The sequence below is a fragment of the Dermochelys coriacea genome, chromosome 1, assembly GCF_009764565.3.
Source record: "Dermochelys coriacea isolate rDerCor1 chromosome 1, rDerCor1.pri.v4, whole genome shotgun sequence".
In the NCBI taxonomy this organism is placed as follows: Eukaryota; Metazoa; Chordata; order Testudines; family Dermochelyidae; genus Dermochelys; species Dermochelys coriacea.
Genome location: NC_050068.2, coordinates 5,562,164 through 5,623,111, shown reverse-complemented (window position 1 = coordinate 5,623,111; position 60,948 = coordinate 5,562,164). Strand labels below are relative to the sequence as shown.

At 47.6% G+C, this 60,948-nt stretch overlaps 1 protein-coding gene and 2 pseudogenes across 1 annotated transcript; 2 read left to right on the top strand and 1 right to left on the bottom strand.

Annotated features, from left to right (window-relative positions):
• Positions 1-224: 224 nt before the first annotated feature.
• On the top strand, positions 225-23,102 carry RRM1 (ribonucleotide reductase catalytic subunit M1). Its single transcript, XM_038375778.2, has 19 exons — positions 225-373; positions 1,152-1,240; positions 3,362-3,539; positions 4,243-4,343; positions 5,104-5,163; positions 7,371-7,410; positions 9,465-9,627; positions 10,315-10,456; positions 11,103-11,186; positions 12,674-12,835; positions 13,538-13,617; positions 14,189-14,390; positions 15,777-15,926; positions 17,032-17,253; positions 17,551-17,627; positions 18,701-18,836; positions 19,578-19,673; positions 21,433-21,621; positions 22,265-23,102. Exons 1-19 carry the CDS (start codon positions 355-357, stop codon positions 22,451-22,453), a joined length of 2,379 nt encoding a protein of 792 aa, XP_038231706.1. The 5' UTR covers positions 225-354; the 3' UTR covers positions 22,454-23,102.
• Positions 23,103-26,761: 3,659 nt separating this feature from the next.
• LOC119850267 lies at positions 26,762-26,933 on the top strand (annotated as a pseudogene).
• A 1,811-nt stretch (positions 26,934-28,744) lies between these two features.
• Positions 28,745-29,798, bottom strand: LOC119848053 (annotated as a pseudogene).
• Positions 29,799-60,948: the final 31,150 nt, after the last annotated feature.

The following is a 60,948-nucleotide window of genomic DNA, read 5'->3' as shown; positions in this document are numbered from 1 at the left end:
CATCTGAAGTGAAGGGACGGGAAGGCGGGCTCTCGGCCGCCCTCTTGGAACCGGGCAAGGCTGCCGCCCTTGCCCCGCGTTGTTCCCTTCCCCCTGTGCCGCGTTCCCGGGGGTAGAGGGCGAGCAGGGAGGGGCCGAGGAAGCGCTGGGCCCCGCGCCGGAGCCGGAGCCGGAGCCGGAGCCCTGGGTCAGGCCGCTGCCCGTATCCAAGATGGCGTCCGCGGCCTCCAGCGGGCGGGGAGGAGGCGGGGCGGTACGGCGGCGCGGCGGGGTCAACGGCGCCGTTGGCGGGAGCGGGAAGCCGTCGGTCGCGCGCGGAGCTCACACGCACACCGGAGAGCGCGAGCCGCCGCCATGCACGTGATCAAGCGAGGTGAGAGGGTCCCCCCCCGGCTCGGGCGCCCCACCCCCGGGAGGGGGGGCTCAACGAGCCCAGGTCCCCCCCTAGTGTGGGACCCTGGACACCCCCAGCCCCCCTCCCCCGCCGCTGGCACCAAGCCCCAGGGGCTCCCTACCCCGTGTGACGGGGGCGCCCCTGCTGCTTCTCCTCTCTGCCCCCCACCCCCGTGACACCCCTAACGCCAGCCCTCCCCAGCCACTTCCGCTTTCCCCAGGGGGAGACCCCCCCACCGAGGGGGCTGGGCACCCCGCCCCGGGAGCGTGGGCCCCTTCGCCTAGTGCCGCTCCCTGCCCCCCACCCCCTTGGCCACCTCCTCTCTCCTGCAGCGGGGGGGCCCTACAGACCGCACTGAGCCCCCCCCCCCCGGAGCGTGTGCCCCCCAATCGTAACGCCAGCCCCCGGCCAAGTCCTGTCCCTTGGCGCATGAGGGGACGTCTGCCCCCTGTGACGCCTGGGGCAGGCCCCCTGGAGACTGGGACCCCTGCCTCCTGGGAGTCTGGCCCCCTAACGTCTGGGTCCCCACCAGTCCCCCTTCCCTTGAATGGGGACCCCACCCACCACCTCAATGATCCCCCTGGGGCTGGGTGCGTCAGGTGCTGCTCGCAGAGCCCCTGGGGAGAGCGCAGAGAGAACTCGGGGGCCATAGGCGGTGGTGGCCCCCCCCCCGACCCCTGTGGCCGGCCGTCTCGTTCCAGTTGCTGTATAAAGGCCTGTCTCTCTTTCTCTCCTCCCCTCCGTTCCCACCTGGTAGATGGGCGCCACGAGCGCGTCATGTTCGACAAGATCACTTCTCGGATCCAGAAGCTCTGCTATGGACTCAATGCTGACTTCGTCGATCCTGTGAGTTGATTTGTATCCTCTCATAGATTCATAGATACTAAGGTCAGAAGGGACCACTCTGATCATCTAGTCCGACCTCCTGCACAGCGCAGGCCACAGAATCTCACCCACCCACTCCTATGAAAAACCTCACCCATGTCTGAGCTATTGAAGTCCTCAAATCGTGGTTTAAAGACTTCAAGGAGCAGAGAAGCCTCCCTCCAGTCAACCATGCCCCATGCTACAGAGGAAGGCAAAAAAACCTCCAGGGCCTCTCCAATCTGCCCTGGAGGAAAACTCCCTCCCGACCCCAAACATGGCAATCAGCTAAACCCTGAGCATATGGGCAAGATTCACCAGCCAGATACCCAGGAAAGAATTTTCTATAGTAACTCAGATCCCATCCATCTAATATCCACCTCTCCACCTTCCACCGCACGACAGTGGTGGCGGCCATTGAAAAGCCACCATTTGTCACCCAGGTCCACCCGGATATTTCCCCTTCTTAGTGTACGGGGAGATGTTGGCACAAATGCTGCTTTTTTAATGGCAACCACTGTGTCCTTTACTTTTCTTTATGCAGTAGAACCTCAAGATTTATGAACATTAGTAACTCTCAAATGTTTGTAAGTCCGAACTTAGGGTTGTTCTTTCAAAAGTTGACAACTGAACGTTGACTTAATACAGCTTTGAAACTTTACTATGAAGAAGAAAAATGCTGCTTTCCCTTTATTTTTTTAGTAGTTTACGTTTAACACAGTACTGTATTGTATTTGCTTTTTTTTTTTTTTTTTTTTTCTGCTGCTACCTGATTGCGTATTTCAGGTTCCAAATTAGGTATGCGGTTGACTGGTCAGTTCCTAACTTTGGTGTTCGTAACTCTGAGATGCTATTTTAACTTGAATTTTTCAGAGATTTGTGTTTGGCTTTCTCTCCCTCACAGGTGCAAAGTCTGAGACAGAGATCTGTGTTTACCTGTTATAAATTCCTTCTGGTGGATCCCTCAAACATGGTTTGAAGTGATCATGTTCCTGGTTTTAGGAAGCTCCCTGCCATTTCATCTTGAATATCTTGCTTCTCTACATTAAAATAGTGTAGCAATCACATGGCTTTTAAAAAAATCTCTTTCAGACTGGCATGGACAAAGAGTGGTAAAAATGAGAAGTACTAGTTCTCTTTGTTCGAAGAACACTTTTGAGTTTTATCAGAAGTAAATTTCCCTCTCTTAACGGTACCACTGCCCTATTCTTTTGAGCAGCCTAGGAGAGGATATTGACCCTGATCCTGCAAGCAGCTCCCCATAGTACCTATGCATGGCCAGATTAACCTCCAGGGGGCTTTTCATGGACATCTGAGTTCATCCATGTGGCGTAAATTGTAGGATTAGGGCCCTGGGTCATAAAGGCCCTGTCTTTCTTTGTCTGTAAAACACTTAGGATGCTGTCAGTGCATTAGAAATAAGAAGTAGTACTTCTCAGCCATGGATCTCAAAGAGCTTTACAAAGAGGCAGGAGAATCATTGTCCCTGTTTTACAGTTGGGGAAGCTGACACATGGAGAGGTGTGTTGTCTCGCGCCCAGCCAATGGCAGAAAAAGGAATCAAATCTAGGTCTCTGGTTTCCTAGTATAGCAACCTGGGGACTGGGCTAATAATAATGAAGTTAGTTACTTTTTCTTCTACTCAAGATAGTTAAGTGCCAAGAAGATTGCGAAAAGATACAAAAGGATCTCACAAAACTGGGTGACTTGGCAACAAAATGGCAGATGAAATTCAATATTGACAAATGCCAAGTAATGCACATTGGAAAACAATCCCAACTATACATATAAAATGATGGGGTCTAAATGAGCTGTTCCCACTCACGAAAGAGATCTTGGAGTCATTGTGGATAGTTCTCTGAAAACATCCACTCCTTGTGCAGCGGCATTTAAAAAAAAAATCCCAGTGGGTAGATGTGAGAGAGTATAAATCATTTTATCATCTGCTGTTTAAAGTGAAGCACATATTGCAATAACTTTGTTTGCAAACAGAAAATACGATGCTAGGCATTGGGAAAATGGGGTTCTTCTAGACTGTTGCTGTAAGGATGGTATTGTCCCTGAAACATAGATAGCTAACCTGCAGAATTCTGATTTCCCTAGGCACAGATCACCATGAAAGTGATCCAGGGTCTATATAGTGGTGTCACAACAGTGGAACTGGATACACTGGCTGCTGAGACAGCTGCAACCCTCACTACCAAGCACCCCGACTATGCTATCCTAGCAGCAAGGATAGCTGTCTCCAACTTGCACAAAGAAACCAAGAAAGTGTTCAGTGGTGAGTGTGTCTGTGGGCACTTGAGTAACAGCCTGTGCTCCCTTGTTGAGGGAGCCAGTGAAGGGGTTGTGGCATTAGAGGATATGACTATGGTAAACTTGTTCTTAAACAGGAGTGATTAAGTGTTGAGTCTATGTATCTGAGACGTTTAGTTCTACCAGCTCTACACCTGGCTGATGATGATGATGATGCTATTGAATGGCTGGGCACACTGCACACATACGCTGAGAGAGTTTGATGATGTGGTTTTGCGCACACATGGAGAAAGCTTAGTTACCTGTCTTGTTATAAATGTTTCAATGAATAGTTTCTACAGGAGCATTTACTGTTAAAATCTGGATGTCCTAAACAGCTGTGTAACAATAAGAGAATACATTTAAAAAAAATTAGGTCTTGGCTAAAAGTAACTTATCTGGTAAACTTTATATGGACTAGGCTTATTTAGCATGTATCTGACTACCACTGGACACTTCGTGTTCCTAGAATTTCTTTCATAAAAGCAAATTATTTTGGGGCTTCTGAGAAGTAGATATTCCCTGCCATTGGACAGATAGAAGAACAAACATGTGTATTTTTTGAAGACACTTTGGGAGAAGTGGGGTGGTCCAGGCATGTTCAATTTCTGTAATTATAGTTTTCAGACTATGTAAATAAAAGTCTGAGAATGGCTTTTCTATGACTCTTCTTTCCATTTCCTTTGTAGATGTCATGGAAGATTTGTACAATTATGTAAACCCTCATAATGGCAGACACTCTCCAATGATCTCCAAGGAAACACTAGACATTGTCTTGGCTAACAAAGATGTATGTAGCACTTCATGGGATCTGATGTTCCTAGTTCCTGTAAACTATGTTCAGAGATACTTTAAACTTCTAAATATGAAAGTAAACCATGTTGGCTGTAGGACCAAAAAAAAAAATCACACACTGATGTAAACTAACACAGATGGTGACTGCTCTATTTTGGGGAGCTTGTGGAGGGACAACAGCACTTGGAATTCTGACCACTGAAGGATACTTCTGATGCTGTTATATCAAGGACATATATCTCTGTTCTTATATGGCCCCCATCACTCTGAAATTGGAGTGTCTGAAGCCCATTTGGTAGTTGGACAAAGAGCAGCTCTTAACTTAATAAAATCACAATCTCCTCATTTATTTAATAGAGAACAGTCTTTCAAGGAGAGAGATGAGGTTTATCTGTCTCCTTTAGGTTGTAACCTGAGTGATTTTTGTTCTGAGTTTTCCTGTGTGAGGTCTAACTAGAATGCAGGTGTATGGGTGAGCAAGGCCAGAAGCCAGGATGTTGCCCTTAGAGGAATTTCATTAATACTTCGCGTAAGATGCCAACTGCATTAGCCAAGAAAGCCTTGCATATGCTGGTTTTCTGCCTGGTGCCTGTAGCTATGGAGTCATGTTGAGGCCAGAAGCATGAAAACCAGAGGTACTGAACAATAAGAGCACTGTTGTTTTGGTAATGTGAAGCTGAGTGAGTCTGATGTTAGGGGTAGATGGTTTCCTCAGTTTAAGTGCTTAACCAGTCTCTGAATTGTCTCATTCCCAGCGCCTGAACTCCGCCATCATCTATGATAGAGACTTCTCCTACAACTACTTTGGCTTTAAGGTAAAGACCAGATCTCTTGTGAAAGCGAAGATTGTTATTTTTCAAAGCCTTAACAACCTAAGGAAAAAAAAAAACAAAAACAAAAACAAATCATTTTCATTGCTGCAGAAAGAGACTGTAGTAGTGAAGAAGGCCTCCAAAAACAGTGGCCAAATTGAATGAGTCATGTGCTCCTTCCTCTATGATTTCTCAGCCTGGCTTTGTCTGTGGTGCCTGAGGGCTATGCCATTATTTTCTGAAAGCTTCACTGTGCCATTTTTATCTAGCACAAGTGCTATTTTTGACAGCCTCAAGACATCCATAATGCACGTTTAAATCCTTGGAGTTTATGGCCTTGGGGGCAGGAGGGAATGGTGATGGAAAATTTTGCAGAGGAGTATACTCTTGTGTTGTGAATAATAAACCCAGCTGTTTTGGTTGGGATCATGTGAAGTGATCCACAGTTACTCAGCATTGCAGACATGCTCCTGTGTTTAGCCTCTGCACAGCTTCTAAATCATGGTGGTGGACTTGCATGCTTGACTGCTTTAGTTTGTGTTAATTGGGGATTAGGAACAGGAGACAGTCCCAGCGTAAACTGAAACTACTGGAGGGGAAGGCAGGAAGAAAGGATGAATGCGTATTAGAGCCCTGGGCCAGTTGAAGTCCAGCACCTCTGTTTGTAATGACTCTGAAGTCTACACGCCAAATAGCTTCTCTCCGTAGAAGAAAAGTGGGTGCTGTAGATGATGTGAAAGCTAAATACTCTGGCCTGATTGTCTGCAGAATTTCCCAGTGTGAGGTTGCAGCCACTTTGACCTGGGTTGACGTGTTACAAGGCCAGGGCAAAGGTGCGTTCCACTGTAGCATTTGGGCTGTAAGCTCCTTGCAGCAGAGGCACTGGACGCTCTGCCAGATTGTGCTTTGCACATGCTGTTCCTCAAGGAGTAATCAAATCCAAACACATCAGGTCTTCATATTCCTGATAAAAGCTTTCCCGCACTGTTCAGACAAGCTGCACAACTGTCCCCTGCGTGTCGTCCCATTCATCTCTCTGCATTCTTCCATGCTGCTGCACAGACCCTCCTCCCACAGCCAGTTTGCGTTACCCCTATTTTCTCCTCCATATCCACCCTTAAAACACACTTCTTCAGGGAGCAGTTTAGAGTCCAACCCTGCGAGATGCCCACTGAAGTACGTAGGAGCTGAGGGTGCTCAACGCTTCATGGGATTGGGCACTTAAACCCTAGCTCTGCCCGCCTTGAAGCTCTAACTAAATCAGCCCCCCAATTCAGAACTGGGCAGGGAGATACCCCCCTCCTCCTAGCACTGGGATCCCTGTGGCATCCCCCTCCTGCCAGCTATGTGGACTTAAGGGAAAGTTCAGGGAGGAGCCAGCCAGAAACTCGAGCTGGTAGAGCAGCAGCATAAGCAGAGACACGGATGATGCCATCAGTATTTTCTACACTTCTGATTAGACGTTCTGTCCCCTGTGCTGATTGCTCCAGCTCCCTTTCCTACCCTCCCCAGTGTCTTCACCTCAGCCGGTCTCCCCACCTGCCCCTCTTAACCTTCCTCCTCTTCCTTTACTTGTTTTCCCATTTACTTTATCCCTGCCTCGCTAACCCATTTCAGCTCTCCTCCTCCCCCACCCAATCTTGTGGAACTAACATGATTGCCACCATTGCGTTGTCTACTCTTTGTGTTATATCCACTTCCCCTACCCTTGTCTATTAGATTGTAAACTCTGGCGCACCAATTGTCTACTACGTGTTTCTTCGGTGCCCAGCACAATGAGGCCCTGATCTTGGTTAGTCCTTAGGCACTACTGTACAAAACATAATTAATGATGACAGGATTAGGAAATGTATTGAGGGAAACAGTACTCTCTTCCCCAGCCTCTACCAAACCCATGGATCGAAGGCAAGTACTAAACCTCACCATGCATTCACTCCTTTATCTGTACTCTGTCTGTGAAGATTGCGGACTCCTCAAGGCAGGGACCTTGCTGATGTATGACTGGATAGAATCTAGCCCACCTCAGGTGCTGTATCTGTAACAAGGTTGAAGAAGAGCAGAGAACTGAGCTTGTATAGGAAACCTGGCATTGGGAGAGCCAAGCTGCTTGAGAGTTGGGTTTTTGATCCCAGAGCTTTGTGCATTAATTGGTACAGCTTTTAAACTGGAATCTGAACGACTGTAACTGAGATGCTTTTCTTTCTTTAAAGACTCTAGAGCGCTCCTATCTGCTGAAAATCAATTCAAAAGGTAAGAACAGATTGTTCCTGTTTGATGTATTCTCTGCTGCGGGCTGAATGGGGCTAGGTAGCTTCCTTCACAATTTTCAGTGTCCATTATTTTCCAAGAGGGTACAGCATATTTGTAATCTGCTTGTCCACATCAGAAAGACCTTCTTGTGCAGTCCCCCTCCACCCACACGCGCTCCCTCCCCAAACATCTTTTAGTAAGACACAAGCATCTCTTTGCCATAGCTGTGAGAAGGCTTGCAGTTGTACTAAAATCAGTTATTAGTTACAGTGCCACATTGAGTTTAGTTGGGTGTTTTGTTTTAAATAATCGCTGCGTGGAGCACTTCATGCATCCAGCACATGGATCCTATTGGCACAAAGACCACTTATACACCAGGACACTCAGAATGTGTTCATCTCCAGCAGGCTGATACCATAACTTACGAATTGCCGTACAAGAAGTCCATTTGCAATCTCACTGTTTGGTGTTTGGACGCTCAATAGAGCTGAAGTTGGCATGGCTAGAATACCATTGAAAGCTGGCTAGATCATCGGGCTCAACGGGTAGTGATCAATGGCTCCATGTCTAGTTGGCAGCCGATATCAAGCAGAGTGCCCCAAGGGTTGCTCCTGGGGCCGGTTTTGTTCAATATCTTCATTAATGATCTGGAGGATGGCATGGATTGCACCCTCAGCAAGTTTGCAGATGACACTAAACTGGGAGGAGTGGTAGATACGCTGGAGAGTAGGGATAGGACACAGAGGGACCTAGACAAATTAGCAGATTGGGCCAAAAGAAATCTGATTAGGTTCAGCAAGGACAAGTGCAGAGTCCTGCACTTAAGACGGAAGAATCCCATGCACTGCTACAGACTAGGGACCAAGTGGCTAGGCAGCAGTTCTGCAGAAAAGGACCTAGGGGTTACAGTGGACAAGAAGCTGGATGTGAGTCAACAGTGCGCCCTTGTTGCCAAGAAGGCTAACAGCATTTTGGGCTGTATAGGTAGGAGCATTGCCAGCAGATGGACGGACGTGATTGTTCCCCTCTGTTCGGCATTGGTGAGGCCTCATCTGTGTCCAGTTTTGGACCCCACACCACAAGAACTATGTGGAAAAATTGGAAAGAGTCCAGTGGAGGGCAACAAAAATGATTTGGGGGCTGGAGAACATGATTTAGGAGAGGCTGAGGGAACTGGGATAGTTTAGTCTGCAGAAAAGAAGAATGAGGGGGGATTTGATAGCTGCTTTCAACTACCTGAAAGGGGGTTCCAGAGAGGATGGCTCTAGACTGTTCTCAGTGGTAGCAGATGACAGAACAAGGAGTAATGGTCTCAAGTTGCAGTGGGGGAGGTTTAGGTTGGATATTAGGAAAAACTTTTTCATTAGGAGGGTGGTGAAGCACTGGAATGGGTTACCTAGGAAGGTGGTAGAATCTCCTTCCTTAGAGGTTTTTAAGGTCAGGCTTGACAAAGCCCTGACTGGGATGATTTAGTTGGGGATTGATCCTGCTTTGAGCAGGGGGTTGGACTAGATACCTCCTGAGGTCCCTTCCAACCCTGATATCCTATGATCGGTTTCAATTGTTTCAACACCTTGTGTCTGAAATTTCATGGGCATCCATAATAGTAAGAGAGTGGTGGTTATTATAAAAAGAAAAGGAGTACTTGTGGCACCTTAGAGACTAACAAATATATTAGAGCATAAGCTTTCGTGAGCTACAGCTCACTTCATAAATGCATCCGATGAAGTGAGCTGTAGCGCACGAAAGCTTATGCTCTAATATATTTGTTAGTCTCTAAGGTGCCACAAGTACTCCTTTTCTTTTTGCGAATACAGACTAACACGGCTGCTACTCTGAAACCTGTTGTTATAATATACCTAGAATCCTGAAAATGGTTAGCCTCTGTTTTGAACCACTTCAGTATAGGTAAAAAATTTGGGGCCTAGAATTCTGACTGTTCAGGCTTCTTCAGTGGCATATTTTAGTCCTTCTTTTTTTGCATGATCTGTGTCTGTCAAAACTAGCTTTAAATGGAATGCTTATGTTCCTGTTCTCTCCCTTCTGGTATCTAGTTGCTGAACGCCCCCAACACATGCTGATGAGGGTATCTGTGGGAATCCACAAAAATGACATTGATGCTGCGATTGAAACCTACAACCTCCTATCTGAGAAGTGGTTTACCCATGCATCTCCCACACTCTTCAATGCTGGCACCAACCGACCTCAGCTGTCCAGGTACCTCAGAATGCCAGACTTGGCTCATGCTATATGCAGAGGAGGGTGCTAGGCAGGAGGTGGTTTCTTTTCAAATGAAATGTCCCGTGACAACTTTTAAAATGGGCAGCTGCACTTTGGAGACCCCTAATTAAAATCTTTAATTTGTCAAATATGGCCCCAAATGTATATTTTTTTTTATATATAAAGAAAAAAATCTTTTACAGAAGCCTAAGGCCAATAGAAGTGGTTCCACAACTCTTTTTAATTCCTAAAAATTGTTTAAACACTCCCTTCTCCTGAAGTGCATGAGAACCTAAAAATGAAATTAACTAGAAACAAAATTAATTATGGCTATTACCTATTCATTGTCCAAGCTGAGATGCTAAAAACACAAAAATAAATGGAAGAAATAGATTTGATTTTTAAAATATGTTCTCGTGTCTGTATTATTTATACCTTAGGTTAAAGAAATCGGCTTTTAAAAAAAACACGATAAATAGCCTCCCAGGAGCATATGCGTTTCTTTAAAAAGTGAGAGCTTTACAATGCTCTGCAAATTTGCATCATATTCTTTGCTTCACTTACCTGACCCCTAAAGCGTTAATGATTCCAGAGAACCCTCGGCAGGTTTCTGAATGCCTTCTGTGGTATTGTTCACTTTGATTTTGAATTATCTGATGTCAACTTCCATTTGTTTCCATTCAGTTGTTTCCTGCTGTGTATGAAGGATGACAGCATTGAGGGAATCTATGACACTCTAAAGCACTGTGCGCTGATTTCCAAATCTGCTGGTGGAATTGGTGTTGCTGTGAGCTGTATCCGAGCCACTGGCAGCTACATTGCTGGGGTAAGTGAGTAAATGGCACACCATGCTGATGTATACCTTCAAGTATCAGGAAACTTCTATGTTTAAACAACATTGTCAAATCAAGACTGCTGCTACCAGGCCGGTATACCACAGCGGCAGGTACATCTAACCTAGTAGCTTGCACCTTCTTTTTATGGTATGAAGCCAGATAACATAGCATTCCTATTACAGTACTTTGGTTTCAGATTGAGGTATGTTCAGAAAGAAAAGTCAGTGTTTCATCAGACAATTATATCTTTACAAATTAATAACTGAGAGGAGATACCTCAGGACTCAAAAACTGCTGGATTTCTCCATTTTATGCATGAGCAATAACATCTCTCTTTCAAGTTTCCAAATAATTCTTTTGAGTATTTTAACACACATTTAAAGCAAAGCACATTCAAAATGTGGCTTGTATAAACAAATGCTTATTAGAGCCCTTGTTAGCTTACAGTGAGTATTACTTCCATGTTGTATTAAAAAAATTAGTTCTCTTGTAGCCAGCTTTTATCTGCATTGGGCAAGAAATGGCTTTCATTGTTAGGGCCTTGATATTTGCTGTGTCTCATTGGCAATCTGTCTAAGAGCAGCCTCACAAACCAACCAGCTTCCGGAGATTGATGGTTTTCATGTGTCTTTGCAGACAAATGGAAATTCCAATGGGCTTGTTCCAATGCTGAGAGTCTACAATAACACTGCCCGCTATGTGGATCAAGGGGGTAACAAGGTATGTCATCTTCCAACCAGGAAGGAAGGTGGAGATGGAAACCTTAATTGAATGTCTTAATAAGCCAGTAGTGGGCTGTGGAAAGATTGATGATTAGCACTGATGAACTGGAGCAATGGCTCTACATGGCATGTACTAAAAAGCAGTGTCCTGCTCGCATCTCATGAGTATTTGGTTCTCCCTTCATTACGAACTCCACAGTGCAAATGTACCTTTCACTACCTATCCTCTGAAAGGAGTGTCATAGCGTTTAAGGCAGGAAGGGCCCACCACTGTATATCACAGGCCACCACCCTCACCCAGTGGCCTCACGCTAAATCCAACAACCAAAATGAGACCGAAGTATTACAACCCACAGGAGATCCAGCTAGTATGTACCAAAGGCAGAGAACAGCAGGGACTGAGGTGCACCAGTGCATGAGGCCCGTGCAGTGGTAGGGAAATGATTAAGTGAGGTATACCCAGATAATCCTGGCAAGTGACCCATATCAACCCACTGCAGAGGGAGGCAAATCCCACCCTACACTCGCAAGGTCGGTGACAATCTGACCTGGGGAGAAATTCCTCACTCACCCACATATGGTGATCTCTTGGACTCTGAGCATGCAAGCAAGAACCAGCCAGCTAAGCACCTGAGAGAGAGCATGCTTGGTGCTACCTCTGCCCTGGCCCAAACCATCCAATGTCCCATCTCCAGCTGTGGCCATCCCTCATGCTTCAGAGGAAGATGATAAACCCGCCCAGAATACACTAGGAGGGAGAGGGAATCCCTTCCTGATCCTGCAGGTGGCTAGCTGAAACCCTAGAGTGTGAGCTTTTAGGACATAATACATAAACTAGAAGCAAGCCCCAGAACTGTTGAGATCTGCCCCACACCATCACAAGCAATCACATCATACAATTACACTTGTAAATTTGTCCAGCTCTCTCTAAACTAATTGTTGTTGGCCCCGACAACTCCTACTGGGAGGCTACAAGTTCTGTTTCTGTAAAATACCCACACCTGTAAGGTCAGCCTCTTCCACTCGTTTATAAGTAGCTCCTGGAGTGCCTCATGTTGAATTCTAAAATTGTCCAGAAAGAGTCCTGCAAAAAATGAAGCACTGCACAAATAATCCAGAAGTCAGTAGAAAGCATGACCAGGCAAGGAAGTCTTTCACATGCCCAGCACTTGTTGAACACCAGAGATGAGGGAATTTCAGATGCATGTTCCTTTTGACAGAAACACAATGTGGCCAGCCCCAGAGAACTCAGTCCCAGGAAGTGAGAGCGACTCTTAGCACCTGGTGTATCTGCCTTGATGGGACTTCAGAAAGACAAGGTCCTTCTAACAATGTGGGGAAATTATCTGGGCCCCAAACCGTGTAGGATCTAATTGTGCAAAGCTGGTGTCCATGTTTCCACAACAGCAATGTGGTCATCACTCGTACTCCCATGTGTTTCCCTTGTGTGTCTGGTTCCGATCTTGGCTGTGTTTTGTCTGACAGAGACCCGGGGCCTTTGCCATCTATCTGGAGCCATGGCACTTGGACATTTTTGAGTTTCTTGACCTGAAGAAGAACACCGGGAAGGAGGAGCAGCGAGCCAGAGACCTCTTCTTTGCCCTCTGGATTCCTGATCTCTTCATGAAACGGGTAGAGACTAACCAGGTGAGGCGATGTGTTGGTGCAAGACAGGGTTGGTTAATGGAGCAATAGCATTATTCCAGAGTCTGCAGAACGACCCTGGGATGGAATTTGAGATTGCTGTTGAGCTGTCGTCTTACCAGCAAAAGAACTTCCAAAAACAACTGCTGCAGAGCAGTTTAGCTAGGCAGATAATCTACCGAGTGCTTTGGGTGAGCTGCAGGGCAGCGATTATACCACATCATGTCTTCGCTCAGCCTCAGAACACTGTTCACTCACCCTCTTGTTCTCAGATTAATTTTTAACCTCCGGAAATTTGTTTTAAATGCTGAAAAGCTGCAGTAAGCGACACATTGAACTTTCCTGTATAAACAGCCCCTCTTGTGGCTGTGCGCATGTGCTCCAAAGTGGGTTCTGATTTGAGGAGTAAGCAGTCATTCAGGACTGAATATTATCCTTCAAGCGGGGGCTTAGGTTTATCTAAAATCAGTTACCTTAATAGTTTTAACTCTGGCTAGTTTGATAATCCTTCCCCTCCCCTGAAATTGCAGGGTTAGCCCCATGTTTCAAGAGGAGGGAAAATTAATTTATTCATAGTTTTCGCATTGGTACTGTGTGTAGGTTAGGAAGTGTTCACTGGTTATCCCATATTAGCTGACTTCCATTCTGTTGTTGGAGATGGGTTATCTAAGGATCTTCTATGTATCTTTTTCCTCTCCTTCATAGGACTGGTCATTGATGTGTCCAAATGAGTGTCCTGGCCTAGACGAGGTTTGGGGAGAGGAGTTTGAGAAACTGTATGAGAGGTATGAAGAATGGACAGAATTATGAGCAGAGTTGGCTATCTACATCTCCCACTCATTGAGTTGCCATCCCTCTTTATATGGGTGGCTCTTTCTGTATTTGGTAACTTTGAGCCAAACTTCAAAAGCCCAGTTCTGTCCTAACATGACCCTGTGAGTTCTGTTTATGGGGTTATTAAGGTTGGAGCGAGGGTATGTCTCCTTATCCCAAATTGAAATTCTGCCCAAGATGGGGAGAAGCCTGAACGATGATCTCCGTTTAATAAAGGCAAACGGGTAGAAATCTCAGTAAGGGGATTGGTGGCTTCATGTTGGACTAGCCTCATTAGTTGCCTGCCATGCAGGAGTGAATGCACTGGTCATCTTCGTGCCCCCAGTGAGTGGGAGCAGACCCAGCATCCTGCCCTTAAATCATTTGACTGGCCCGTTCAGATCTGGACCACAAATGAAAGGATCTGGCCGCCCAGTGAAGGCATCATTGTACTAGGGATTTCCCTTCCCCCCCCCCCCCCCATTAGCTCTTTGTTGAGCCCAGGGAAATAAGCAATAAAGGAGCGCTTGCTTTGTCTTGCAGTTACGAGAAGCAGGGCCGTGTCCGCAAGGTGGTGAAGGCCCAGCAGCTCTGGTATGCCATCATAGAGTCTCAGACTGAAACCGGGACCCCTTACATGCTGTACAAGGACTCTTGTAATAGGAAGAGCAACCAGCAGAACCTGGGAACCATCAAGTGCAGCAACCTGTGCACAGAAATAGTGGAGTACACCAGCAAAGACGAGGTCGGTAGGGATGTGGGATTTACTCCAGCTCCAATGGGGAAGCTGTGCTTGGGCGAGGCTCAGACATTCAGAATACAAATCTGTCTTCAAATGAGGGGAAGCTTTGTCTTTATGGGTTCTTCTGTTTGACCTGTTTTTTTCCCCTACTCTTGGGGTTCTGGGAGTCATGGCCAGGGGATCTTCAAGGCAGACAGCTAGGGAAACTGAATGGCATGTTGAATTTAGGAAGCCATCGTGTGTGTCTGACTTTTCCATAGGCTGTTTGTGTTTCCCTATAAGAGTTGGGTATAAGGGCTCAGTGGGGAGTGCCGTGCTCCATTTGCACCTGCCCATGGCTGCTGTGAGGGTGGGTGGGGCTCAGGATCGCTATGTGGGGCTGGGGCTTATATTGGTGCTTTGGTGAAGCCTGTGCATCCTGTTTTCTATGGGGTCAAGAGGGAATCATTGAAACCTCCAGAGTCTTGGAGCAAAGTGTGGCCCTAAACAGGATGCAGCATAACTGAGACCTACACAACTAGCTGTCTGGTTTCAGTCCCTTGAGTGTGGGACAGCTGCTCTGGGCACTGGAGGAGCAGAGTCCCTAGTGAAGCGGAGGAAGAATGAGGAAAGGAACCAGTGCCAGGCACAGTTTTGGTCATAGCCAGTGTAACACCATGCCCCCAGTGGCTTGTCGGCAGTGGGGGTCTAATCTGAGACCACTAGATCTAAAAGCAGGAGCCCCTGCTGCCTGAGCTAAAGGAGACAGCTCGGTTAGTTCAAACGCTCTGGCCCATTACGCAGCCACCATGTAAGCACAGGTCACTCTAGGAATTGTTGGTTTCATCCTTCTGGGGCTGGCGGGATAGTATTAAAAAAATGAGCAAGGAGAGGCTGCCTGCGTACCCCTGACCTACCAGGACAGTTGGTGCTGGGATCAGCCACTCTAATGTTGTGACGGAGCAAGGTGATGGAGGAAATGGTTGGGGATCAGGGTCTGGAAGGCAAGGAGAGGCAAGACTGTCTGCAGATAAAGTGAGCAGAACACCCATAGTGTTGAGGGATATCAGCAAACCTACAGGGATTCCTCCCCTTTCTTCTGAGATGCCTGGTACTGGACACTATCGCAACAGGGCTAGATGAGCTAGAGATCTGATCCATTACAGCATCTCCGTGTTCCTACGGAGGTCAGAGGACTTCAGGCAATCTACATACTTGCCACTCTTGGGCTATGGGATACATAGGATGAGGCAGATGTTCTCCCATCTCTGCCAGTTGCACTGACCTGTGTGTTTCACCTCCCCATGTCCATTTCCTCTGGGTAGAGAACATGCTCTGGGAGCTGGGACTCTGTTAGTTTCTCATATTGCCCAATGCTGGCTGACGCTTCTGCTCCTGCTGTTGTTCCAGGTTGCTGTTTGTAACTTAGCCTCTATAGCCCTGAACATGTACGTCACATCGGAGCACACTTACGACTTCAAGAAGCTGGCTGAGGTCACCAAAGTCATAGTTCGAAACTTGAACAAAATAATTGACATCAACTTCTACCCTGTGCCAGAGGTATGGGGGAGGGTGCAGCTGGGCTAGAGTGGGGGTGGAAAGGACTACGCGGAGAGTCTGGAAACAAAGGAGGTGCTGTTATACAGCTGGCTGGATTAAGGTTGAAGCAAAATTCATCCTGCTATTGCATGCTATAAAATTGTCTGGAGTTCTGAATCTGTCAAATACTGTTTTCTGCAAATAGAACTGTGATAACAAAACACCCGTCTACCCTGCTGCAGCAATAGTCCATCATTGGTAGCCTGGCTTAGCAGAAACCTGGCTCAGTACCTTGAAGCTTGGAAAATTCCAGATGCGATGGATGCTTAGTTGGAGCAGATTCCAGAGGAGTAAATCCTCCCCTACGAATGCTTTGCATGGCTTACAATAGGACATAGATATTCCCTTCCCTGAAGAGCTTACAGAGAAAGGAAGACAGGCATGGTAGAAAGAGAGCATTAGGAAGGCTGAAGGAAACAGTGCAAGGTGTTTGGTTTTATTTATTGCTGATTGTTTTTGTGGACTTCATAGACATGCCTCTCAGGAATGATTTGGAGGTGAAGAGGGTCGTAGCTTAGTGCAGAGAAATTAGGAGGGCATTCTCTGCATAGGGCAGTGTGGAGATAGTTGAGGGAGAGTGAGACTGGCCTCCTTGGTGGGTGGGGCAGTAAGAGACCATGGCCAAGATCCAGGCTGGAGTGGAGTTTTGCTGGTTTTGAAGGAGAGAACAAGGGCCAAGCTGCTCAAAAGTGACTAGTGATTTTTGGGTGTCCAGCTTGAGGCTCCTAAAAAGGGCCTGATTTTCAGGAAGTGCTGAGCACCCACCCTCAGAGCACCAGACTCCTTTAAGGGGCCTCAAGTTGGACACCCAAAGTCACTTGTCACTCTTGGAAGACATGGCCCTTGTCCTCCCCTTCAAGGCCCCATGCCACATTAGGTGACAAAGAACTAGTAGAGGGAATGAAAGAGCGGCTTCTCTGACCGGACTGATGGACAAGGAAGGGAAAAGTGAGAGGCTGTTTTGTGTGGACTGAAGGGGATGGTGGCTACAGGAGTGAGTGGATGTGTGGTCAGGGTCATGTGGTTCTGATTTCTACCTTATATTGTTCTCTCCACTCAAACATAGGCTGATCTCTCCAACAAACGCCATCGTCCCATTGGCATTGGAGTGCAAGGTCTGGCGGATGCGTTCATTCTGATGAGATACCCCTTTGAAAGTCCTGAGGCCCAGTTGTTGAACCAGCAGATCTTCGAGACCATTTATTATGGTGCTTTGGAATCCAGCTGTGAACTTGCCAAAGAGCATGGGCCGTACGAAACTTATGAAGGCTGCCCTGTCAGCAAAGGCGTAAGTAACAGCATCAGGTCTCCAGTAGAGCAGAGCTAATGTGAGGGCACTTAAAGCTGTTGGTGGAGTAATCACTAGGCTAGCTGTTCACTATCCACTAGTGAAAATTGGACTGGAGAGATGGGGAGAGGTCTGCAAAATTCCGATAAAGCATCTTAACTGTCTGAAGCTGAGCGTTGAGTATTGAAGTGACTTTTTTGTTTGACTTTTCACGGTGGTCTTCAAAACACAGATGAATTCCTGCCCTTGCCCCAAAGATCACACTGTCTAACTCAGCCCATGCTTCTGTTCTTTTAGATCCTACAGTATGATATGTGGAATGTCACCCCTACTGATCTGTGGGACTGGAAGGCTTTAAAGCAGAAGATTGCCAAGTGAGTAAATGCCCCAATGAATATTGCTCAGTTTGTTAGATGCAAACGTCCTTTGATGATGATAGAGATTACTGTTTTAATTGCCTGAAATGTGCTGGTTTCTTTTGAAAAAGATTGTGTAGAAATGGCACCAGCTTACTCAACAGATCCGCTTTTAGTGACAAGTGTTTTACCGTCTCCTATTCCCACTAGCCCTGGAGATCCTGAGCGAGCTGGGCTTTTCTGGTTCGTGCATTGCCAATAAACTTGTTTGTTCAGTTCCAGTGGATTATACGTCACTGCATTTGCATAGGTGTGAGGTGGAAAGAACCCAATCTGGCTCTAAGAGCAGAGGCTGAGTTTGCAGGCTGACAGGGAAACAAACCATCTAAGATGAGCACATCGGATCCAGGAATCATGGAGAGACAAATGTGAAACCTCGTGATGCTTTAAGATTCACTTGCAGGGGTTTAACTTTCAGCTTTTCCCCAGCAAATCTTTCCCACTGTTACTTTGAAAGGCGAGATATGTTTGCCCAACTTGGCTGTCAGAAGGCTGCACGTTTTTGAAGGCTTTTTCTCTTTTACCTGGAGGTGCTCCTGATCATCTTGGAAACAAGTTTTTTGGGGAAATCCTCTGCCCACCAATTTGTGGAGAAGAGGATGTATTTTCACACAGTGCTTGTTTGTCAGTCCACCGTGATCTGTTTCCCATGACTGAGCCATTTGGGAAGCTCTGGTGAGAAGGAGGATAGCTGTGGTGGAGTTACATTTACAGGTTACCCAGACTCTGCAGAGTGCTTGTAGGTGAATGCTGAGCTTGTGTTTCCAGTCTACGTGAGGGGTTTCAAGTCAGGCTGTAGAGATGTGGAGGTGAGGATTCAGGGGGCCTAAGTGGAGTTAGAAAGGGCACTGCTGAATTTGCTTGCCCTTTCTATATGTACAACACAGTTCCTTGCGCTGAACCCTGATTCTCCTCTTTCCAAACTATGCTTAGGGTTGTGCTTTCTGGTGGGATTCATCTCGCAGTTGCTGATGTCTTTCTCTGGTTGGCTGAAGCTTTAACCTCTGATTGTCCTTGCCTCTCTGCATTAGGTATGGTGTTAGAAACAGCCTACTCCTTTCTCCAATGCCAACTGCTTCTACTGCTCAGATCTTGGGCAACAATGAGTCCATTGAACCCTACACCAGTAACATCTACACACGCCGAGTTCTCTCGGGCGAGTTTCAGGTAAGGAGGCCGGGACAAATGTGGTAAATGGCTTTTAAACATGCAGGCTTTTGACAGCTAGCAATGCTCAGTAAGACAGAAGCAGCACATTGTATTAGTCAATTTATTTACCCTGTACGTCCCTCTCCCATGCAAAAACATGCCTAGGAAGATAAACAACTAAGCCAGAGTGTTCATACAGAGCCACAGTATGTAACTTGACTGCCCTGGGATATGCTGAAGGGGCCTTAATTACAAATTCAAGAAATGCTGGTTCTGCTGGAGAAGGCCCCTGTGAAATCTCAGTGTTGCCTGCAGGATTGATTGCAAAAGAGGTGGGGTGGGGATGGGGGGTAAGGAAGGACACCTAGGCCTTCGGGAAAGTTCAGAGGTCACAGGGCTCATCACATAAATGTCAGGAGGAAAGGTTTCTGCATATAAAGCATTTACTTAAGTGTATTGATAAGAGGTGTAATTAACGTACAAATGCTAGGGGATTGGTCATACTGCAGGAAAGGGCGGGGCTAAATTAAGGAAGAGATTTAGGGATAGATAAGGGGAAAATCTGACAAAGGGGAGTAGCACAGTTGGCCAGCTTCTTAGAATGTAAGATTGGGTTCAGTGGCTATTTGGGGACCTGCACCATGTAGGTGGAGGTGTCTCCTACAGGGGGAATTATCCCTGCCATAAGGCAGGAGATGGCTTAAGCAAGCACACAGTTCTTTCCTTCCCCATATGTCTAACGGGCTCCGCTCTCTACAGATTGCGAATCCACACTTGTTGAAAGATCTGACGGAAAGAGGCTTGTGGAATGAGGAGATGAAAAACCAAATCATCGCCCACAGTGGCTCTGTGCAGGTATGTGAGAGGAGCTGGGATTAATGTGGCTGTAAAGGCAGCAGGTCAGGCGTTCCCAGGAGTTGGCACAGGTACTCGAGAAGGAGGGCAGGACCTGCCACACGTGCTTAGGGTGTGTTTCACGCTGCTCCGTCTTTGCAGCATCTCTGTGCAAGGGAGACCTGGGATGTTGCATGCTGGTTCTGACAAAGCCGAGTGTCTCCGTGAGAAGCATTAGAAGATTTTTCTGACCACAGGGGTAACTTGCCATTTCTGAAGTTTTCTGGAATGTGTGCAGTGGAGGTTTCCACTGGTTATACGCTTTTCTACTAATTAGTAGAACCAGGTACTAGGTGGATGAGTTGTTCCCTCTAAGCCAGGGGTTCTCAATCTTTTTCTCTCTGAGGCCCCCCTTGACATGCTATAAAAACTCCAGGGCCCAGCATGGGTGGGGTGGAGGGCCGCAGGGGCCTTGGGCACAGGCGTAGTTTGACTTCTATTTTTGAGGGGCAGGGGCCAGTGGGAGGGAGTGGCTAGGGGCTATGTGCACAAGGAGTGGCTCTGGGTGCAGGGAGGGGGGTGACTAGGGGCTGTGTGCGGGCAGGGGGATAGCTCTATGCAGCTCAGGGTGCAGGGAGTGTGTATCTCAGCGTGTAGGGAGAGGAGTATTAGGGGCTGTATGCTGGGAGCACTCCCCTGCAGTCCCTATTCCCGGAGGGGTCTGCCAGCCACAGAGCTGGGTCCCCCCCACCCAGGGGGATCTTACCTGCTGCCTCTGCTGGAGCAAAGTGGGCTGGGAGCAGAGGAGCAGCTTCAACCCCAGGCACCAGCAGGAGAGGAGGAAACGCTGCTGCTGCTGCTGCCTGCTCCATGGCACCAGCCAGAGCCACAGCTGCCCAGCTCCGGGTTCCCGCCTCTGACCTGGCCAGGGGGTGGGGAGAGGGGATGGGGGGCCAGGGGAGCTGCCCCCAGGACTGCCGTGCTCTTGCATTGCAGTTCGGGGGTGGGGGGGCAATGCCCTCCAGGTCCCCAACTCTGCCCGTGGGCTCAAGGCTTCTGCCCCAGAGGGAGCACCAAGGCTCGGGGCTCTGGGACTCAGCCCCACACTCCTGGGTTTTGCTCCGCGGTGGGGTGCTGGGAATCAGGGCTTCAGCCACAGGCTCCCACGGCCCCATTGAAAGGGCTTGTGGACCCCTGGCTGAGAACCGCTGCTGTAAGTTGTCCGGTCCCGAGAATGTTAGTCTGCTTAGTTGTGTGTGTAAAAGGGGGAAACTTCAGAGCAACAAATAGACCTAAAACAAGAACCCACTGTGTAGATGTTGGCACCCATACCTGAAAAGCAAAGGAGTCTATATGGGCTCAGTAGATTGTGCCCTTCTCTTTGAAATGTCTTTCCCTGTAACATGCTGAGGGTGAATGCCCTGCTAATAACACTTTTTCCTTTTGCCCTGAGTGGGGAGGATAACAATGACTAGTTCATCTCCCTTTCTTGTCCTGATTGGCTAAAGGGTTCTTGCCTTGGACACCTGGTTGAACATGACGTTCTCCCTTAAAGTGTCCCAAAAAGGAACCTGCCTGTTCTTTACGACGGCAAAATGTCCATTTAAGGGTGTGTATTTACAGATTATTTGGGATCAGTAATGGTTGGCTGTAACATTAGAGTTCAGTTGCAGTGCGGTTTGGTTTCAGCCAGAGTAGATAGTTACCAGTTACCATTATTATGTGGCCATTAAGGCAGTCATTGGGAATGCTGCCTAGTAACCGGTCCTGTTTCCTTCAGAACATCGCGGAGATTCCAGATGACTTGAAGCAGCTCTATAAGACAGTCTGGGAAATATCCCAGAAGACCATCCTCAAAATGGCAGCTGACAGAGGCGCTTTCATTGATCAGAGCCAGTCCCTGAACATCCATATTGCAGAGCCCAACTATGGCAAACTCACCAGCATGCACTTCTATGGGTGGAAGCAGGTATGTGGGAGGGGTGGGTGGAGGAGTCTACTTGCTAGTTGATAGCGTTTGGATTGATGCGTTCTGTCACTAAAAGTTGGGTCATGTGGTTCTTAGAAATAAATGTCTATTTCCCTTTCATTGCCATCAGCAATATCTCTCTGCTTCTGAGGACCTGGCCTACACTAAAACTTAGTTCAGCCTGGCTACGTCACCCCAGGGGTGTTAAAAAATCCACACCCTTGAGCCCTGTAGATAAATCAGCCTCGCCCCTGGTAGTACTAGGTCCACAAAGGAATTCTTCTGTCAACCTAGCTACTGCCTCTTGGGGAGGGGGAGTCCCTACGCTGACAGGAGAGCCCCTCCCATCCGTATAGGTAGTGTCTACATTGGCGCAGCTGGAGTGTTTCAAGAGTAGACCAACCCTGAAGATGAATGACTAGGTGGCTTGGGACACTCCCAGCATTGTTCCCATCTATGGATCCTAGCACAGTAGCCATAGATCATTAGCTAATACTGTGGGGTGGTTACTTCCTATTGGGGAGCCATTAACAAGGGCAGCTGCTTGGCTTATGGGAAGTGTGTCTCAGTAGCTCAGTAGTCTCAGCTCAGCCTGAGCTCCGTCATGCTATGATTCCCTGACTTGCGTGCTTTCACTCTGCAGGGCCTGAAGACAGGCATGTACTACCTGAGGACAAAACCAGCGGCCAAGCCCATCCAGTTCACCCTGAACAAGGAGAAGCTCAAAGAGAGAGAGAAGGTGTCCAGGGAAGAGGAGGAGAAGGAGAGGAACAAAGCAGCCATGGTGTGTTCGCTGGAGAACCGAGATGACTGCCTGATGTGTGGCTCCTAACGCATCTGCCGTCTGGTGCCAGCACGGCTGCTCCATCTAGCTTAATCTCTTCTAGAGTAGATAGGTCTAGTTTTACTTCAGTATGTAGCGCATAAGAAGTGTGTGTGTGTGTGTGTGTGTGTGTGTGTCTGTATATATATCCCTTTTGCAGCTGAGCTTCCTGGAAACTTAAGTGCTTTTGTATAGTCTTGCATTATTCACTGTAGATAGAATTTTCCTAACCGTGGACAGGAAAAATGCTAATGCCTGTTACCTTAAGGATGAGTTCTGTGCACTTCAGACAATTGTCCTCATTTTACTACTGTGCTTATGAATGAATTTCCTTTGCCACAGTAACTTGGCAGTGAGGAAAACATCCCTGTGCTCTGTCTGTTGTGGCCAGGGGCACGTTGTGTTAAGCTAATGAGTTTGGCTCACACTAGAAGTGTTTGTGTGCCTGTTAGAGCGACCCCTCACAAGGAGCTCCTGGTTCTCCCAAGGTCCTGGGGAACAGACTGGCTATGTGTATGCATCACATGCAGACTTCTTCGCCATCCGGCCAGAGGGAGGGCAGAGCATTGCACATGCTGTCTCCTTTCAAGAGCCAAATCCATCTGGCTGGGCGAATTGTTTGATGGTTCTAAAATAAATGTTTTTACCTTTCAGTGTATTTAACTTCCCTTACTAAGGCAACAGGACTTCAGTGGTCTAGTTTTTTGAATAGTTATTAAATTTGCGTATCATGCACCTTAACTCAACCCTTTAAACTAGCTGAAGACAGTAATAAAGTCTAGAATGTTGAGGGTGTGTACAATATCTCAGTAATATTGTAGAGTTGTAGCCCTGCTGGTCACAGGATATTATGGTTTTGTCTACACTGTTAGGGGGCTTATTCCTTCACCCACTTACTTCCCTGGTCCTTCTCGCATGAACAGACAGCAACAATACCCGAAGTCCAAAGGTGCAAACAATTCAATGTTTATTGGGGTGAACTTCCAGCAAGCATGATTCCAGTTTCCTTCCTTAATGTCGCCCTTCCCAGCTCTGACATCACAGAGCCTTACACCTGTGTCCCTGTTCCCATTCCTGCCCTTAGCAAAACATGATTCCACTTCCCCACCCCCATTCCCTGTTCCCTTTCCCCCCACACACACACTTCCTAATTGACTGCAGACTCTATAGTAAAACTTGAGTTCTGCTTAGCTATACCTTAACCAATCATTTTACTGAAATTTAACTAACCAATCCTAACATATTGTAACATGATTATGTAACCAATTATATCCCACCACCTTAATTAGTTTACACCCAGCAAAATTAATTATACAGCAGACAGGAACAATCACAGAGCCAGACAGAGATTATACAGACAAACAATAGGGAAATGGGGACTACAGTGATAGAACAACACAGAAATGAGGATTTCACATCCCAGCGATTGATAAGTCAGTTCTTGCCAGACAGGATGCTGTCAAACTGAGTTTCCTTTTACATCTTCTAGGCTCTTCCCTTTCTCAGGAGGCGATGGGCATTATCAGGACAGGATCGTATCCTAACAGCCCAATAGCACCTGATTTCAATGTGACTAGGTTGGAATGTGAGAAGGTGATCGGTCGCTTCCCAGCTTATGGCTGCCTCTGCTGCTTAGCCAAAGGCCTTAGCCTAAGCACAGGGCCTCAGACTGTCACAGTAGGAGAAGGACCTTACACCAGCAGACAGTGATTTTGATTTCTTTTATACCTCTATAACTAGCCAAGTGATAAGAATACACCTAAATTCTTAGAGTATAGGCCTTTATAGACAGGCCTGAATATCTATATCCTAACATACATCGCCACTTAGAGCGCTGAAACTTTCTTCACTCAGGGGTGTGAAAAAACACCCCCCGAGCACTGCACGTTTCAGTGCTGTAAAGTGGCAGTGTAGATAATGCTACAGTGCTGGGAGCGGGAGCTGTTCCCCTCGCAGAGATGGTTGTATTACAGCGCTGGGGGAGCTCTCTCCCAGCGCTGGAGCTGCAACTACACAGGCCTGCTTAACATTGGCTGTGTAGACGTACCCTTAGAGAGACAAGGTGGGTGAGGGGATGTCTTTTATGAGGCCAGCTTCTGTTGGCAAGAGAGACAAGCTTGTGAGCTTACACAGAGCTCTTCAGGTCTGGGAAATGTGCTTGGTCACAGCTGAACATAAAGTGGAACAGAGTTAGATTAAGTAGTTAGCACATTTCAAGGGACTATTCAAGGTGAAGTGGCCTGTCAGCACTTGTCCAGTCACGCCATTTCACCTGTGGGTGAACGCTTTTCACAAAGCTATCATTCTCTATATCTGTCCTGTTCTCATCCTTAATGGAAACCTGCACAACACCTTCCGAAGACAAGCAGCAAGCTTAAATTCATAACTTTGCTAGACACTAAGGCTATATCTACACTACAAAGATAAGTCAACCTATGTTAAGTTGACTTGTAGCCACTGCATCATTTACTGTGGTGGCTGATGTCCACACGACTCTCCTGTTGGCGGTGCACGTCCTCACCAGCAGCGCTTCCACTAATGCATCCGATGAAGTGAGCTGTAGCTCACGAAAGCTTATGCTCTAATAAATTTGTTAGTCTCTAAGGTGCCACAAGTACTGCTTTCCTTTTTGACTGTAGTGAGGCAGTGTGGGGGACTGAGAGCTACTGATTCATTCTCAGCGCTCTCCACTGCCACCTTGAGCCTGACCCAGCCTCTGCAATCTACCTGCCTGACCCCTGTGTTTGCTATCTCTTAAATTCCATGCACCCCAACAAACCCCTGCTCATACCCGCCATCTTATCAATGGCCACGCTCCCCCAGGTTGATGGGCATTTAAACCTCCCGCTCTTTCCCTTTTGGCTGCTGCGGCTGCAGGTCCAAGCAGATGGCCGTTCCCTGGTGAGCTTTCTGTTGTAAACTTGAGGGGGTTTATTTTTACTCTCAACTTTTCCAAACTTCATGTTAGTCATCTCCCAGGGTGCTTCTATGGCCATGTCAGCCTAGAATCTGAGTGCCTCCCAATCTGTAATGTATTCATCCTCAGAGCACCCCTGGGAGGTAGGCAGTGCGGTTATCCCATTGTACGGATGGAGAACTAAGGCACAGAGGCCAAGTGATGTGCCCAGGGTAACTTAAGAAGTATGTGGCTGAGCAAGGAATTGAGCCTGGGTCTTATGAGTCCTAAGTGCATGCCCTAACCACTGGGCCATTCTTCTTCTCCGTGCTTCTTAACCCCCATGTTCTGCTCTTCTGGCAAGAGGTTTGGAGCTAAGCATCAAAGAAGAGCCATAAAGTCTAATGAAAACAGCAGTGTTGTCCAGAACCCGTTTAGTCAATCTGATTTCATGAAGCCACTGTGGTGCTGTCATTTCCTATGTCTGTGCCTTTGTCCTATCCCCCTGCCCCCTTCCTCTGTGTTCTCTTGTTGCTTAATTTAGATCAAGTTCTTCTGAGCAGGTACAGTCAGAGCTTTCATCATCTGAAGGCCAGAAGGGACTATTTTGCTCACTTAGTTTGACAGCTTTCATAACATGGGCCCAGATAATCTCATCCAGTAATTTTTCAGTCAAGCCCATTACTTGTGCTTGAACTATCGCAGCTCTGTTAGAAAGGCGTCTGTCTTAACATAGAGACCGCAAATGAGGGAGACTCCACCTCATTCCGTGGTAAATGGTTCCAGTGGAAAATTGTCCTCGCTGTTGAAAATGTGGACGTTATTTCTAATCTGTTATATGGTGCCACGTAAATACTAGGTATGCCGATAGCGCTGTCCCTATGCAGAACAACTCCCTGGCCACACCTGCTCTGGGCTTTGACATGAGGCAGTGGAGCTAACTGATGCATAACTTGCTCAGGCACGGGTTGGGACATGCTGCAAACAAACCACTGCTTGGGCCTCACTTTTGCATCTACTCAGGTATGCAATTGGGTGTGCAAAAATCCATGTGTGTGACATACGTGCACTTAGCTTGATTGCAACAAGTGTGTAAATAGGCAGTTGGATGTGTATCTGGTTACTTCCATGCAGGGTGCCAGCCGTTTGTGGTCAGAGGATGTGTAAATCATGCTTGTGTCTGCATCTGTGAACACAGGGTGAAGTCCACCCTGTGTCAGTTCAAGGCCTAGGCACCACTTACAGCTCCTGAAAAGCTGCCACTGCGTGTGTATCTCTTTGAGCTGATGCTCCTTAATTTACTGACAAAAAAACCCACAGTGCTCTCGGCCTATCAAAGTCCGTGATCAAGTGTCTTGATGTTTTTGGTCTTTTGGCCCTGAGATGAAAGCCTTGTCTGTGTCTCTTGGATCGTGAAGTACACACATTATGTTTTAAGTTATATCTTTTCTTATCAGTTTAATAGCTGATATATCCTTTATTTGAGGACTGTATATTAAATTGATTTTTTGAAACGGGGATGGAAGAGGTGCTGACCAGTACTGCTGCCAGCCTCAAAGCAGCTGTGGAAGAAAGAGCTGGTCTTTTTTCCAAGGATTCTTTTCTATTTCTTTTCCCTTTAAAATAGCTTTGCATTTTTAAAATGTCCTTGGTTCTTACAGTAAAAGATGCGGAGAGCGCTTTAGAGAGAGAGAGAGAGTCAAGAAGTGGCCGACAGGAAATAAGGAAATACCCACACACAATGCCCACCCTCCCTGCACAAAACTCTCATCCTTGCTCCTTATGGAAGAGGAGATTGACCCCACAGAGAAGACAATGACTGCCCAGTGTCCCTTAATTAAGCAGAATATGTCCCCCACCATTTAAGTTAAAACCCAACAGTGCTGCATAAAGTTGGGGCCCTGTTGTGGTGGGTGTTATTTAGATGCTGTGCCAGTTTCGTCCCTAGCATAGCTTCCGGTGGCTAGCAGGGCTTCTTACAATTCTGAATAGTGGAGGTGGCTAATTTATTGACACGGAGCACTGATTTACTGGACCTGAAAAAACTGAGTGCTCTCCTATTACCTCCACCGGAGTGGCCTAGAAGGAAATGAAATACAACTCCAGTCAAATGCAAAGGAGGTAATGCAGCTCCTGGCAACACAGAACACTCTCCACATACTGGTTTGACTCTTGACACATGAAATGCTCTCTTCTTCCCACCCTCAGGACGTTGAAAGGCCTTTTAAAATACAGATTATGCAGCCCCCTGCGGCATTGAGACTGACAGGCTGCATAGTTACAGTTCTGCTTTCAGCCAACTCATCAAGTGTAGTTTTACAGAGTCCTAGAGCCTGCTCCGGCAAAAGGGCATGGTCCCTCGCCTCGGGGTGCAGAATGCAAGGGGGAAGAACCAACCCTGACTGTTTCCAGTTATGTGAAAGAAAACAAGTCCTCACTCTGCGTTTGTCGGCAACAAGTCAGAGACACTTTATTATGCGCAATTGCAAGGGAAGACTGTGGTCAGACAGGGGGTCCCCCATCCTTGGGCAGATCTTTGCCAGATAAACAATTAGGGCAAGCATTTATACCTTCTGTTGCATGGAATAATGATCAGTAGCTGCATCTTGTTTATACATATTCCTTTCTGATATCTTACTTTTCTCAGCAGTTCCGGCTACAGTCTGTGTTCCATTCTTATATAACACAAGGTCAAAACAGCATCTCTTACAGATTTTCCCACTTGCCCAGGCCCTGCCTTAAAGTCTCGCATTATTAGAGTTAGAGTTGGCCTGACTCTTGCTCTATTCCTAAGAAAACTAAGATGTCTGTGTCCAAATTCCCTTTATCCCTTTTTCCACTTCCACAGTTATTTCAGGCAACATGGTGTTTCAGTGAAAGCTTTTTAAGTGCCGTTCACAGCAGTGGCCTGGGATGAGATCCGGTGCATCCGGCTGTCTCTTCTGCCTCATCTCCTCAAACATTGTAAACCGGAAAGGAAATTTTGTCTCTGAACGCTAGGAACCTGTCTGCGCCTTACCATTGAAGATGATCCTATTCTACATTTAATTAATCGGCATGGCGGCTCTCTGGGCCTTGAGTCTCAGCCTCATGCTGTTTGTAAAGACCCCAGCAAATGTTGGCTGCTGTATAAATAAAATAACAGGCAGAGCTGCTCCAGGGCCTTGCAGATAGTGATGGCACACGCTAAAGAAAGGCGTGCTGGTTCCAGGGAGGGGTCTCGAGATACCAGAGCGTCCATGTACACGCGTCACTGGGCTGCTGTGATCAGATGTATGGTCTGTCCGCTCTGAAGGTCCCAGCCCTGCAAGGCGCTGAGTGCCTCCAGCTCCCAGCACAGTCACGGGGAGTTGAAGGTGCTCAGCTTCTGCAGGAGAACGATTCCTCTATTACCAGTTACACCTCTATTCTCCAGTGCCCTTTGTGGCAGTTCCTATATCCTCTTTCTTGGCGACGGAGGGCAGAGCCTTGTCATCCTGAGCAGGGAATGCCTTATGTGGCTCAGCACCAGCGACTTGCCTTCTCCTGAAGGACCTCAGGACACGCTGCTTGATCTCCTTCGTCCTCACACCGTAAATGATGGGGTTGATGGTGGATGGGAGCAGCAGGTAGATGGCGCTCAGCAGGTTATGCATGTCCTGTGAGATGGCCTGGCCAGCCCGGTACGCGATGGAGGAGAAGAGGCAGGAAGAATATATGAAGAACATCACCAGCAGCTGGGTGCTGCAGGTATGGAAGGCTTTACGCCGTAGGCTGCCTGAGGCGATTTGCAGGGCCGTGTGGATGATGAAGGTGTAGGAGGCCAGGATACAGACTGTATCGAAGATGATGATGATGGCTCCCGCCACCATGCCCAAGATGCTGTTGTGGGATGTGCTTCTGCAGGCCAGACTCAGCAGAGCCATGTGCTCACATGCGAAATGCTGGATGACATTGGACTGGCAGAAAGGCAGCCTGGAGGCTAGAATGACCATGGGGCAGACCACAGAGATGGATCAGGGCAGCGAGGGTCAGCATTACCAGCAGGCGCTTGGACATGATGTTAATGTAGTGCAGCGGCTTGCAGATGGCGACGTACCTGTCCAGAGCCATCATCAGAAGAACAGAGGAGTCCATTATGATTATCAGGTAGATGAAAAACATCTGGGCCAGGCAGCCAGGCAGGGAGACACGGCTGGAATGGAACAAGAAGCCCAGCAACATCTGGGGCATGATGGCGTTGGTGCTGCAGAGACCCACGGCAGAGAGAAGCGAGATCATCAGGTACATGGGGGAGTGAAGGCTCTCCTCCACCCGAATGGTGTAGATAACTGTGCAATTTGCCACCACATTCACCAGGTAAAGGCAGAAGAATGGAATGAAGAGGAGGCGGTGAAACTCCTGCAGTCCAGGGAATCCAAGCAGGATGAAATCTGTGTAGGAGAGATTCGCTTCTGGGCTTCGTCTCTCTCCTGTCATGCTGGGGCTGGGCAGTGCGGGGATTGCAGAGCTCTGAAGGGAGGGATGCCATCTTTCCAAGTTAGAATATTTCTGACATGTTATAATAGCTACAGAATGAATGGCTGGTTTGCAGAGCGGATCTGTCTGCCTTTATAATGCCCCCATGCCTGTGGTATCTCAGCTCCAGTATCCTGACAACATTATTAGTATTAACATAAGAACATCCCTACTGGGTCAGACCAAAGGTCCATCTAGCCCAGTATCCTGCCTTCTGACAGTGGCCAGTGCCAGGTGCCTCAGAAGAATGAACAGAACAGGTAATCATCAAATGATCCATCCCCAGTCACTCATTCCCAGCTTCTGGCAAACAGAGGCTAGGGACACCATTCCTTCCCATCCTGGCTAATAGCCATTGATGGACCTATCCTCCATGAATTCATCTAGTTCTTTTTTGAACCCGGTTATGGTCTTGGCCTTCACAACATCCTCTGGCAAGGAGTTCCAGAGGTTGACTGTGCGTTGTGTGAAGAAATACTTCCTTTTGTTTGTTTTAAACCTGCTGTCTATTAATTTCATTTGGTGATCCCTAGTTCTTGTGTTATGAGTAGTAAACAACACTTCCCTATCTACTTTCTCTACACCAGTCATGATTTATAGACCACAATCATCTCTCCCCTTAGTCATCTCTTTTCCAAGCTGAAAAGTCTCAGTCTTATTAATCTCGCCTCATACAGAAGCTGTTCCATACCCCGAATAATTTTTGTTGCCCTTTTCTGAACCTTTTCCAATTCCAATGTATCTTTTTTGAGATGGGGCGACCACATCTGCACACAGTATTCAAGAGATGGGCATACCATGGATTTATATAGAGGCAACATGATATTTCCTGTCCTATTATCCCTTTCTTAATGATTCTTTGCATTCTGTTCGCTTTTTTGGCTGCTGCTGCTCACTGAGTGGACGTTTTCAGAGAACTCTCCACAGTGACTCCACGATCTCTTCCTTGGGTGGTAACCGCTAATGTTGGGATTGTTGGGATTATGATTTCCAATGGGCTTTATTTTGCATTTATCAACATTAAATTTCATCTGCCATTTTGTTGCCCAGTCACCCAGTTTTGTGAGATCCTTATGCAGCTCCTCGCAGTCTGCCTGGGTCTTAACTATCTTTAGTAATTTTGTATCATCTGCAAATTTTGCCACCTCACTGTTTACTCCTTTTTTCAGATCATTTATGAATATGTTGAATAGGACGGGTCGGTCCCAGAACATACCCCTGGGGGACGCCACTATTTACCTCTCTCCATTCTGAAAATTGACCATTTATTCCTACCTTTGTTTCCTGTCTTTTAACCAGTTACCAATCCATAAGAGCTCCTTCCCTCTTATCCCATGGCAGCTTACTTTGTGTAAGAGCCTTTGGTGAGGGACCTTGTCAAAAGTTTTCTGAAAATCTAAGTACACAATGTCGACTGGATCCCCTTGGTCCACACGCTTGTTGACCCCCTCAAAGAATTCTAGTAGATTGGTAAGGCATGATTGCCCTGTACATAAACCATATTGACTGTTCCCCAACAAATTATGTTCATCTATGTGTCTGACAATATTGTTCATCATTATAGTTTCAGGCAGTTTGCCTGGTACTGAAGTCAGGGTTACAGGCCTGTAATTGCCGGGATCACCTCTGGAGCCCTTTTTAAAAATTGGCGACACATTAGCTACCCTCCAGTCATCTGGTGCAGAAGTTGATTTAAATGATAGGTTACAAACTACAATTAGTACTTCTGCAATTTCACATTTGAGTTCCTTCAGAACTCTTGGGTGAATCCCATCTGGTCCTGGTGACTTATTGCGGTTTAGTTTATTAGTTTGTTCCCAAACCTCCTCTAATGATACCTCAATCTGAGACAGTTTCTCAGATCTGTCACCTAAAAAATCCAGAGACTACTTACAGTCCTTTAATAGTCCCTGGCAAGATGTAAAGCGTACAGAGCGGCTCTTAGAAACACTGCTGAGATAATTCCGATCCAGCTCACCTGGCCAGGGCAGCGAGGAGACTGTCTTTAGTTCAGGTATTGAGTGAAAGGAGCTGAGGCACACAGGGTATTTATGCTCCTCTTAGAAACCCCTGTGGAGCTGATGTCACTATAGTTGAATCAGAGACGTACGAGACTTGGGCTCTGTATGGCACAGGCATGTAGCAATTCTCCATCCCATCCAGTGTCAGTGGTTTATAACAACAACGCCTTGGCCATTAGAAATTGCTATCCTCTGTTGCAGACTGGTTTGTTGTTGTGCGGTTGCTTGTGGGTCTGGGTGTGCTGACGCCACTGCTGATCATGTTCACCAACACTGTTAGAATCGTAGACATGTGGGGCTGGAAGGGACCTCGAGAGGTCATCTAGTCCAGCCCCCTGCGCTGAGGCAGGGCCAAGTGAATCTAGAGCAGCCCTGGCAGGTGTTTGTCCAGCCTGGTCTTAAAAACCTCCAGTGATGGGGATTCCCCCACCTCCCTTGGAAGCCTGTTGCAGAACTCAACTCCCCTGAGAGTTAGGAAGATTTTTCTAATTCTAACCTGAATCTCCCTTGTTGCAGATTAGGCCCATTGCTTCTAGTCCGACCTTCAGTGGACATGGAGAACAATTGATCCCTGTCCTCTTTAGAACAGCCCTTAATGTATTTGATGCCCATTATCTGGTCCCCCCTCAGTCTTCTTTTCTCAAAACAAAACATGTCCAGTTTTTTTAAACCTTTCCTCATAGGCCAGATTTTCAACACCATGTATCATTTTTGTTGCTCTTCTCTGGACTCTCTCCAGTTTGTCTCCATCTTTCCTAAAGTGTGGTGCCCAGAACTAGATGCAGGACACCAGGTGCTGCAGGCTGACTGTGCATTGTGTGAAGACGTACTTCCTTTTATTTGTTTTAAACCTTCTGTCTATTGATTTCATCCAGGGTTGCCAGGCATCCAGTTTTCGGAACATCTGGTCGAAAGGGGACACTGGTGGCTCCGATCGGCACCACCGACCGGGCCATTAAAGGTCTGGTCAGTGGTACAGCAGGGGCCTGGGGCTTAGGCAGGATCCCTGCCAGCCTTAGCTCCACATGGCTCCTGGAAGCGGCCGGCAGGTCCTTGCAGCCCCTAGGTGCATGGGTGGCCAGGGAGGCTTCACGCACTGCCCCGCCCCAAGTACATAAGAATGGCCATACTGTGTCAGACCAAAGGTCCATCTAGCCCAGTATCCTGTCTTCTTACAGCAGCCAATGCCCCAGAGGGAATGAACAGAACAGGGAATCATCAAGTGATCCACCCCGTCACCTATTCCCAGCTTCTAGCAAACAGAGGCTAGGGACACCATCCATGCCCATCCTGCCTAATAGCCATTGATGGACCTATCCTGCATGAATTTATCTAGTTCTTTTTTGGACCCTGTTATAGTCTTGGCCTTCACAATATGCTCTGAAAAGGAGTTCCACGGGTTGACTGTGCATTGAGTACCAGCTCTGCAGCTCCTATTGGCTGGGAACTGTGGCCAACAGGAGCTGCAGGCAGCTGTGCGGGCGCGAAGGCAGCACTCACCGCGCAGAGCCACTTGGCTGCCCATGCGCCTAGAGGCCCCAGGGATCTGGCGGCTGCTTCCTCAGAGCGGCAGTAAGTGCTGCCAGGACCCCGCACCCCATCCCATACTGCAACCCCCTGGCCTAGCCCAGAGTCCCCTCCCAAACCCCTCATCCCTGGACTTGCCAGAGTTTATGCTCTGTTTTATTGTTCTTAGTAGGATGTGAGCTCCAGTTTTTAAATGATGTCTTTTTGTCTCTAACCACCTCATTTGCTCCACTGTTTAGCCACAGTGGCATTTTTTGGGGTCCTCTTACTGTTTTTTTTATTGTGATTATACATTTAGTTTTACTAATATCAAGCTAACAAAATATCAAAATACCCAGCACATCTACAGCGTCGCCCCATCCACTAGACAAGTCATCCCATCAGAGATGGAAATTAGGTTGGTATGGCATGCTTTGCATTTGACAAAGCACAGGAGGGGGAGGGATAGCTCAGTGGTTTGAGCATTGGCCTGCTAAACCCAGGGATGAGAGTTCAGTCCTTGAGGGGGCCATTTAGGGATCTGGGGCAAAAATTGGAGATTGGTCCTGCTTTGAGCAGGGGGGTGGCCTAGATGATCTCCTGAGGTCCCTTCCAACCCAGATATTCTATGATTCTATGAAAGCCATGCTGTCTATTCCTTACAAGCCGGTTATCCTTGAGATGCTTGCAAATTGATTGTTTAATAATTTGTTCCAGTATCTTTCATATCTTTCACTTTTGTTGCCCTCCGCTGGACTCTTTCCAATTTTTCCACATGCTTCTTTTAGTGTGGGTCCCAAAACTGGACACAGTACTCCCGATGAGGCCTCACCAATGCCGAATAGAGGGGAATGATCACGTCCGTCGATCTGCTGGCAATGCTCCTACCTATACAGCCCAAAATGCTGTTAGCCTTCTTGGCAACAAGGGCGCACTGTTGACTTATGTCCAGCTTCTCGTCCACTGTAACCCCTAGGTCTGTTTCTGCAGAACTGCTGCCTAGCCACTCGGTCCCTAGTCTGTAGCAGTGCATGGGATTCTTTTGTCCTAAGTGCAGTTCTCTGTACTTGTCCTTGTTTAACCTCATCAGATTTCTTTTGGCCCAATCCTCTGATTTGTCTAGGTGCCTTTGTATCCTATCCCTACCCTCCAGTATATCTACCACTCCTCCCAGCTTAGTGTCATCTGAAAACTTTCTGAAGGTGTAATCCATGCCATCCTCCAGATCATTAATGAAGGTATTGAAGTCAAGTATTAAAGTCAGACCGACTTGTCTATAATCCTCTGGATCCTCTTTGTTCCCTTTTTAAAAGATAGGTTTTAGGTTTGCCCTTCTCAAGTCCTCTGGGACCTCACCTGTTCTGCATGAGTTCTCAAAGATAATTGCTAATGGTTCAAGATTGCTTCAGCTAGTTTTTTAAGTACTATAGGGTGAATTTAGTCAGGCTTTGCCAACTTGAATACATCTAATTTAGCTAAATATTCTTTAACCTGCTCTTTCTCTATTTTGGCTTGTGTTCCTTCCGGTTCCCCACTTCTTGTTAATATTAAATATGTTAAGCATCTGGTCACAATTAACCTTTTTGGTGAAGACTGAAGCAAAAACAGACATGAAATACTTCAGCCTTCTGGATGTCATCAGTTATTAGGTCTCCTCCCCACTAAGTAGAGGGCCTCCACTTTCTTTCATCTTCTTCTTACTCCTAATGCATTTAAAGAACCTCTTCTTTTTGCCTTTTATGTCCCTTGCCAGGAGTAACTCGTCCAGCCTTTCTGATTCTGTCCCCACATGCTTGTGCTATTCTTTTGTACTCATCCTTAGCAATTGGTCCATGTTTTCATGGAGATTTGATGATCATGGAAACATGATGATCTCTGTTACTGGGCCCCGATATCTAGTACTAGTCCATGATGCATGATGATAGCAAACACTGGTGTAGTGTTTTGAATTTTCAATAGGTTTCAGAGTAGCAGCCGTGTTAGTCTGTATTCGCAAAAAGAAAAGGAGTACTTGTGGCACCTTAGAGACTAACAAATTTATTAGAGCATAAGCTTTCGTGAGCTACAGCTCACTTCATCGGATGCATTTGGTGGAAAAAACAGAGGAGAGATTTATATACACACACACAGAGAACATGAAACAATGGGTTTATCATACACACTGTAAGGAGAGTGATCACTTAAGATAAGCCATCACCAACAGCAGGGGGGGGGAAGGAGGAAAACCTTTCATGGTGACAAGCAGGTAGGCTAATTCCAGCAGTTAACAAGAATATCAGAGGAACAGTGGGGGGTGGGGTGGGAGGGAGAAATACCATGGGGAAATAGTTTTACTTTGTGTAATGACTCATCCATTCCCAGTCTCTATTCAAGCCTAAGTTAATTGTATCCAGTTTGCAAATTAATTCCAATTCAGCAGTCTCTCGTTGGAGTCTGTTTTTGAAGCTTTTTTGTTGAAGGATAGCCACTCTTAGGTCTGTGATCGAGTGACCAGAGAGATTGAAGTGTTCTCCAACTGGTTTTTGAATGTTATAATTCTTGACGTCTGATTTGTGTCCATTCATTCTTTTACGTAGAGACTGTCCAGTTTGGCCAATGTACATGGCAGAGGGGCATTGCTGGCACATGATGGCATATATCACATTGGTAGATGCGCAGGTGAACGAGCCTCTGATAGTGTGGCTGATGTGATTAGGCCCTATGATGGTATCCCCTGAATAGATATGTGGACAGAGTTGGCAACGGGCTTTGTTGCAAGGATAGGTTCCTGGGTTAGTGGTTCTGTTGTGTGGTGTGTGGTTGCTGGTGAGTATTTGCTTCAGATTGGGGGGCTGTCTGTAAGCAAGGACTGGTCTGTCTCCCAAGATCTGAGAGAGCGATGGCTCGTCCTTCAGGATAGGTTGTAGATCCTTGATGATGCGTTGGAGAGGTTTTAGTTGGGGGCTGAAGGTGATGGCTAGTGGCGTTCTGTTGTTTTCTTTGTTGGGCCTGTCCTGTAGTAGGTGACTTCTGGGTACTCTTCTGGCTCTGTCAATCTGTTTCTTCACTTCAGCAGGTGGGTATTGTAGTTGTAGGAATGCATGATAGAGATCTTGTAGGTGTTGTCTCTGTCTGAGGGGTTGGAGCAAATGCGGTTATATCGTAGCGCTTGGCTGTAGACAATGGATCGAGTGGTATGATCTGGATGAAAGCTAGAGGCATGTAGGTAGGAATAGCGGTCAGTAGGTTTCCGATATAGGGTGGTGTTTATGTGACCATCGCTTATTAGCACCGTAGTGTCCAGGAAGTGGATCTCTTGTGTGGACTGGTCCAGGCTGAGGTTGATGGTGGGATGGAAATTGTTGAAATCATGATGGAATTCCTCAAGAGCTTCTTTTCCATGGGTCCAGATGATGAAGATGTCATCAATGTAGCGCAAGTAGAGTAGGGGCATTAGGGGACGAGAGCTGAGGAAGCGTTGTTCTAAGTCAGCCATAAAAATGTTGGCATACTGTGGGGCCATGCGGGTACCCATTGCAGTGCCGCTGATTTGAAGGTATACATTGTCACCAAATGTGAAATAGTTATGGGTCAGGACAAAGTCACAAAGTTCTGCCACCAGGTTAGCCGTGACAGTATAGGGGATACTGTTCCTGACGGCTTGTAGTCCATCTTTGTGTGGAGTGTTGGTGTAGAGGCTTCTACATCCATAGTGGCTAGGATGGTGTTTTTAGGAAGATCACCAATGGACTGTAGTTTCCTCAGGAAATCGGTGGTGTCTCGAAGATAGCTGGGAGTGCTGGTAACGAAGGGCCTGAGGAGGGAGTCTACATAGCCAGACAATCCTGCTGTCAGGGTGCCAATGCCTGAGATGATGGGGCGTCCAGGATTTCCAGGTTTATGGATCTTGGGTAGCAGATAGAATACCCCAGGTCGGGGCTCCAGGGGTGTGTCTGTGCGGATTTGTTCTTGTGCTTTTTCAGGGAGTTTCTTGAGCAAATGTTGTTGTTTCTTTTGGTAACTCTCAGTGGGATCAGAGGGTAATGGCTTGTAGAAAGTGGTGTTGGAGAGCTGCCTAGTAGCCTCTTGTTCATACTCCGACCTATTCATGATGACGACAGCACCTCCTTTGTCAGCCTTTTTGATTATGATGTCAGAGTTGTTTCTGAGGCTGTGGATGGCACTGTGTTCTGCATGGCTGAGGTTATGGGGCAAGTGATGCTGCTTTTCCACAATTTCAGCTCGTGCACGTCGGCGGAAGCAGTCTATGTAGAAATCCAGGCTGCTGTTTCGACCTTCAGGAGGAGTCCACCCAGAATCCTTCTTTTTGTAGTGTTGGCAGGAAGGTCTCTGTGGGTTAATATGTTGGTCAGAGGTGTGTTGGAAATATTCCTTGAGTCTGAGACGTCGAAAATAGGATTCTAGGTCACCACAGAACTGTATCATGTTCGTGGGGGTGGACGGGCAAAAGGAGAGGCCCCGAGATAGGACAGATTCTTCCGCTGGGCTAAGAGTATTGTTGGATAGATTAACAATATTGCTGGGTGGGTTACGGGAACCATTGTTGTGGCCCCTTGTGGCATATAGTAGTTTAGATAGCTTAGTGTCCTTTTTCTTTTGTAGAGAATCAAAGTGTGTTTTGTAAATGGCTTGTCTAGTTTTTGTAAAGTCCAGCCACGAGGAAGTTTGTGTGGAAGGTTGGTTCTTTATGAGAGTATCCAGTTTGGAGAGCTCATTCTTAATCTTTCCCTGTTTGCTGTAGAGGATGTGATCAGGTGGTTCCGCAGTTTCCTTGAGAGTGTGTGGCACAAGCTGTCAGCATAGTCTGTGTGGTATGTAGATTGTAATGGATTTTTTACCTTCAGTCCTTTCGGTATGATGTCCATCTGTTTGCATTTGGAGAGGAAGATGATGTCTGTCTGTATCTGTGCGAGTTTTTTCATGAAGTTGACAGATTTCCACTCTATACGGCTTAATTCAGTGCCTTGCATAATCACAGGTTTCAGAGTAGCAGCCGTGTTAGTCTGTATTCGCAAAAAGAAAAGGAGTACTTGTGGCACCTTAGAGACTAACAAATTTATTAGAGCATAAGCTTTCGTGAGCTACAGCTCACTTCATCGGATGCATTTGGTGGAAAAAACAGAGGAGAGATTTATATACACACACACAGAGAACATGAAACAATGGGTTTATCATACACACTGTGTGCATCTACCAATGTGATATATGCCATCATGTGCCAGCAATGCCCCTCTGCCATGTACATTGGCCAAACTGGACAGTCTCTACGTAAAAGAATGAATGGACACAACTCAGACGTCAAGAATTATAACATTCAAAAACCAGTTGGAGAACACTTCAATCTCTCTGGTCACTCGATCACAGACCTAAGAGTGGCTATCCTTCAACAAAAAAGCTTCAAAAACAGACTCCAACGAGAGACTGCTGAATTGGAATTAATTTGCAAACTGGATACAATTAACTTAGGCTTGAATAGAGACTGGGAATGGATGAGTCATTACACAAAGTAAAACTATTTCCCCATGGTATTTCTCCCCCCCACCCCACCCCCCACTGTTCCTCTGATATTCTTGTTAACTGCTGGAATTAGCCTACCTTGCTTGTCACCAAGAAAGGTTTTCCTCCTTTCCCCCCCCTGCTGTTGGTGATGGCTTATCTTAAGTGATCACTCTCCTTACAGTGTGTATGATAAACCCATTGTTTCATGTTCTCTCTGTGTGTGTATATAAATCTCTCCTCTGTTTTTTCCACCAAATGCATCCGATGAAGTGAGCTGTAGCTCACGAAAGCTTATGCTCTAATAAATTTGTTAGTCTCTAAGGTGCCACAAGTACTCCTTTTCTTTTTGTGAATTTTCAATGAATCCATGTTTCCCCTTTTTGTGGGGTTCCTTGTTGATTTTCAGCTCACTGAAGAGCTCCTGATAGAGCCATATTATCTCATTGTTTCCTTGTGCCCCTCCCCACCATCGGTGTGCCTGGCTCTATTTGTTGTCATTTTTTTTCTATTTTTATATTGTAAGGTTTTGGGGGCAGGGAATGTCTTTTTCTTCTGTGTTTGAACAGCACCGAGCATAATGTGGTCCTGGGCCATGATTAGGGCTACTGGGCACAATGGTAAAAGAAATAAATAGTAACAGAGATTATTATTAGGAGCTAGGATGAGACCTTAATTGGGGTGGGGAGGGGGGCAGATTATCTCACATCTTCCTACAGTGGGGTTCTTAGACTTTCCTCTGGAATGGCAGCTGGTACTGCCACTGAAGAAAACAGGGCTATGGGCTACCTGGACCTTGGCTCTGATCCATAGTCTCTGTTTGCCAGAAGCTGGGACTGGACGACAGGAGATAGATCGCTCGCTGGTTACCTGTTCTGTTCATTCCCTCTGGGGCACCTGGCATTGGCCACTGTTGGAAGACAGGATATGAAGCTAGATGGACCCTTGGTCTGACCCAGTATGGCCATTCTTATGTTCATTATGGTAATTCCTAAACACAAGTGAACCACCTGTGCACAGATGTGTGTGTGCTGTTGCTGATCTACCTTCAGGACATGTCCTGTGTAAGTGGTGGGATTTGAGGCAGAGCTGGAGGCTGAGTAGAGAAGGATAAAGGGATGCTGCAGAGCACAGACCAGAAGCACTTTTGTCCTTGGCCCTTCCTATCCGTGGTCCATTCCCTTCTTCACGTACCTGCAGCAGGTGCAAAAAGCTGCAGGCACAGCCAGGTGGTTCAGTCATTTTTGAGTAGTTTCTCCCAGAACTTGGGGTGCGGGTGGGTGGGAGAGAAAAAGAAATTGTGAAAATTTTCTTGAATTTTTTTTTCAATTTAAAATCCCAAAGATTTTGACCAGCGCTGGAGCTGCTTGAAAAGCAGGTTGAAAAATCTACAAAAGTTTTGTCCAATTTTTCTGACTAAGTCTTTGTCTACACTGGACTTTCATCGGTAAAACTTTTGTTGTTCAGGGGAGTGGAAAAGACACCCCCCAGAATGACAAAAGTTTTACCGATGAAACACATTGGTATGAACAGCGCAATTAATTCTTGAACTGGTTCTTTGATTAGCTAGTGCAAAGACAGAATTAGGAGCCCAGATGCCATGGGGATGGGCATGGTGTAAGAACTGGAGTTACCTCTTTTTGCTTATGGCTACTGGTTTAAAGGGGACTAAGGCAGACCTTTTCTTGAACAGTTTCCAAAGGTTCTCCCTGATCTCTTTGGTTTTCATGCTGTAGATGATAGGGTTAAAGGCACATGGCAGGAGCAGATATATGGCACTAAGCAGGTCTTGCACGCCTTGAGATACAGACTTCCCTGCCTGATATACGATGAAGGAGGATAAGCTGGAAAAATAGACGATCTGGATGACCAGGAGGTGCAGGTGTGGAAGGCTTTGTGCTGGAGTTTACCTCTCCTGTGCTCTCAGTGCTTTCCCTGCTGCAGTCTAGGAAGGAGGAGATGAGCAGGAACTGGGAGGGATAGCAGCAGGGGAGGGGATGGGGCAGGAGAGGCTGGCGGGGGATGGGGCGGACAGGGGCCGAGGGGTCTTTACAGCACATTCCCCTACAGAACCATTATTCCTGAGTCTCACCATTCCCCTGATCCCTAGCAAATAGCTGTGAAACCCATTGGGAAACGGTGTGTGTCTCCATCACCCTCTAGTGTCAGGTCCACATAGAATGCAACAGTCTTCTACTGCTATCAGTTACTATGTTAGCTCAAATATTGGAGGACAGAGTGGTGGAGCTAAAGCTCCCAACCCTGCTAATGTGGGGATCCATGTGATGACGTTTGTTTTTTTCAATTTTTAATTTTTTTAAAACACTTAAGAAATTGCATTAAAAAAAACCCTTATATTTGAAAGAATGTTCTATGGGAATGATAGTGTGTATCATAACGCATATGCACAAGGGAGCCGAATTAATGTTGCACAGACAATACCCAATGCTTGACTTCGTAATCTGAATGTTCTTTTAATATCATTTGTTTGCCAGAAGCTGGGAATGGGCGACAGGGAAGGGATCACTTGATGATGCCCTGTTCTGTTCATTCCCTCTGGGACACCTGGCACTGGCCACTGTCGATAGACAGGATACCGAGCTAGATGGACTTTTGGTCTGACCCAGTATGGCCATTCTTGTGTTTTAATACGTATAGACATTTGCAATTTATTTCCTGATAATTATAGATGAGGTCGGTTCTGAGAAGTCTATATAATAAAAGCAGCATCTGTGTGATAGATAGATAGATAGATAGAGGAGGTGTATGGGGATAGATAGATTAGATACAGCACCAGCTATTGGCATGTGAGCAGAGGGTATTTTGTGATGTTTGTAAATCCGTAATTTCAATAAAGTTGTTGCTATGCCCTGAAAATGGCTTCCTGCATGCAGCAATTAGCACCTACTGTTTCCATATGCCCGGCCAGTCATTCTTAACTGGCTGACTTTGGTGGGAGGGTGGCGTTGAAGGACGAGCTGGTTTGGTGTAGAAGGGACAGTGAGGATGAGCGTGCGGAGATGCTGCCCGATAGAAGGACAAAGCTGGCATCAGTGCTGGAGTGGAGGAAGCAGCCCGGCAATGTGAAAGGAGACAAAAGTGCAGAGCCTGGACGGGCCTGGAAGGGAAGGACAAGAAGTGTGACCTGGATGTGGTGAAACGGAGGCTGAGGAGGGGTTGATGGGAGAGGGGTGATACAGGCAGCGTGACGGCAACACAACTGTATGCAACTTTCATAGCTCCGTAGATTTTGAGCCCAGAAGAGCCCTTTGTAACCGACTCGCCTGCCCTCCTGTGTAACACTGACCACAGAGCTCCAGCCAGCAGTTCCTGCATCAAGCCCAGGACTTCTGGGTGAGCCAGAGCGTTTCTTCTAGGAAGGCATCCAGCATTGAGACTCCACCCCCATAGCCCTTGGGAGCTTGTTCCTATGGTTAGTTCCCCTCCCTGTTAAAAATGTGCTCTTTGCTTCCCCTCGAAATCTGTCAAGTTTCAGGTCCCAAGCTGGACTGGCATGAATGGGAAATGGTAGCCCGGGGCAAATCCAGCAGCGTGCTGGTCCCTTATAAACACCCTGCAACTCCTACAAGGACCAATAACAAAGTGGTCCCTCTCCTGCACTCCTCTTCTCAAAACACATGTAAAGCAGGAAATGCCCAGCACCATCCATGTCCTTCACCAAACTCAGGCATGCGATTTTAAGGGGAAATACGAAAAGGAGGTTTGGTTTCTTTGTGTTTGTGTTTTGGTGCCACCACTGTCTTCTGCCACCCTTGGCTCCTGATCGGGCCCCTATCCTTCCTCTCTCACGAGGGCAGCGTGTGCACATGGCAGTCTCCTGCCCCATCAGTCTGCACAGATGGCTCCGTCCCCGAGTGGATGCCACAGGCAGACAAACCTTCACACTGTGCGTCATCCACACAGCAGAGCTGGTACCTGATAGGCTGGGGACCTATGGAGCAACGCAACACAATGTGCTCCCCGCCAGCCCATGGGTGGGCCTGTCAAGAGACCATGCATCCGATGAAGTGAGCTGTAGCTCGCGAAAGCTTATGCTCTAATAAATTTGTTAGTCTCTAAGGTGCCACAAGTCCTCCTTTTCTTTTTGTGAATACAGACTAACACGGCTACTACTCTGAAACCTAAAGTCAGTGAGACTTGTGTCCCCCCACCTTTGCAGTGATCTTAACCAAACCCAGGAGGTGCGATACAGGGAGATTTTGGCCAGAGTGTCCATGCTGAGCGATGGTGTCTGGAGCGCAGGAAATACAGAGACTTTGTTCAGGGGAGCGGGCAACCTGCCCTCCACCAAGGAGGCTCTGACAATCTCTCCCAGCAGTGGGTCCAGTTCTTTTCTCCTGGCCTTCGCCAGCCAGGAAGAAGCTGACTCTGGAGCACAAGTTGATGGCTGAGGGGTGTCCAAACCCATCAGGACGGGTGGCCCGGTGGTGAGAGTGCGAGCCAAAACTTTCGGATTCCCTGCTCTGCTGCACACTCCCTGCGTGACCTTGCCACAGCACGGAGCTTCCCTGGGCCTCAGTTGCCCATATGTACAATGGGGATAAGTGTTCCCTCAAAGGCCTGCCCTGCTCTGGCCAGACAGGAGCCGCCTAACCCTCAAAGAAGGCATTTCTTGCCCAGGAGCCGAGGCTGCTGGGATTCTCCTGCTCCTGGCTGGCACTAATCTGCTACTTGAGGTTTTGAGGAGGCCAAGAATGTGCTGCCCTCTCCCTCTCTGCACCCTCTGCCACTTGAAATGAGTGCAGCCCTGGGGGGCCAAAGAGCGCCCTGTTCCATCACTCCCCAGGCCCACTGCCCTTCCATTCTCTCCACTGCCACTTCAGTGCACCACGTTTTCCACATAGAGCAGCTAAGGTCAGTAGGAACAAGAGCCCTATAGGGTGTTGACCCCAAGCCCCCTGGCAGCCTTGTTCTATCCACCCCGTCTATGCACCAGTGCTGGGAGAAGATGCATTTCCTTTTGGGAAGGAGTAGAGGCTACTTTAAAGGTGGCACTTGATTCCTCATGTCCCCACTCCTGCAGCTCCCAAGAGCAACTAGCTGCTCCCACTGCAACCTGCCCACATCCGACATCAATGGACAAGCACACAGATTCTGCTGAAGGGATCAGCAATGAAAGAGTTAACAATGCAGGCGAAGAAATTGTCATCATTAGGTGTCAGAGTTAAGCTCTCATTGATTTCAATGGGAGCAGCTCCCATCAATCCTAGATCTATTGTTTCAGGCTCTCTGCAGACTCAGGTAGACAACACTGCATCACATGACATTCAGTTCACGTTTTGAATGTTGTCTTCACAACCGTAAAGCCTGAAGACTTCATCTTTTATTTAATGAAAGTTGAGAGTCTGGATGACAATTGGCTACTTCAAAGGATGGGATAATTATGCAGCCACATAATTGCATTACACAGCGTGCACAAATCATATTGCCTCTTCCAACTTTATACAGCCAGCAGAGAGAGAACTCAGATTCTCCTTTTCTAAGGAGACAGGCACCTCTTGTTCGAACTAAAGGAGAATATCTGTTTGCTGTTAACAGCATAAGATCTATGACAAACAAATGAGCATTTCTGATTCCTTCCACCAAGAGGTTAGTGGGGCACATACAGCCAGTTCAGACTATTAACACACGTGTGATGTTGCACTCTATATGATTTTATGAAAATATGCTAATGAGTGTGAATATAATGTAACTGGAATATGCTTCATGCAAAAGATTCATAGATTCATAGATACTAAGGTCAGAAGGGACCATTCTGATCATCTAGTCCGACCTCCTGCACAGCGCAGGACACAGAATCTCACACACCCACTCCTATGAAAAACCTCACCCATGTCTGAGCTATTGAAGTCCTTAAATCATGATTCAAAGACTTCAAGGAGCAGAGAAGCCTCCCTCAAGTCAACCATGCCCCATGCTACAGAGGAAGGCGAAAAACCTCCAGGGCCTCTCCAATCTGCCCTGGAGGAAAATTCCTTCCTGACCCCAAATATGGCAATCAGCTAAACCCTGAGCATATGGGCAAGATTCACCAGCCAGATACTACAGAAAATTTTTTCCTGGGTAACTCAGATCCCATCCATCTAATATCCCATCTCAGGGGATTTGGCCTATTTACCCTGAATATTTAAAGATCAATTACTTACCAAAATCCCATTATCCCATCATACCATCTCCTCCATAAACTTATCGAGTAGAATCTTAAAACCAGATAGATCCTTTGCCCCCACTGCTTCCCTTGACAGGCTATTCCAAAACTTCACTCCTCTGATGGTTAGAAACCTTCGTCTGATTTCAAGTCTAAACTTCCTGGTGGCCAGTTTATACCCATTTGTTCTTGTGTCCACATTGGTGCTGAGCTGAAATAATTCCTCTCCCTCTCCTGTATTTATCCCTCTGATATATTTATAGAGAGCAATCATATCTCCCCTCAACCTTCTTTTAGTTAGGCTAAACAAGCCAAGCTCCTTAAGTCTCCTTTCATAAGACAAGTTTTCTATTCCTCGGATCATCCTAGTAGCCCTTCTCTGTACCTGCTCCAGTTTGAATTCATCCTTTTTAAACATGGGAGACCAGAACTGCACACAGTATTCTAGGTGAGGTCTCACCAGTGCCTTGTATAACGGTACTAAAACCTCCTTATCCCTACTGGAAATGCCTCTTCTGATGCATCCCAAAACCGCATTAGCTTTTTTCACAGCCATATCACATTGGCAGCTCATAGTCATCCTATGATCAACCAATACTCCAAGGTCCTTCTCCTCTTCCTTTACTTCTAATTGATGCGTCCCCAACTTATAACTAAAATTCTTCTTATTAATCCCTAAATGCATAACCTTACACTTCTCACTATTAAATTTCATCCTATTACTATTACTCCAGTTTACAAGGTCATCCAGATCCTCCTGTATAATATCCCGATCCTTCTCTGAATTGGCAATACCTCCCAGCTTTGTATCATCTGCAAACTTTATTAGCACACTCCCACTTTTTGTGCCAAGGTCAGTAATAAAAAGATTAAATAAGATTGGTCCCAAAACCGATCCCTGAGGAACTCCACTGGTAACCTCCCTCCAACCTGACAGTTCGCCTTTCAGTAGGACCTGTTGCAGTCTCCCCTTTAACCAATTCCTTATCCAGCTTTTGATGTTCATATTGATCCCCATCTTCTCCAATTTAACTAATAATTCCCCATGTGGCACGGTATCAAATGCCTTACTGAAATCTAGGTAAATTAGATCCACTGCATTTCCTTTATTGAAAAAATCTGTTACTTTTTCAAAAAAGGAGATTAGGTTGGTTTGGCACGATCTACCTTTTGTAAAAGCATGTTGTATTTTGTCCCATTTACCATTGACTTCAATGTCCTTAACTAATTTCTCCTTCAAAATTTTTTCCAGGACCTTGCATACTACAGATGTCAAACTAACTGGCCTGTAGTTACCCGGATCACTTTTTTTTCCCCTTTCTTAAAAATAGGAACTATATTAGCAATTCTCCAATCATCCGGTACTACTCCTGAGTTTACAGATTCATTAAAAATTCTTGCTAATGGGCTTGCAATTTCAGGTGCCAATTCCTTTAATATTCTTGGATGAAGATTATCTGGGCCCCCCGATTTGGTCCCATTAAGCTGTTTCAGTTTTGCTTCTACCTCTGATATGGTAATATCTACCTCTATATCCTCCTTCCCATTTGTCATGCTACCATTATCCCCAAGATCCTCTTTAGCCTTATTAAAGACTGAGGCAAAGTATTTGTTTAGATATTGGGCCATGCCTAGATTATCTTTAACCTCCACTCCATCCTCAGTGTTTAGCGGCCCCACTTCTTCTTTCTTAGTTTTCTTCTTATTTATATGGCTATAGAACCTTTTACTATTGGTTTTAATTCCCTTTGCAAGGTCCAACTCTACTCGAATTTTAGCCTGTCTCACTTTATCCCTACATGTTCTGACCTCAATTAGGTAGCTTTCCTTGCTGATCCCTCCTGTCTTCCACTCCCTGTATGCTTTCTGCTTCTTCTTAATCACCTCTCTGAGATGCTTGCTCATCCAGCTTGGTCTACAACTCCTTCCTATGAATTTTTTCCCCTTTCTTGGGATACAGGCTTCCGATAGCTTCTGCAGTTTTGATTTAAAGTAATCCCAGGCCTCCTCTACCTTTAGATCCATAAGTTCTTTAGTCCAATCCACTTCCCTAACTAATTTCCTTAATTTTTGAAAGTCAGCCCTTTTGAAATCAAAAATCCTAGTTGCAGATTTATTTTTGTTAATCCTTCCATTTAGTTTGAACTGAATTAGCTCATGATCACTTGAGCCAAGATTGTCCCCTACAACCATTTCTTCTATGAGGTCCTCCCTACTCACCAAAATTAAATCTAAAATGGCATCCTCTCTAGTCGGTTCAGCAACTACTTGATGAAGGAATCCATCAGCTATCACATCTAGGAAAATCTGAACCCTATTATTATTACTGGCACTGGTCCTCCAGTCTATATCTGGAAAGTTAAAGGGTCTATAGCACACCCCAAGCACTATCGTAGGAGAGGCTTTACTAGTTTTCTTCCCCAATGTAATTTTTGCCCAGACGGACTCTGTCTTATCCATTGCATCGCTTCTTATTTCTTTACATTCTACCTCATCACTGATATACAATGCTACTCCACCCCCTTTACCTTTGTTTCTGTCTTTCCTAAAGAGCACATACCCTTCAATACCTGTAGTCCAGTCATGACTACTATTCCACCATGTTTTTGTTATCCGTATAATATCTGGTTTCACTTCCTGCACCAGTAGCTCTAGTTCCTCCATTTTGTTACCTAGGCTCCTCGCATTGGTGTATAAACCTCTTAATTTTTGCTGTTTGGCCTCGCTCACATTTTGTACCCTATTAGGCACAGTCATTCTACAGCCAGTATAACCTATTAGACTAGTATCCACACCGCCCTCGCTCCTTATATACATTCTCCTACCCACGGCTGTATCCATTCTTACTTCATCTTCTTCCCTCTCAATGCTAAAATCTGGCATGGAGATTTCCTGGACATCTCCCATCCATCTCCCCCTAATTTCTAGTTTAAAGCTCTCTTTATCAGTTGTGCCAGCCTCGATCCTAGAAGTCTATTTCCTTCCCTACTCAGATGAAATCCATCCCGAGAGAACTGTCCTCTGTCTGTGAATGTCTCCCAGTGGCCATACATCCCAAAGCCCTCCTTATAGCACCACTGCCTAAGCCATCTGTTGACAGTCATAATCTTGTCACACCTTTGTTGCCCTTATCTAGGAACAGGAAGGATCCCGCTAAAGATCACCTGAGCCTCAATTTCCTTAAGCATCTTCCCCAGCCTAGCATAGTCTCCCTTAATACTTTCCAGCGAGAATCTAGCCGTATCATTTGTTCCCACATGAAGGATAATTAGGGGATTCTTTCCCACTCCCTTTAGGATCCTTTTCAACCTCAGGTCTACATCCTGTATCTTAGCACCCGGAAGACAGCACACCCATCTATTCTCTGGATCAGCTCTAGTTACAGGCCTGTCTATTCTTCTCAATAAAGAGTCCCCGATCACATAGGCCTGCCTTTTCCTGGTGACTGTGCTATTCTCCAGTCTCTCCCCTGTTTCCTCTGGCTGAAAGTTCTTTCCATTCCTATTTTCCCTTATAATCCTCTTCAACCCATCCTGTATCCTTCTGGGGCTCATATTTGGTGTAGTCTCCCTTGACTCTTCTGCTTTTCCTATAGGGCTAGCCTCTCTTCTCTTCTTCTTTACCCTTCCACCTTCAAGAAGTACCTGCCAAGCCCCTTCTTCATTTTCCAACTCTGCAAACCTGTTCCTAAGCTCTATTTCTCCTTCACTAGCCCGTCTTTTCCTCTGCCTGGTCCTTTTAGTCACATGTTTCCACTGACCACTTTCCTCACCCAGTCTCCCCTCAAAATTCCCCAGCCCTGCTTCCATCCATGAGTCTGAGCTTTTCCCTTCAGATACCTCATGTCTTTGCTCCATCATCTGCTCAAACCCCTTCCTAAACTCAACCAGATTTTCCACCTGCATCTCCAGACCTTGGATCTTTTCCTCCATCAGCCGGCATTTCATGCAGAAAAAACTCTTACTGGTTCCCCCCTCCAGGATCATGTACATACCACAGCTTCCACATCCAGTCATCCTCAATGTGTCTTCCACTGCAGGAGTCACTCCCACAGCTGCCTCTGTATCTGTCATCTCCTTCCCACCTAAATCCTGTTAATCTGGGAAACACAAGCCACACCAAAAAGACCACCCCCCCCCTCCCCCAGCAAAAGCAAACCCCAAACAAGCACCACAATCCAAACTCCCACTCAAACTCCCCTGTTTAGAGCTCTGTTTGCTAGCTCCTGTGCCACTGCCTGACTGGCTGGCTGGCTACCTTTATAGGACCCCTAGTCAGAAGCCCCACCCCCTAATCAGGGCTCAGCTTCTCTCCCAGCACAAAGCCCCTACACACACACAAATACTAAAAATACAAAACCAAGTACAACTACCTTCTCCTCCAACAGAACTCCCACTCAAACTCCCCTGTTACAAAAGATCTCTTGTAAGGTATCATTACAAAGCTTATAATCTACTGAGTGTGGTCATCCTATTTGTATGTATGTATCATTCTTGTATCTGAAATATGAAATGTAACTCTGAGGGTCTATTGTAGTTATGCAAAGTGTGGGCCATTAATGGTGGTTTGGAATCTTGATGGCTCCCATCAGTGAGGACAATTGACTGTGGATGTCTTTGTTTGCTTGCAGGCCTTTCTGCGAGTCAGGCGGGGAAGAATGAAGGCTTGGGGTATCACAGGACATGTGACCATGTCACCTCGTACTGAAATCCATCTTAAACCTGGTGCTTTTCCATTTAGAAGGAGGAGTGGGGACCCAGAGAGACAAAAGATTCCCGCCTTGTGCCAAAGCTATATAAGGGGGTGGCACAGAACAAAGGAGAAATCATGAGAAATCCCCTAGCTACCATCTGAGGGCTGTACCAGGGGAAAGGATTGTACCCAGACCAGGAAGGTGTCCAGTCTGTGATAGAAGCTTATTGAAACATCCGAGGGTGAGATTTTATCTGTATTCAGTTTTCTTACTGTATTAGGTTTAGACTTGTGTGTTTTATTTTATTTTGCTTGGTAATTCACTTTGTTCTGTCTGTTATCACTTGGAACCACTTAAATCCTACTTTTTGTATTTAATACAATCATTTTTTACTTATTAATTAACCCAGAGTATGTATTAATACCTGGGGACGGGGGCAAACAGCTGTGCATCTCTCTCTATCAGTGTTATAGAGGGCAAACAATTTATGAGTTTACCCTGTATAAGCTTTACACAGGGTAAAACGGATTTATTTGGGGTTTGGATCCCATTGGGAGGTGGGCGTCTGAGTGTTAGAGACAGGAACACTTCTTAAGCTGCTTTCAATTAAGCCTGTATTTTGTGGGACGTGGTTCAGACCTGGGTCTGTGTTTGTAGCTGGCAAGTGTGTCTGGCACAACCAGGCAGGGTGCTGGAGTCCCAAACTGGCAGGGAAAGCAGGGGCAGAAGTAGTCTTGGCACATCAGTTGGCAGCCCCAAAGGGGTTTCTGTGATCCAACTTGTCACAAGACATATGTTACATTAATAGAGCACTTTTCAACTTGAAGGATTTGCAAACTATACATACAGCCAGGCCTCTCAGAGGTCCAGAGAGGCCCTGGCCATCTCCAGCTTTTGAGGCCCCTAGCCATAATACAAATAAAAAATGACGACACATGAAAACAAAATAAGGCACCAAAAAAAGAGTGAGACATAATTTGAATATTTTTTTTATTTAACAAATGCTTTTCTAGCCTTTTTCTGTGCAAATGCACGAATTATTAAGGGAAAATCTAGCTTTCGTGCAATGTCACCGTTGATATTAAGCATGGCGAGCCTGTTCAAACACTCTTGTCCCATCGTTGAACGGTGATAGTTCTTTACCTGCTTCAACACGTTGAAGGTGCGTTCACCTGAAGCCACTGATGTAGGCAAACTGACAAAAATACGCAATATTTATGAACATTTTAAACTCTTTAATATGACATAATCTGTATCAACTAATAAAAAAATTAGGTCTTTTACCAAATCCTATCTCTTATTTGCTTAAATTTTCAGCTCTAAGCTGAGAGAGCGTCACATTTTGGTCCGATAGGGATGCACCTAAAAACAAGTTGAGAAACTTATCAAATGCCAAAAAATTAACAAGTGTCTGAATTTGAGGCCCACTTTGAGCTTGAGGCCCAGGCCAAATGGCCCTCCTGGCCCCCCCTCTGATGGGTCCTGCATACACCACCATGGAAATGCAGCCACTGCTGGGGTGGAGGGTGGCAAGCAACTATACACAGCATGCGTGGGGTTGTGTGGGGTGATAATTTTGGCCAGGCAGAGCAGGGCCAGTCTTCCATCATATGAAAAGTGCCAGGGGATCTTTAATGTGCACTCTGGACAACCAGGCTGTCCTATCTTGAAGAAAACCGTATCAGTGACAGATAACCACATCAGCCCTGCTGAGGTTGGGGGGGAGAGTTCAGGAACTTCAGGCCCCAGCCACTCAAGGTGCCGCTGACATGGCAAGCACAGGTAAAATGGAAAAGGAAGGAAATGAAGAGGCTGAAATTCTCCTCTCTGACCCCTAGATGTTGCCCTTGCTCCACGCTTGCATTAACATCTGCCCAGCGCAGAGTGAAGGCAGATTCTGTACTGGGACAAACTCTGAAAGCGCAGATTGTCTTGGGACCTTTCTGCCAGGGGTGCTGGAGCAATTCGTGTAGTCAGGGTGCTGAGAGCCATTGAACCAAACTGTAAACCCTGGATATGATGGAAACCACTTCAAGCCAGGGGGTGCAGCAGCCCCCCCTCCCCCATCCCCAGCACCCCTAGTTCCAGCACCTGGGCTTTCTGCTCATTTGCATTTCAGGGTTGGGTTTTTTTAAGACCTGTGTTTCGGAGGTTAGTTAATGAGCAATGAATAATACCAAAAATAATATCAGTGGCAGCAATAATACAGGGCTGATCACTTTGTGAGTTTATCGAATAAATCAATCCACATATTAGTTAATGGCCGCAGTGTTCCAGTCGGGGTGTTTGCTCCCAGCAGCCCACTGACCTCATGTCCCTTTTCTGAGTTGAAGGTGCAGTGAAGTTCTAACACCCAGGTTAAGGTGATAGCTGGGCACATGGGAGAGCTCTGCTCCACCACAGATGTCCTGTGTGACCTTGGGGCAGTCACTTAGCCTCGCTGTCCCTCGGTTTCCTCTTCTGTGCAATGGGGTAACAGCCCTGCCCTGCCTCCCAGGGGTGCATGAGGATAAATACATCACAGATTGTGAGGGGCCCAGTGTCACGGAGTCCCTGGGCGATGCTCTGGAGCTGCTCCCTACGAAGCCAGGCAGGACTCTGGGGAAGTCTCCTCTCTGGGAGCAGCCTGTCTGCAGCACACACAGCTCACCCGGCTTCCCCTCCCTGGGTCTGACCTCGGAGCATTCAGCATCCTCTTCCCCTCCGTGTGCTTCCCACAGCGAGTCCGCCTGGGCGGGGTCCTGGAGAAGCCAGAGGGTCCTGCCCCACAACTCCGCAGTCAGACGTGACTCTCAGCCAGCCAGTAAAACAGAAGGTTTGTTAGATGACAGGAACATGGTCTAACACAGAGCTTGTAGGTGCAGAGAACAGGACCCCTCAGCCAGGTCCATTTTGGGGGGCAGTGAGCCAGACAACCCTGTCTGCACTTCTCTCCATGTCCCCAGCCAGCCCAAAACTGAAACTCTCTCCAGCCTCCCCCATCCTCTGGGCCTTGTCCCTTTCCTGGGCCAGGAGGGCACTGGATTCCTTTGTTCTCCAACCTTTAGCTCTCACCTTGCAGGGGGGAAGGGCCCAGGACCTCAGTTGCCAGGAAACAGGGTGTTGGCCATTCTCTGTGTCCAGACCCCTGCACACACCTGCTCTCTAGGGCTCTGCAACGATCATACACCCTTATCCCACCTCTAGATACTGAAGAACTGCCTAAGGGAAACTGAGGCACCCCCACAATATTCAGAGGAAACATTCAGTCCCGCTTCGTCACACCCAGAGACTACGGTGATGGGCGCTGCCTAAGCGCCTTTAGAATTGGCAACACCACAATCCTTTCCAGGGTGATAGATGATGATGTTGCAGACACTAGAGGATGGTTTCACCATAGATCATCCCTGGCCTGTCCCCCTAGGATTTACCCATCTCTGGGCTGGGTGCGGGTTTGACGTCTACGTCCACAGATGAATTCTGCAGCTGGTCCCAAGCTCTGTCACAGTCTGGATCTAAACAGCCCCAAACTTGGGGTGCAGGGAAGAATGAGAGTCCCATCCCAGTTCTGGTTGGTGCTGAGCAGCTGGTCTTTAGGACAGGCCAGCTGAACCTTGGGTTCAAACAGCCACCCCCAGCGCTGGGGAAGTTTGGATCCCAATGCACATCTGAGCTTGCCAGTGCTGATGCACAGGGATCCATCCTGGGGCGGTGCACAAACTGTCCCAGCCAGCTTGCCGTGTGGGCTCTGATTCAGGCTCCCATTCCAATCTCCCCCTTTCCAGTCACTTCGCAGAGCAGTCACTCTTTGGGCTGGTGCTTTCCAGGCTCTGGCTCATCTCAAAGGTGAATTATTGGTGGAAAGTTTGAGCAAAATCTCCCTTGGCTCCACCCCATCTCTGGTGGGAAGCAGGGCCTAATCGGCACAAGAGAGCCCAGTGCATTGGCAATCGTTTCTTGGGAAGCAAATCGATATGTGCACCCACAAAGCAGCACCGTTGCAGGGCTGCACGCTGGCATGCAGGGGAAGCTCTTGGAAAGCTGGCAGTGGTGTTTTAAGTGTCTGCTGCCTTATGGTCCTTCAACCCTGCTCCTGTGACAACCCCAGCATGGGAGGGGGGCACGTCTTAGGGAGGGGAGTGGGGACCACGCTCCATCTATTCCTAGCTGCTGGGCCAGCCCTTGTGGCCATAGACAGCTGAGCCAAGCTAGAGCAGTTCCAGCCAGTTCTAACTTACAGTGGGGGGCTTGGCAGCAAGGTATCGAAGTAGAGGTTGGGAGGAACTGACGCTCAGGCCCAGTGCATTTAGGCTGTCAGCTCCTCGGGGTCGGCGTCTGCGCAGGGCCCAGCTGGGCCCTGAGCCCGACAGGTTACAACTATCATATAAATATTCAGTTTTATGCAGCGCTGACCCAAAGGAAGAGCATCACCTGGATTCCAAGGCCAGAAGGGACCACTGTGATCATCTGGCCTGACCTCCTGCATAACACAGGCCTCAGGCCTTCCCTGGAACTAGAGCAGGACTTTGAGGGGAAAAAAGCCGCTCTTGATTTAAACCTGGCCTGGGATGGAGAATCCGCATGGATTCTCTCTACCCTAGTGCTAGTGGAAACCTCGTGGGTTATCCAAACCATTCCCTGCAGCGTCTGGGTGTCACCTGAAAGCTTCTCCTCTCATCACTGGCCGGGAGAAGGGAGATCTGGTGGGATCCCAGCCAGGCTGCAGGGAAGAGCACTTGGTTTATACATGCTGTGACCGTGTCTGCCGCAGTGAGCGGGTCCTGACGCTGGCCTTCTCCCTAATGAACCTCTGTGCGCCTCATGCTTCTGCAGGAATGCTTAGTCATCTCTCAGGCACAATGCTGTTCCTTGCAGTGGTGCATCTGACTTGGCATCCCCCATAAGAAGCGGGCAGCATGTCCTAGCAGACAGAGAAGGGGATTCAGAGCCAGGACTCTGTGATCCTGGTTCGAGCTCTGCCAATTACTCCACCTATGACTTTGGGTAAGTCACTTCCCCTTTCTGTGCCTCAGTTTCCCATGGCAATAATAAACTCCCTTCCTTATACCCTGTGTTACTGGTGGGCAAGGCATATTCCCCTCCATCTCTAAGGCTTGTTGAGTTGAGATTTTTGAGGCCCAGACATAGGGGAAGATTTCCATTCTTATATCTTGGGGGGAGGCAGGGAACCCTGTTCTGAGGCTTTAGTTAGCTTGGTCTCAGCAGCAGAAACTGGCAACCATTTCAGCCAAACCTCTGCTATGCCTTTGGGAGCAGGGGTTTGTGAGTGGGTATTGCTAGCTCCAAATCAGTGAAAAGCTTTTCTTTGAAATAAAAGCTACATTCCTCAGCAGAGGCTCTGACTGCCTTTGTTTCTTTGTTCTGATACCTTTGGGTTTAAAGCTACCTACATCCAACCCACTAGCTACCTCTACAGCTGTATCTGCCTGGGAAAAAGGAATCTAAAATGAAGGCCAGGCCATTTATAGAGGGACCTAGCTCCTGGGTGGGGTTATGCTAATTACAGAGGGAGGGGCAGGCTTGGGGCACTATATATACAGCTTTGGTGAGGTCAGCTGCTTTCCTTTGCCCGTTTGAAGCCATTTCTCTTTGTGTCTCGGTAAGATCTGATTCTAATCTCACAACATTGTAGTTCCATTGACTTTACTGGAGCTACGCCTGATTCACACAGCAGTGAGGGAGATAGAATCAGGCCCAGTCCATCAGCAGCATTGTCCTGCTTGTCGTTTGCACTCTCGTTTGTGCTCTTAGCTACTTCTTATAATAACCTTCACAAACACCCTGTTTGTTACATCTGGCTGCAGCAGTTGGGCCTTGTCTTTGCTGCTAAAAAAGAGTGTGCCTCAGGGTAAGTATTGGAGCAATTCGGAGATAAGGACATAGTGAGGACAAGGTACTTTGGCCCAGATCCTCAAAGTATTTTGGCTCCTAACTTCTACTAGAATCAATAGAAGATAGGAGCCTACATACGTTTGCCGAGCTGGGCCTTTAGTTTTACTGCGAGGTCAACCCCAGCTAGGGGTACAGGGCTGACCTCACCTGGTTTACCTCAGTGTAAAACTAAAGTGTGGTGTCTTTGCTTGTGAAGACGAGGCCCTTCACTTCTCACCCCTCAGTCCTATCACACAAGGCTGGATAGGGATGATGTTGTGAAGCCAAAAGTATAACTGGCTTCAAAAAAGAATTAGCTGAGTCCATGGAAGATCGGTCCATCAATGGATGTTAGCCAAGATGGTCAGGGATGCAACCGCATGCTCTGGGTGTCCCTAAGCCTCTGACTGCCAGGAGCTGGGACTTGGCGACAGGGGATGGATCGCTTGATAAATTTGCCCTGTTCTGTTCACTCCCTCTGTAGCAGGAGTTCTCAACCTTTTTCTTTCTGAGGACCCCCCAACATGCTATAAAATCTCCATGGCCCACCTGTGTCACGATAACTGGTTTTCTACATGTAAAAGCCAGGGTCGGCGTTAGGGGGTAGCAAGCAGGGTAATTGCCTGGGGCCTTATTGCTCAGGCTTTGGCTTCAGCCCCAGGTGGCAGAGCTCAGGGCCTGACCTTCAGCCCCATGCGGCAGGACTTTGGCTTTCTGCCCTGGGCCCCAGTGAGTCTAATGCTGGCCCTGCTTAGCGGTCCCCCTGAAACCTGCTCACAGCCCCCCAGGGGGCCCTGGACCCCTGGTTGAGAACTGCTGCTCTGAAGCACCTGGCACCAGCCACTGCCAGAAGACAGGACACGGGGCCAGCTGGACCATTGTGTGTGCCAGTATGACAATATTTATGTTAAGGTGTGATACATCCTAGTCATGAATTTTAGGGAGGGCCACCGTGGAGTGGTGTTGATGGTGGTGGCCCACTCTGGGATCAGAGTGAAGGTCTCTACCATTTAGGCTCATGGCCAGGAGAGGAAAGGGCCTCGTGGGGCCGATGTAAGTGGGGGCCCAGAGAGTGTGGTAGGTGTGCAATGAAGTGTGTGTGTGTGTGTGTGTGTAGCGGGCAAGTGAGGCAGGTAGCATGAGTTAGAGGCATGATGTGTTATGGGGTGTGGGTGCGATAGCCTATGTGTTACTGGAGGGAGTGGAACAGAGGGGGAGGTGGCTGGGGGAGGTAAGGTGTGTGTGTATACAGGTATGAGGTGTGTGCCTGCAGTGGGCTTTGAGACTGGAGGAGTGTGGGTGTTTGAACAGGCTGTTTGGCTGTGGGTAAGTGTGTGTGACTCTGTGTTTTGAGGTGTGTAGGGCTGGGGTGGGTCAGTGTGTGTGGGGGGCAGATGACTGTGTGATTTTGGGTGTGTAGGCCTGGAGTGGGTCAATGTGTGTGTAGGGCAGAGGACTGTGTGTTTCAAGGCATGTAGGGGCTGGTGGGTCAGCGGGTGGGTGGGTGGGTGGGCAGAGGACTGTGTGTTTTCAGGCATGTCGTGGATCAGTGTGTGTGTGGAGGGCAGAGGACTGTGTGTTTTGAGATATAGAATCATAGACTATCAGGGTTGGAAGGGACCTCAGGAGGTATCTAGTCCAACCCCCTGCTCAAAGCAGGACCAATCCCCAATTTTTGCCCCACATCCCTAAATGGCCCCTTCAAGGATTGAACTCAGAACCCTGGGTTTAGCAGGCCAATACTCAAACCACGGAGCGATCTCTCCCCCCCGAGGGGCTGGGGTGTGTCACTGTGTGGGGGGGCAGAGGACTGTGTATTTCGAGGTGTGTAGGGGCTGGGATGGGGCATTGTGTGGGGAGCAGAGGGCTGTGTGTTCTGAGGTGGGTAGGGGCTGGGGTAAGCCAGTGCTGGGGGCAGAGGAGTGTGTGTTTCGAGATGGGTAGCGGCTGGCATGGGCTGTTTGTAGGCTTGACAACGTTCAATTTTATTATTTAATCATTTTATTGGACAATGCCAATCTTTATTTTTAAGCATTTTTTCCCATTTTTAATCAATTTACATTTTCATGGTTCTGCAAAATTTGGGATTTTGAGAATTTTTTTTATGTGCATTGGTGAAAATTTTCACAGTTTCAGGAAATCATGGAGGGGACAGACAATGGTGTGTGTGTGGGTGACAGTAATTGAATGCCAGTAGATGTCGAGATTCAAAAAGTGAAAGCTTTATAACCATTAAAACACAAATTGTCAACTTCGCATGGCAATGTACGCCCAGTAAATATCTTCCTGCCAAGCTCTGAGGAGTTCTCCAGCAACCTCTTTCGTACTTTGCTGAGCTGTCTATTTTGATTTTTATTGTCAGAATTATTGTTTGTCGGATTGTGGCTGTGCGGTGGAGTGACATTTACTGACACTTACCCGATAAAAATTGAAGACTTCCAAGTCCAGCTGGGTGGCAGGGCAGATAGTGTTTGTGGTGGGAGAGGGGGATGTGTGTTTTGGACCTTGCATAGAGGGTGGGTCTCAGAGCTGAGCTCCAGCCCGAGCCCGAACTTCTACACTGCACTTTTACAGCCCTGCAGCCCAAGCCCCACTCAGCCGGCCTTTGGTGCCGTGGGTTTTTATTGATCTATAGATGTACCCTTAGGGTCTAACCTACCCTTCCGAGTGCTGAGAGACAGCTCAGGAGGCTGCAGGAACCATCAGGCCTTTGCTCAGCCCTGCTTGACTGAAGCAGCGTTTGTGGGGCTGGAAGCTAGCGATGCAGAGCAGGGCGGGAGCACAAATATATGGATCCCAGGCTGCCCAAAGCCTGAGAGCGGGCAGTGTGCGCTTCACACGCTGGGTGAGTTGGGGTAACTGGGTGCTAGTGGAGGCCTGTCCCCTGAATCCTGGATCAGCATCAGCCAACTTCTTGCCACGCCATGTGCTACTCAAGGGCTCGCTCTGTGCGGGAGACTTAGGCCTCAGGGCCTGCCTTAGATGGACCTTTGCATGACCTACAGCCAGGGATGGGCAAAGCCACCAGGCCTGATTCTGATCCCATGGATCTCTCCCATGTAGATCAAGAGTAATTCCACGGACGGCACTGGGCGGGAGTGGGTGGGAACTGGAACGGCCTTGCACCAGTTCCTACCCAGAGAGAATTCAGCTCGATGGCCTTACGCTGACATACAGCGAGTGGAGGCCTGGGTCCATGCTTTCTCCATCACACACACCTGGGGAGTTTAGCACGCAACCAACTCAACATGACCGCCAGCCAGGCGGTGCTACCTGCTTGTGGAACCCACGCACCTCCTGGCTGTGGTGTTCTGTCCTGTCTAATGTCACTGAGACCACTCAGAGAGAGCGATTCATGAGTCCGCTCTACAGCCTTAGCTAAGAGCCAGGGGGCTTTTAGCTCATGTGGTAGAGGCTCATGAACTAAGCTCCAGAGACCCCAGGTTCGATCCTGCCCACCGACGACTGGGGTCTGTCGGTGTTACACTTGGCTCACCAGTTAGCGGAGTCGTGGCCTGATGCCCACTTCTGGCCATGACTGAGTAGCAAACAGGACCCCCCTCCCTCCCCGGTCATCCATTCCTTGACTTAAGTGGAGTGACATCAGAGATGAGTTTGGTCCCATGCAGCCATCAGGTGGGGCTCTCCACTGCTGCCCTAGACTAAACTCTCTCTCTGTAGATGGGCATGTACCAGTGACTTCTGTGGGAGAGACCCCCAGCCCCTGTTAGTAGAATTTGGCTCTAGTGGTCCATGGCATGAAAGACACTGGAGACCTGACAGTATATTTATGGGCCTTCAGCTGATTTTTCTTGCCTGACCTACAAACAAGACAAAGTTAAAAGTATCTAAAGTTTTTTTCCAGCCAGCTCCCCTCCCGTGGGTGCCACTCTGGCTGTGAGTCCAATTAGCGTTAACGAGATGGACGGTAAACATAGCACAAGGCCACAGTAGGGTTGATTAGCACTGGCCGGGAAGGCCTGGACGCAGGTGGGCCAATTAGCAGGTTGTAACAGTTGCCAGTTCCGCTGGGGGATTTTGCATCAGTTTCCACTTAATGAAAGTGACACATTCAGATCTAAGAGCTTCCCTGGGGACGCTGGGCAACCACTCGGACTCTGCACAAACAGACACTGTCAGTGCTTCGTCTTATGTCAATAGCAAGCGAGGCTGGGGGCCTGGAGGCTGTGGGTGATGAGGGGCAGGGGTTTTCTCAGAGTTTGGTTCAGTTGCCTGGGCCTGATGATCTAGGCCACAGCAGGCTTTGGCCTCCCTGTTTACACTCCTCAGCCAGCCTGTCTCAGTAATGAATCCCCTTCCTTGCCGCCCCATCTGTGTCCCAGCTTTGGTCAGGTAGCCTTTATGGCCCCAGCGCGTCCCCTAAACCTTCCTGCCCGCTGCAGCCGGTGCCTCAAATGAGGCGTTGTGGCAGCCGGTGCAAAGGCTTCTGGGGCATATCCGAGGACCAAAGGCCTCTGCTTTGCTCAGCTCAAACAGGGGCCAGGGGGACGGCTGGGAAAGCGGGGCTCTGGCCCGGCCTGTCTGTGAGCCCCCGAGTCCTAGCTCAGCAATGGCCCCTGGGACGTGCACCTGGTTTGCCCCAGAAACGTAATGTGTCAGGAAGTGATGTCACCGCGCAGCCCGTGTACCTTCTGGGTGCGGTGTTCTGTCCCAGGGTTCAGCACCGCTTAGAGAGAGTTCGATGAGTCTGCTCTACAGCCTTAGCTAACGGCCAGCTGGCTTTTCGCTCATGCGATAGAGGCTCATGCACTAAGCTCCCGAGGTCCCAGGTTCGATCCTGCCCGCCAACGACTGGGGTCTGTCGGCATTACAACCGTGTCACTCAATCTGGCCAATGTGGCAGCCTGGGTCCCTGCAGCACAATCCTGGACAGTGGTTCTCGTCAATGAGGCGAGGCAGGGGCTGAACAAGCACCCCCCCCCCCAGCTAGATCCCAAGCAGCTATTGCTAGCCATTACTAACTACCCACCTTGGTGCCATTTGCAGCCTGTCTGCTTTGGGCCACACCATTTTGCGGCTGTTTGTCTCACCCCATCTGCCTTGTAGTGCTGTGCTATTTGTATGGCCCTGTCTGTGTAACAGCAGCGTGCTGCGTATGTGGTGTGCTTGGGCTGAGTTGTGTTGCATTTTGCTCTCGGTAGAGTTTGCTGCAGCTTTGCATGTGTCACAGTGCCCCATCAGTTGTGTTGTGCTGGGTTGCAGTGTTACAGTTATGTGCCATAGGCTTTGTGGTGCACCATGGGGGTGGTCAGAGAAGGAGCCATTTTCTGTGGAACTGCCATTCCATCAAAATTTTAAAGTGCTTTGCAAAATCCAGTCAAATTCACTCGAAGT

What these genes read in the sequence shown, in the direction of transcription:
- RRM1 (XM_038375778.2), top strand. An exon ending in CTGGCAGCTACATTGCTGGG is followed by an intron (nt 10,457 to 11,102) that starts GTAAGTGAGTAA and finishes GTGTCTTTGCAG; the next exon opens with ACAAATGGAAATTCCAATGG. An exon ending in TGGATCAAGGGGGTAACAAG is followed by an intron (nt 11,187 to 12,673) that starts GTATGTCATCTT and finishes TTTGTCTGACAG; the next exon opens with AGACCCGGGGCCTTTGCCAT.